This window comes from Zea mays, chromosome 5, assembly GCF_902167145.1.
Source record: "Zea mays cultivar B73 chromosome 5, Zm-B73-REFERENCE-NAM-5.0, whole genome shotgun sequence".
Classification (NCBI taxonomy): domain Eukaryota; kingdom Viridiplantae; phylum Streptophyta; class Magnoliopsida; order Poales; family Poaceae; genus Zea; species Zea mays.
The window spans coordinates 126,921,509-126,992,541 of NC_050100.1; the positions used below are offsets into that span (position 1 = coordinate 126,921,509).

At 46.1% G+C, this 71,033-nt stretch overlaps 4 protein-coding genes and 1 pseudogene across 8 annotated transcripts; 2 read left to right on the forward strand and 3 right to left on the reverse strand.

Annotated features, from left to right (window-relative positions):
- Positions 1-1,945: 1,945 nt before the first annotated feature.
- Positions 1,946-3,212, reverse strand: LOC103626867 (uncharacterized). The gene is made up of 3 exons (XM_020538080.2): positions 2,979-3,212; positions 2,654-2,872; positions 1,946-2,349 (listed from the first exon to the last, which is right to left on the reverse strand). The coding sequence occupies exons 1-3, from the start codon at positions 3,210-3,212 to the stop codon at positions 2,140-2,142; spliced, it is 663 nt and encodes a 220-aa protein (XP_020393669.1). The 3' UTR covers positions 1,946-2,139.
- A 12,480-nt stretch (positions 3,213-15,692) lies between these two features.
- Positions 15,693-23,417, forward strand: LOC109939944 (hydroxyproline O-galactosyltransferase GALT6). Its single transcript, XM_035958889.1, has 5 exons — positions 15,693-16,512; positions 16,609-16,853; positions 17,041-17,177; positions 22,991-23,141; positions 23,217-23,417. The coding sequence occupies exons 1-5, from the start codon at positions 15,693-15,695 to the stop codon at positions 23,376-23,378; spliced, it is 1,515 nt and encodes a 504-aa protein (XP_035814782.1). The 3' UTR covers positions 23,379-23,417.
- LOC100217054 (Acetamidase/Formamidase family protein) lies at positions 17,494-22,757 on the reverse strand. 5 transcript variants are annotated; one of them, XR_004858132.1, is made up of 7 exons: positions 22,192-22,749; positions 21,994-22,046; positions 21,722-21,912; positions 21,334-21,569; positions 18,701-18,827; positions 18,055-18,131; positions 17,494-17,918 (listed from the first exon to the last, which is right to left on the reverse strand). XR_004858132.1 is itself a non-coding variant. In NM_001366950.1 (5 exons), exons 1-5 carry the CDS (start codon positions 22,440-22,442, stop codon positions 18,765-18,767), a joined length of 804 nt encoding a protein of 267 aa, NP_001353879.1. In that variant the 5' UTR covers positions 22,443-22,610; the 3' UTR covers positions 18,735-18,764. The 5 variants fall into 5 exon arrangements, 1 of the variants encoding a protein (NP_001353879.1); NR_159529.1 differs by having other exon boundaries at positions 17,582-17,918; positions 18,701-18,837; positions 22,192-22,702; XR_002269409.3 differs by lacking the exon at positions 18,055-18,131 and having other exon boundaries at positions 18,701-18,837; positions 22,192-22,757.
- Positions 23,418-23,601: 184 nt separating the features above from the next.
- LOC103628436 (cell division control protein 2 homolog) lies at positions 23,602-26,149 on the forward strand. Its single transcript, XM_020538081.3, is given in 9 exon segments — positions 23,602-23,706; positions 23,733-23,947; positions 24,018-24,138; positions 24,719-24,743; positions 24,746-24,891; positions 25,082-25,245; positions 25,343-25,430; positions 25,515-25,568; positions 25,666-26,149. Coding segments are annotated over 9 exon segments (1,008 nt in total). The 3' UTR covers positions 25,756-26,149.
- Positions 26,150-26,639: 490 nt separating this feature from the next.
- LOC103628437 (serine carboxypeptidase 1-like) lies at positions 26,640-30,763 on the reverse strand (annotated as a pseudogene).
- Positions 30,764-71,033: the final 40,270 nt, after the last annotated feature.

Genomic DNA, 71,033 nt, shown 5'->3' on the forward strand with positions numbered 1-71,033 from the left:
ACTTGGTGAAGAGGCTACAAAAACTTTATCTCAACCTTATTCGGGAAGCTTGATGTTTACAAGGCTTTCGATGTAATCTTTTGGAGCAACCTACTTGAGGTCTTACGTGCCTTGGGTTTTGCACAATAGTGGATGAAATAGATCTCAATGCTCTTTGACACAGCCTCCTAAAGGGCCATGATAATATACAAACATGTTGGGTATAGTTTCTATCGCAAATGAGGAGTGCGGCAAGACGGCCATGTCACCCATGCTCTTCATTCTATAGATCGACCCTCTACAAAGGATTTTTGACTTAGCGACTAAAAATGACAACCTCATGTGTCTACTCCTAATGTAAACTAGATTAAGAACCTCGTTCTATGCTAATGATAGACAATCTCCATCAACCTATATTTGAGAGATTTACTAGCAATGAAAAAACAACCTAAATTTTGTTGGAAAAGCATCCCCTCTAGTCGCCTACTTTGATAAGAGTTATGGCAACCCCATCCAATATGAAGAGCTAGACCTTCAAAATGTTCTAGAACCTTCCACTATCATCTAATAATACTTCTTCTGTTACCTTGGGTTACAATTCAACACTTCAACAATAAAAACAGTATATGCTTGCCCAATTATTGAGAAAATTGGGTGCCACCTACAGTTGGAAAGGATGGCATATAACTGGTGTGGCAGGTCACTTTAGTCTCTTTACTGCTACAATCTATAGAAACCTACCATTTGATCATCTTCCTATTGTCGTCTGGGCAAGAAACCAAATTAACAAAAAATGGCATTCCTTCCTTCAGAAAAGAAACGACAATTCAAAGGATGAGTGTTGCTTGGTCAACTAGCCAAATGCGTGGTCAACCTAAAGACCTAGGAGGCTTCATAGTGGTTGACCCTGACCTATTTAGCAAGGCACTCTAACCATGTTGGCTTTATAGATGATAAACCATGGATGGACACTAATATCCCATGCAACGAAGTGGACCAATTATTGTCAATACATTACTAAATTAGACAATTGAGTATTGTTCAATCACACTTCTTGTTTTGATATTTGTTTAAGAATAAAAAGAATCATGGGCCTTTAAGTTTGAGATGGTCAACCAAAACAATGAAATGTAAAAGAAGTTATTTCCTTGCCTTCCACATCCAACCACCTAACCATCAATGCGTACCCTTTAGCCTAGGTTGTGTTGTCAACTACAAGTAAAGTTCCTCCAATGACAAAAAATAATCGAATGTTAGTCGAAAGTTCCAACAATCGACGAAAATTCCAATATTCCAATAGCTAGTTTCTGAGTGGAGGTTTTAAGAACCCAAAGCCTCTCCTTTTATGGTTGCTAATTCTATACCTTGTGAAACTCTCTACATCTCTCTTTGTGAGATTGTGTGCTTAGTGGAAGATTCAACCAGTGTGTTTATTAAGATTCAAAATCATCGGCAAAAGAGAGCATGCCAAAACATGGGCACTTATAGCAATCAAAGGTCTTGTGAAAGCATTCGTTACTATTGTAGACCAAGTCCAATCTTGAGCACAAGATGAGATGAATCTTGTACTACTTAATATTGGCATGCAAATAGATACAACAATATAATGGTGAACCACACTATAAGAAATGGTTTGCCACATAACACAAACTAAAAACCATGCACATGTATATATGACTAAATCAACATGGATAGATGCAGCACAAGAATCATAATTATTAGCCCATGCACCGAATGAGAGAAAGTAATGAATTTTATGTAATTGCTTACCTTCTCATGACTTTGTTCTATCTTGATCAAGTTAAAACGTCATAATATGTGCCGCACGCCATTGGTGCCGCATTCTTTTCTCTATATACTACATAATGACCATACGTTTGATTCCAAAGAAAGATTAGCAACAAAATATCAAGACACGAATTGGATGTATGACACAAGAACAATCAAACTATCAAACTCAAGGAAGTTAAAAGTAAAACATCCCACAAACCATGTTTTGAACCATGTCTAAACATTCCAAGTTTCGAGATTAGTTCATGCATATGCGAATGGCATTGTCCATGGATACTGTTTGCAAGCATTATCTGTAGGATCACCACTGTAGGATGACGACCTAGTGATCCTCCATTTGCCAAGATAGTGTAGATCTTGGCATTGATCTCAATATTGCTTTTTACCTATAGAGTGCTGTCCTCCAGAGGCAACTGGCTTGCTAGATGATGCTGGTATAGTTTCCAGCTTTTGAAACTTGGATGGGTAGGATGAGTCTTCATCGTCGTCTGATTCAGTGTCATCTCCAGAGCTGCTGAAGTTGTTTGGATCGACAGCGAATGACACGCTGAAATCAAGACGGTCCTCTATTCCTTTAGCCTGATATATAACGACGACGATGGAAAATTAGAATGAATGAAATAAAGAAGCAAGGCATCGCCAGCAGGTACATCTGTGGCACTGGAAGTTGCACACAATATCTAGCTAGCAAGCATACATGAGCACACAATTTAGAAGAAGATCGTTTACAGATTGCCATGGTGTTCCCTCGATTCATCAACCAACCACCATATATCATTTCTACATATAACATGGATGCTGAATTGAAGACTTGAAATCTAGCAACTCCTACACATGCATGCATAAAAATCTTGCAGCATGAATTGAGCAAGATGTGTCTCACCTTGCACTCGAGTGAGCAGAAGCGGCAGTCCTCATCCTGGAGTCCCCTTCCGCACTGCTCACAGTGAGACGCGCCATGCTTTCCGTGACCCGACATGGGTCGCCTGTTCAGGAACACAGCATAGTCTCCGTTGTAGACGTAGGTCTGCACCAGTGACACGCTCAGCCGATTCTGAACATCATCGACCTTCACAACGTTGTTGCCTGACGACCTCCGGATCTGCACCTCACACACAAAGCAAGCAAGAGCAGTGACACCGTGCCTAAAGATCGGAACTAATCCACACACTTTTGCCACGACAGAGTGGTCCTAGCTGTGTACGTACCTGGATAAGTCCATGACCTTCATGGTTGCCGAGGCAGCCAGAGCAGAGGGCCCGGTCGGCACAGTGAGTGCACAGGAAGTTGCAGCCGCTGGTTCTTTTCCTGTTAGCGCGGCCGGCGTCGTTGGCTTGGTGCTCTGGGCATGCATCGAAGAACCTGGTCTCTAGCAGCGCACGCAGCCACGCTGGTGGGGCACGCTCCGCATCGGACCGAGCCATCTCCCTCAGGCTCACCATTTCTGCTGCCCTGGATGGAAAGTACAGCAAGCATGGTGAGCAGACACCGTACCTAAAGACATACTAAAAATGCAAACCATGCTACTAAGTAAGAAGCGAAGAAATTTAGCAGACTGAAGAAATTTCACCAACCTGCACCTCGGATGGTCGATAGATGGAGATGGAGAGCGAGGCAGATTGAGATTTCAGAGACCACCACCACTCTTCTGCCTTTATCCTTATTTTCCTACAAACACAGGATGGATTGGGATCTGAGATCTTAGAGATATAGTATAGTAGTAATAACGGACGTATTAAATGATGGTGGATTTGTGTGCAATGTTGCCACGAAAATTTTGTAGTGTGTGAAATGTGTGTGCAAATTTAAAATTTGTCTCAAGGCGGGGGAAAAAAAGAAAAACTGGAAACAACTGCCAAAAGGGCGTGAAGCACATGTGCATGGCTGGGTAGCAATGACCTGGTGTGGTGATTATATGCCTTCCAAAAATAACCAGATCTCCAAATAGATGTCTTGGCCCATTAAGTTTTTTTTTTCATTTTTATCCTAGTCGTTACTAATGACATAAAATATCATTGTCTACAACTCTTTGTATGCTACGGACGGATATCTCGACTTTAATCCATACCGACTTCTACTACTTCTACAATATTTTGTCTCTATGAATTACAGCCGCAACAGTCTAAATAACTGTCTTTAATCCAAAGCGAATAGTGTTTACAACTCTTTGAGTTTTATGCTACACACTAGTACAAAAAAGCTTATGCCTATGGTAAGGTCTAATTTCTACGTGCGGTTTTGATTATCTAGCGTCAATAAAAATAAAGTGGTCGGCCCGACTTAAGAATGACAAGTGGAAACAACTTTGCACTGACGGTTTTCTTAAAAAACTGAAAGTATAAATCATATTTGTACTAACAGGTCCTAAAGAAAACTGCCAGTACAATTCCATGATTTCTGCTAGCGGTTTTCTTTTGAAACCAACAATATAAATATGATTTCTATTGGCAGTTTTTTAAGAACCGCTAGTAGAAATCATTTTATCCTAGATTTTTTAGTTTTTCAAATGAATTCATATGAAAAATCAACCAAAAAAGTTGTAGATCTCCAAAAGTTATGAAATTTTGTAGTTGACAACTTTTTCATTTGAAATCATCTAGGCTCTCAAAATTGCATATGAATTTTTTCAAATTTAAAATGTAAATTCTGCAAATGATCTCGGATGGAAAAGGTACTAAAATAATTGGTGTAGAACTTAAAAAGTTATTGAACTTTGTAGTTAACAACTTTTTCGCTTGAATTAGTTTACGACCCAAAACAATCAATTTACACCTAATTAGTTTTAATATGTGGGTAACAAAGCTACAATCTAGATACAAAGTAAGTGATGGGTGGAGTGGGAGAGGAGGCTACTCGTGAGGGTAAGGTCTCATGTTTGATTGCCACCAACCACGTACGGCCTGATTGGTTGCCTATACGTCGCGTGCCTGGCTGGTGCGGGCCTAGTCCCCCAGCGAAGGCCATTTCCAGCTTCTCCACGCATGCAGGCTGAATAGTGAAAAACACCCGCTCGCACCCGGAGTCCGTGCAGGCCATTTCCAGCTAAAGTGCATACGCTCGTGCAGTCCAGAGTACGTGGGGCACGGCAACCAAACACCCGCTCGCACCCGGTCAACGCATGCCATGAGCCTGGCGGGTAGGACCTCGCAACCAACTACTCGCATGAGATTTGCACGAAAATGTCATCACTAACGGCATCGATTGGCGAGTGATGCCTCCCCTAATTAAATAATTTATTGTGCTATTTTGATAACCATGTTTGTATTTTCTAAAAAGGATTTGTAGCGACGGTTTTCATACCTCAATCGAGTGTGAAAATCGATTTCCACCGATGGTTGTCTTAACTGAACCGCTAGTAGAAATCAATTTCCACTAGCAGTTCTCAATTAACTGGATGTGAAAACAAACATTTCTATTGACCTCTACCACTAGCGGTTCTGAAAACTATCAGTTAAGATGGGTTATAAACCGCCTTTATAGACCTTCTTTGTACTGGTGACAACCATTACCAATTATAGCTACAGCCAAATATCGTTGTTTACATCTCTTTGAGTTTTATGCATCGTACATGAATAAAATCACAAAGTATTCTCTTGTCTAATTTAACCAAGATAATAAACAAGTTCAACGCTCTCCATTTTTAGTGCCTCTTTGGGACGGCTCCGGGGAGCTCCCGCTCCCGGCCGACCAACAGGGAATGGCTTCCTCCCAAGAGCCAAAAAAAAGTGGCTCGGTTACCCGAGCTAGTGCAGTTGAATGAGTCGGAGCCCGAGCATTTTGGAGCCCTCCCAAACAAGCCTTTAAAACTTTTTCCATCCTTGACTATGTATAGAACCTCTAAACCAATCCAGGTTAAGCGCGTTATGTCAATCATTTGACTCACTCAAACGTACGAAGGTTTGAATCATGACAATAAATTGATGATGTTTCAAACCTACAAAATGAATAAAAAAGAGTTCACATGGTTCGCGTTCAGGTTGATATCACACACTAACATTCCATTTCCTATATATCTCCAATATACAGAACAAAATACACATATATACTGTCACACCAATTCAGACATCCACATGTACATACCCTCCTATACGCAAGCATCAAGCACTAATCAGTGACAGTGAGTGATAATCTGTTAACACAACGATTCTTATTACAAATCAGCAATGCCAACATCACGGTTGGCTTGTAGTTAGAATTGGTAATGATAATAGGTTTGGACCCCCAAAAAATACTAAATTATTTGTTATAAATCGCTCACCATGTGGAACATAGCAATTACCTGATTGTCTTTAATATGCCAATATGATGCCTTGACAGATGATCAGATAATACCAGTTTAGTGCTGCAGTGGAAATTATATATTTCGTGTCCCTGTTGTGTAGATCACATGTAAGCTAAAGTGGAAATTAATTTGAATAAATAAACAGATAACAAATAAGTATATAATTTTGTAAATATAGCTTGTGTAACAGTAAGCTTACTGACCATCTGATTTCATGTCTAGTATATTATAACCTGCCAAGCAAAACATTACTTCGTATTTAATAGAATTAAAAGACTCCAAAAAAACTACATCCCACCAATAAGTTTAATTCTATTCTATGTCTAGCTACTAGGTTGTATAGGCAGAAGTGCACTTAATTCGATCGACCGGGATGCCAGTACGTAGTAAATAAATGTTTGACTGGCCGCAATAAGTAATATATAGAGGATGTTTGGTCAGATGTTTTTGGTATTTATTCCATTTTTTCTGTTTGATTGGGCCAGTTCGTAATAATTCACACCGTGAACGGATACAGAGCCATATCTTTTCGTTACCACTACCTAGCTAGTGTTAATACATAACGTTAACTAACCAAACATATATCGCTTTCTGTTGCACCGTAATAGATAGCAGTGGGATCCATTCACGTTATGTTAACCACTCACTGCAATGAACCAAACACCACCATAGTAATATGTATATGGATCTATGAACCCCTTTAAACTTTCTCTTTCTTTAAAGAAAAGTTCCAAATAAAGTAGCCTATCGGCACACTAGATTTCTTCTAAATTCTATACTTTCAGAGATGGATGCCAAATAAATGATCATCCATATCCGTCGTGTTTGATGATCTGCATGTAGTTTTGAATCAATGTTTAAACTACATGCACAGTTTTGTCGAGGTCTGGTCGTGGAGCTGATGCTTGGTTGTAGTCTTTAAGCCTAAGTTGATCCATGTCCCTCTCATAGTCGATACCATGTTGTGCAACATTACAACATAATCAATAATGTATTTAAGGTCGACTTGATCCGACAACCTAGCAGGACCCTTCATGACAATATACTTAGGTTGTAGCACACCGAATGCATGCTCCACATCCTTTCGATATTCATGTTGTTTCTTTGTGAAATGTTGCTTGTTGCTCCTAGGGTTTGAGAAGCCACTAAAAAGTGTTGCCCAAGGAAGGAAAATGTGATCTGTCAGGTAATACCACATGTTGTATTCATTGCCATTTACTGTGTAGCTCACAGCTGACCCTATACCTCTAACAAGGTTATCGAACACAATAGACCAATGCATCATATTCAGATCATTAAAGGAGCCAGGTAAATCAAATAATGAATGTCAAATTCACAAATCATAGCTAGCTATGGCCTCTAGGATTATGGTGAGTTTCTTGTAATGGCCACTAATACATGTCATGTCAAACCATCGGACATTTCTCTCATTCCCAATGCATGCAGTCTATGCTTCCAATCATCCCTGGAAACCCATGTTGCTCAGCCTTTTCTAGGAGCCTGGTCATTTGGTGCTCTAAGGCAATATTTGCCATACAATGCCATGACTGCCCTGGTGAATTGATGAGTGTTTCTAAGATTGTGGACTCTACCATTTGAAACACCTCATCCAATCAATCAGTTGCCCCTTCATAAGCAAGCATGCGTAGGGCAACAAATACCTTTTGTACAGTCGAGAACCCCCAAGTGCCCACCACATTGACCCGACACTTGAAGTAAGAATTTGATGCCTCAAGTGTGTTAGCAGCATCCTAGGACATTGGCCATATTTGTTTCAGTTTTTGTGAATTGCGTGTTTTGGGGTACAAGGTAATCATCAATTTGAATTTAAGTTGTTGAGTGGTTGGTGGATAGCTCCAACTATCTTTGCAAAGAATGATTGTTTATGTCGATAAACCAGTTCTGAAAGAAATGAATATTGGTACTTTTATATGGATTTTGGGGGAAGTCTTTACATAGCCAGAATGGCTTACATGTCTCTCTTCTATCGTGTGTTTTAGTAGCCACAAAGCGTAGATGTGGTTTAAAGTGGTTGCATGTTAGTCATGCTAATTGTAGAATAAAATCTTTGATTTTCTTGATCCATTGATTATGTATTAATACGTTGAGGATTTGGTGGTTCTCTCCCCGATGCATGTTTGTGGAGCCATTGTTGGACCACTTATCTATTGGTTTGAATAAAGTCATTGCCTAGCCTAGAGTTGGTTGTGTGTGGTTAGTCACCTATTCCTAAATGATGTGGTTTTTACATCAGCTTGAGATGTTTGCCAAATGTGTGAAGGATTATAGGGTTAGTATTGACCCTTTAGGACTGGTACTTTGAGTGCATCATATGATAGAATGAAATGTAAGTTTCTGAACTATAGTAGATGAAGACTTATATTATGTGTAGGTTAACCTTACTAGTTGGATATTTTTCTTAGTTGAGATGTTGAATGAAGTATAGTGACATGGGTTAAGCAAGTATTGTGTTGTTGTTGGGCTATCAGTGCTCTATGTAGAGTTTTTGGCATTTCTTTGATGAATTGTGCCGCGCAAGATGTTATTGGCTTCTTCGGCTTTATTGCTCCATTAGTTCTATAGATTTTCTCCCTTTTGGTGGGGTGCAAAGTATGTTAGATTACATGATTATCTTTTCATTATGGCAAGAACAAGGTTTAGGAAGATTAGGAGTTTTGTTTCAATAGAACTACTTGTTTCGTGGTGCTGTGAGGTGAGGTGTTTGATCATCTTATACATTCATCTGGTGTGGATGTTTCACCATTGAATTAAAATGAATTGTTGAAGTTGGTAAAGGTTGTGCTTAGTGCATATTACCCCTTCATAAAAGAGTGTCGTTTTAAGACATTGATGCTGATGTATGGCTGCATCCAAATTTGATGTTGTGAAATCGTAGTGTTGATTGCATCTATGACTTGGTTTGAGCTTCATTACATGTTGGTTCATGCTTGATGTCAGGTGGTGTAGTTTCCTTAGACAATTAGTCGAGGTAGAAGTTCTTGTGTTAATTAAGACCAATAATGGACCCATGTTTTGAATGGTGCTGCTATATGGGGTACCTTGGATGTTTTGTTGGAGTGGTCGAATTCGAGGATGAATTCTTTTTAAGGGGGGTAGAGTGTAATATCCCAGAAAAAAGTTGCCAAAGGTTGATCTTCGGTGCGTGGATGTGGGGAAAAGGGTTGTGGGTCGTTGGATGCTAAGTCAGAGTCATCTGTGGCGTCGTTTCGTTTCTCCTGCAAAGAAACCCTAGTGGTGGCCCTTTCCCCCTTTTGCCCTTCTTGCCCCCCCCTTTTCTTCCCCCACACACTTGGCCGCCCCTTCCCCTCTCCCCTTGGCTGGCCGCCCTCTCCTCCCATGGAAGCTCTTCTCCACAGCTTCCTCCTCCCTCTAGATCTCCCCCCACGCAACAAAGATCGAGAAGAGGAGAAGCACGTTGAATTGAAGAGGGAGAGAGGATCAAGGAGATGTTCTTTCCCATCTCTTCTTGAAGATTTTCTAGGGGAAAACCCTAGGTATGGATGACATCTTTGTTCCTCCCTGTAATTATGTGCTTTTGGAGGTTGTGGATCATGGGGATTAAAGGATTAGATGTTGGATTAGATGTGGGGTTAGGTTTTGATCTCGAATTTAGTTTTCTGCGGAATGGTAGATTCGACAGTTTCTGTTCATGCTAGTTTTCTGTGGTCTTTGTGGCCTCAAAAAATGAAGAGTTTATATATGAGTCGTAGATAATTTGTAGATCTTTTCGTGGCCGCGAAGAACACCTCAATCGGACATCAGATCAGAAAGTTATTGCAGTTTGATTATAGCAGTTTTTTACTCTCATAATTCTGTGCAGAATATGTTCTCTTAAGATTTAGTCAATTTTATCAACAGAATTCAACCTTGGGTTTGTAAGAAAAGTTGTGAATAATTTCATAAGCTTTCCAGATTGTTACAAAGTGCATTCATATGAATTATGAAACTCCAGTTATGTTTGTTTTACTGTGGTTGTTCCTGTTTGCCTAACAAAAATGAGCGGGTCTGTTCACTGGTAGGTTTCATCAGGTAAATGGCCGAATTGGCTCTTCCAACTATGGAGACATATGTAGAGGGAAAAAAGTTATTACTTCCAATAGAATTTCATGATTTGTGGTTGAGTGGTTTGTGAGATATCGAATTTTGAAGTTAACTACGTTGTTGTCTGAAACAAATTCACTCAGTTATCTTGTCAGATGTTTTAGAACTTATAGATGGCAGAATTTAATTATCCATTGAATACCGAAGTTGTAGAGTATTTTGTGTAGATACTCCTAGATTATTTGTTTGATATTACCATTGTTATAATTTTAAAGATACAAAATTAACAAACAGTGTTGCTGCTGTATGACATGTGGTTCTAGGTGGGAGTCTTTCCACCAGGTCTTGGTTTCAAGTGTAGGAGCCATTTGTTGATTGTTGGCAAATGTTTGTGAAATATTTGTACTAATTTTTATGCCCGCTAGCAGGTGGATACACTCCAGATCATGCCTAGTACATTTCTTCTTCTTCGATGAAGGCAAGTGAATGTAGCGGCGGTTGCTTCCGTTCTGAACTGTTATTTCTATTGCCTACACTCTAATATTCAGAAGTATTGGATTCTTTCATAATTGGACTCTATGGTGATGCTTTACTTGCTTGCATTATACTGATGCTCAATCATATATCGATGATGATTATGATTCGAGTATGACTCATGAGATTAATTCACACCTGAAGATAAATGAAGTATTATTTGAGGTTCTTAAATGCCACCAAAATAGAAGGTGAAGAAGCTCCAAAGTCGTTCCTAAGGGGATGCAGAGCTTAAATGCCACCGAAAAAGAAGGTGAAGAAGCTCCAAAGTCGTTTCTAAGGGAATGCAGAGCTTAAAGACTCCAAAGTCGTTCCTAAGGGGATGTAGAGTCTAGGTATGGCTTCATGTGCGTTTGGGACATTCATTTGCACATTACATTACATCATTCATTGCATTCATACAGACAATGATTTAGACATACGTAGGATCATCATCATCATAACATGAAGCACGAACAAAAATACTCTAGCTTCGACGAGAAAGAGCTTCGATGAATGCGAAGAAGCTTCGTTCTAAACATACATGCATTTTATGCAAAGAAATGCTTCATTGTGTACGAAAAGAAGGGAAGGTGTTTTTTGCCTTCAGCTGAAAAGATACGAATTTCGTCCACAGCAAAGCAATTTGTACACAGATGAAAAAGGTCAAAATATATTATATGGTGTGGACAAATATACATAGTACTGTTTAATTTTGGATTACAATTTTTTGCAAAGATAATACAAATATTTCATAAGCTCTATATATGAAGGTTTAAAGAGAAGCTTCATCTCAGCAACCTTCGGAATATGCTTTGGGTTATCAACCTTCGGCACCGCTATCCTGCAGGCAAACAATGGTATAAGGTAAAAGTAATTATAAGAATCAAGGCAAGTAACAGGTATAAGTTCCGTACTGGTTTAAGCAGGTTTCGGGCTTCGTCCCCAGCCAACTCTCGTCCACTCTTAGCCCAAATCTGAGTGATGAATTTATTTCTGATGCTTCGGGCTTCACTAGGAATATCAATCAGATCTGATGGCGACAGACTGAAGGTTGGTCTGTTTACTGTCTTCGCATGCGTCCATCCGGCCTTCAAGAATGCAGTAGCTGTGCCGCGATAAGCTAGCCAAGCACAGAAGTCACCGTGCCCAGCTATCACTTCATTGAGTGCATCAACTTCATTTTCAATATTTTTCAAGGTATTGGATATGTCTTCGGACGAAGGGGCAATTTCTTTAGAACTGGCCCCAACCGAGCTGAAGACCCGCTTTAACCGTTGCACGCAGCGGTTGCCAAATTCCACGCATGTATTTCGAAGGTCCTTCAATGATTTCTGTAGCTTAGTATTTTTATCAGCTTTAGCTTCATACTTTGCTTGCAGTTCTTTCTTCTCTTGTTCGAAGCTCTCTGATTTTTCTTTTAAGGCTGTTTGACTTTGGAGAAGCTCCTCGCTTAATCTAGCATTTTCAGCTTGAATTTCTGCGAGCGAACCCTCTGTTGCTTGAAGCAGGAAATCCTTCTTCTTTAGAGAAGCTTCGTAATCCTTGATCTTACTCTACAAGCCTCGATTATGATTTCATTTTTCTTGTCCTCGAGGTCTTGTTGCATCCTCAATGCTTTACTTAACAACATACTCTGTAGAAATAAGCTGACATTAGGAAATTTTGATTCATCACAAAGAAAAATAGAAATTTAGGCAAAAATAATGTTACCTTGAAATTGGAGTAAAACAGACTGCCGACGATATGTTGTCGCCGGTAGCCGCTAATATCAGCCTCAAGCTTCGAGAAACCGACACTCTTCGATAGAGTGCCGATTATCTTTGCCCCAGCGCGATCGCGAATGCATCCTAAGGCTCCTTCGTTAATTCCACCAAAGAGCATAGCTCTTGGCTGGTAGCCACATGATATCCCATATTCTTGTAGCTCCTTCTTTTCAGCCTCGGACAACTCTTGACCCACCAGGTTTTGAAGGTCAAAGTCCCTTTCTTCTGAAGCGGCATCAGCAATCTTTTTTCCTTTGTCAGGCACTGCGGCCATGACCTTCTCTGCAGCCGCAGCTGTCTCTTCCGTAGCCATATCCGAAAGAAGTCTATCAATTCCTGACAATGTACTTTCGAGATTGGCAGCTTCAGCAGCAGCTGCAGCTTCAGCAGAAGTCTCAGCTTCAACAGTGGCCTCGACACTCACAACATGCATTATTTTGGACGCCGAGGCCAGTGGTGGTGTCCGTTCAATGGCTTGCATAACATTAACAATCCTTCGCTTTTTCTGACCTTCAGCCTTCTCCTTTACAGCTGAGGGTTGATCCTTTTTCTGTAAAAGTTTCGTCAGTTCTGGTCCCAAAGGACTTAGCAGCTTGATGGGTAAAGATTCAGTCATTACCTTTAAAATTTTCGCTATTTCAGCAGTAGCAGGCGCGAAGCAGTCTCCTCTGTTGCCTCAGTTAAATTCGGCTCCGAAGTTCCAGCCTTCCTCTTCTTCGGAACTGCCGCCTTCGGCTCAGGAGTGGATTTTCTCTTCTTTGAAGCCTTCTCATCCTCCTTTACCATTCTAGCAGCTTGCCTACTCAGAATGCTAGCAATTCTTTTTCTTTTTACCCCTTCAGCACTTTTGTCAAGCCTTTCATAATCAGGGTATTCAAATTTCAAGGCGTCTATTACCCGGTTCAATCTTCGTTTTCGCTGGGTGCCGAAGGCTGCGGTCATCAGTTGATCTTCCTTTTTAGTGTAATTCCCAAGTATCTCGTTGCACATGGTCTTAATCATTTCTAGTCATTCTTTGCAAGGCTTCTTGAATTGTTTTTCAAATTTGAAACGGTAAGCAAGACGAACAAGTTCATGCTTCTTCCCCACTTCTTTCTTCTTTGGCATTCCCCAGCCACTTGACGTCGAATATGTTCTGTTCGCTAAGTATTCTTGCACCAAGTCCCTGGTACTGATCTGCTCAGCTACCACTCTAAATTCCACTTCAGCCAGTTGACATGGTGACCCTAGTTGCATATTGCACAAGGGCTTGGTCATTCCGAAGCTCAAACTCAGTGGACTCATAACCATGGTCATCAGCTTCTCCCTCTTTTTCTCATCAGCCTTCATATAGAACCATTCATTTTTCCAACTAGTTGGCCATTTCGTGCAGTAGCTAAGGACTGATGCCTTTATATCCTTTCGATACACAAAATTGTAATAGCCAAAATTTTCATGAAGACCATCTGCCCTAGCCTTCGTCTGATAATGCAGCTCATGCACTCGGCAGAAAGCTTCGGCATCTGGACTCATCCCTTGGCTACGGAGGGCCCAAATAAAGACGCTGGGTCTAACAATGGCATTGGGGGTCAGCTGATGAAGAAATATTTCAAAGTTCTTTAAAACTACCCCTATCATTTCATTCAGGGGGAATCGCAGCCCTGCTCTGAAGCTCTTGAAAACGACAACTTCATCCTTCTTCGGCTCTGGATGGTCTCTTCTCCAGCAAATCGAATAAGTTTACTCTCTGCCTCTCCAAAATAGCCCAATTTCATCATCATAGGCATGTCATCTTCCGCCACAGTAGATTTTTCAGAATCTAGATGACTAGGCTTTGTTGGGATCAGAATGTTATAGTCTTCTTCACTCTCTTCAACATTTTCACCTTCAACCACAGTCTGTTCAGCTTTGGCATTATAAGCACCTTCTTCGCCCACAACCAGACCTGATCGTTTCATTACTTCTGAAATTGGTGCCGTTTCAGTGGCCTCGGTTTCGTCCCCCTCACGAGACAGCCTTGCAGTTGATCGCACTCTGGCCATTTCGACGGTTTTTTACCGTTTGACGAAGCTAACCCGTCTGACGAAGTTAACCTTAAATGATGAAGTGTTCGCTCGAAAGCGCAATGCAGAAAGCTTCGACTATGATTAAATTTTTTAACAGCACAACAGTGCAATGACAATGAATGTTGTGGTAACTCCTCACCAACCCGTTTGTTTATATAGTGCTGCAGGGGGAAGGCGAACCGCCAGGTCGCCTGCACTCGCTGAACGGTGGACCGCTCAACGCCTGGAATATTATAATCGTTTCTCGGCAACGAGCTCAGGGAAGGTGTTTTTTGAACCTTCGGCATTCCGAAGCCTTCGAGTTTTTCGCGTTTCGAGCTCGTTACGAAAAACGATCTAGCACCGCGAAGGGCTACTGTTGGGGGCCTTCTTCTCCGCCGAAGGTCCTCTAAGCAAAAACACCTTCGGCAGGACGACATGCAAGCAGATACGACATGAAGGTATATGTCGAAGCTACAATTGAAAGAGCTTCGGTATGATGGCATACTTAAGACGAAGGGTGGCACCGACTTAAAGAGGAAAAGACTGTGTGGTCCCTGATAGTTTGTACCATGATTATGATTAGTTATTGAGGACACGAATGTAATTTTACCCGGGATGCGTCCCATGCCTATAGATAGATGAACAATACCCCTATATTGTTCACGCTGACTAGTAATCATTCACGTGTCACTCCTGCTTTTTTACCTTCTGTCAAGCCGAAGGTACAAATGTAGTTCAAATATCGTTGATGTTTGTTCATGTTATATAATCTCTACTACTAATTAAGTACCTATTGTAGACGTTCACAACCAACCGTGGTGCACGGTTCTGCCGCATCCAGACCGTCCAACCCGCATCCAACGCCCCTGCCGCATCCCGCGTCCCTCCCGCACTCGTCACACCTCGCGCAGCGCCTCGCCCCCGCAGCGCATCGCCCGCCGGTTTCCCACCCGATTTTCCCGTTTGTTGTGGGCCCATAGAGAAACAAAAATGCGTCCCATCCGGCTCTCGGCTCCCCTAAACCCTAGCGTCGCCTCCACCATCCCCACCGCCTCCAGCGCGTCACCGCCAGAGCCCGCACGGTGAGCTAGGATGGCAGCGGCGAGGCTATCCGCTCGCTGTTGAAGGACGTCATCCCACAGTGAGAACCGCCCCGTCGTTCCTCCCAATGCTCCGCACCCGGACCCGCCCTCGCCCACGCGCACGCCGCACGCCCGCGACGCCGTAGCAGCGCGCACCGTCGAGTGGTGGGGCTAGGATCTGCGTCGAGTGATGAGAAAGGCAGCGTCGACGGCGACGGCGGGGGCGGGGGCTACCTTCCGCCGCCGCGCGATGGAGGGGCTGGCGACCGTGCTGCTCCTGTACGCGCTCCTCGTGCTCGCCCTCGAGTCACCGCTCGTCTCCACCTCGCCATTCGGTGGCGCCGCGGGCGGTACAGCGCGGAAGCTCCACCTCTCCTTCGGCGCGGGCGAGCGCGCGACGCCCGCGCGCCCCACGTCGGCGTCCGTCCCCGGCGCGTCGGCGCACGGGCAGGATCATCGGCTCTCCCGCTTCGCCACCGGCCTCGACGTCCGCCTCCTCGACTCCGCCCGCTCCGGCGCGCTCCGCCGGTCCATAGCGGACGCCGTCGCGGCGGGTGCCCGCGCGTTCTCCGACCTCGAGGCCCTCGACCCCGCCGCCGTCGCCACGCCCTCCGGCGAGAGCGACGCGGCCAGGTGCCCGCACTCGATCGCGCTCACCGCGGAGGAGCTCGGCGCGCGGGGCCGCGTGGTGGAGCTGCCCTGCGGGCTCGCGCTGGGGTCCCACATCACGGTCGCCGCGACGCCCCGGGCGCCGCACGAGGAGCGGAACCCCGCGATCGCGGTGCTCAGGGACGGGGAGCGGCACGCCATGGTGTCTCAGTTCATGGTGGAGCTGCAGGGGCTCAGGGCGGTCGACGGCGAGGACCCGCCTCGCGTGCTCCACTTCAACCCGCGCCTCCGCGGGGACTGGAGCGGCCACCCGGTGATCGAGCAGAACACCTGCTACCGCATGAGCTGGGGCGCCGCGCAGCGCTGCGATGGATGGAGGTCACGCCCGGATGAGGAGACTGGTTGGGGACCCCTGTCAGTTCATTGTTTTCAACTGTTTGACCTCAGGTGGATTCTGTTGTTCAGACATGCTGAATGAATGTCTTGTTGATGTGCAGTGGATGGGTTGGTCAAGTGCGAGAAGTGGATTAGGGACGATGATGACAGGTTGGAGAAATCGAAGACAACATCAAAGACGGCATGGTGGCTGAATCGGCTGATCGGGCAGAAAGAGGAGGTCAATTTCGGTTGGCCATTTCCTTTCGTGGAGGGCAGGCTCTTTGTTCTTACTCTCAGTGCTGGGTTGGAGGGTTACCATGTGAGCGTTGATGGGCGACATGTCACTTCGTTTCCTTACCGCACTGTAAGTGCATATGTTTCTCCACTTCATGCACTAATAAAATGCTGGTCAATGCTTGATAATTGCCGTGCACTATGTATTGTAGTTAGTTCGAATAAAATAATTAGTGGTTTGGGACAATTGAGGACTTGAGGTTCTCGCTACTTGGCCTACTTGTCCAGTTAATTTATGTTTATTGTGGCCTTTGCAGGGGTTTGTGTTGGAGGACGCTACAGGCCTGTCACTGAATGGGGACCTAGATGTGCATTCAGTGATTGTAGGGTCTTTGCCCACTACACACCCAAGTTTTGCGCCACAGAATTATCTGGAGTTTTCTACTGTTTGGCAGGCTCACTACACGACGGTTCACTTACAGCGACCTACGGTTGGTTGCTAAAACGGCCTTCAGCGACCTACGGTTGGTCGCTAAAAACTTTTAGCGACCCATAAGGATGGTCGCTGTAAGTGCCGTCGCTAAAGGCTTTAGCGACCGACATCTTTTTAGCGACCGACCGTCCGTTGCTAATATTGTATATTTAGCGACCAACCGTGGGTTGCTGTACTATAGATTTAGCAACCAACCGTAAGTCGTCATACTATACATTTAGCAACCAATAGAAAGTCACCTTTTTTACAGTTGCTATTAATAATAATATATATTTAATTAAGCACCACAAATCATAGATTTTTATACACAAATCATAAAGACATACACAATTAATCAGTATACCACAGTCATAGATCCATCACATAAACACAAAAGCACCACAATTATATATTCACAAAAAACATCACAATTATAATATCATTCACAACAAGATCATTTACAGATAGCTAGCTAGATCATTCACAAAAGCTCCAGAGATGATCAGTCACAAAAGCATCCAACATTGCTTGAATCTCAAGTAAAGCAATTCTAGATCTATCTTGTATAATTAAATCCGCTTCAATCAGATGGTTGCACTTTCAGATGTTGCAATGGCATCCTATTGCCAGTAAGGTAATTGAATTAGGAGTAACACAACACCTGCAGAATCTTGAGACTCTTCTTCAAATCGAGAGTGATAGTAGGCACGGGGCATGTCGAACCTGAGAAATGCAGCAACAAAGCGCACATGAGGCCACAATCAAGCAATAAAACAAGAGCAAATGAGCAACAAAGTGCTCAAGAAAAAGCAAATGCAAAGCTGACATCTGCTGATAGCGGAGAAGCGACTAAACTCACAAGTCTCACTCGTCCACAGGGTCTAGCTTTTATCTTGTTAAATACCAACTTATCCCATGCTGGTGATGGATTTTTCCCTAATAGCACAAAGTACAGAAGTGACATTTTATTACGCATACACGCAACGATGAAAACTGGATTTAAAGACGACATCAAAGTGAAAATTTAGACTGATTCAGTTTTTTCCCAATTAACAGCCATAAAGTAACCCAGGGTACTATTTAAAGTTTTGAAACACAAGGTGCGACTCTATGCTATATAATGAAGTCCTTAAGAAACTACAAAACCTTCACATTTGCTAGTACCAGACTCGAGCCCTTTACAGTGGCCACCAATCTTAGATGAATTTTATTTGCATAGCAAAACCCTAATGGTTGGCTGCACAAATCTTAGATGAATTTTATTCGAAAATAATGGGTCAAAGTTTCTCTGAAATAAAGAAGGAAAGTAAACTTAGCTACCTAGGGGATATTACCATTTATTTTAGTAATTTCTGCAAGTGTCCAATTATTATTGTACGATTGATTGGTTGTATCAATGCTATCTACTTCACTATGGATGGAGAATAAATTTTAGCTTTATCTATCAGTATGACCAAATATATTACAAACATACAAGAAATCCAGATAAAGGATAGATGGCATACCTCACCGCTGCACTGAACTTAAATTGATGAAGGTGCCAATGGTCCTACTGCCACCTCTGACCCATTACAACAAAACCACCGCTGCACTGAACTTTGTTTTTGATGGATGGATCAAAGGTATGAATCCCTGGAAGAAGCTGAAAAACAAATGAAACTCATTTGAAACCCTAAACTAACCCCAAATGTGAAATTTAAAATCTAGAAGGATTTAGCTAAAAGTTCATATACCAAGGTTGTAGAACTTGGAAAAGTGAACAAATTTCATATCTGGAGAATTCCAAGTTGTGTGGAGAAATTTGGAGTAATTTGCAAAATTTCAGATTGGGTTCAGTTTGAATTGGGCTGAAAACAGTTTCATATAGCTGTTTTTGGACCCTTATAACTTTTTATCTATGGACTTTTGGTAAAGAGTTACTATAACAAACTTGTAAAGTGACTGTTGGAGAACAATCCTTATTAAGTGTACCAGCCCAAAAACTATATGCAACTGGCTGAAAAAGTGGTCCAATTTAGGGCTGTCAGATTTCAGACTTAGTCTAAATGCAAATCCTGAATTTCAGTGTTTTGGTGTAACTTTGGAGCTCTCTATTGCTCTATCCATAGGGTTATAGGTTATGATGATTATAACACAATTATAGATCTAAATTAGGAGTATAAGTTTGATTAAGATACTTAGCCCTAAGGCTACTTGGAACCTAGAGAAAAGCTGGCCTAAAGTAGAGCTGTCTGAAAGTGTGGATTTCAGACTTAGTGAAATTCAGAGTCTGAATTTCAGTAATTTGGGCAAACTTTGGACCTCTGTAGTTTGGAATCTATGAGGGTTTATCTATGAGTCACTATGTAAAACCTGTAGAGGAACTATAGGAGTATAAACTTTATTAAGCAACTTTCCCTAGAAACATTTGGAACCCAGGAAAAAGAATGGTTCCAAGTGGTGCTGCTGTGTTTCTGAATTTTCAGATTCTGAATAGTAGCTGGATCTGGAATTCAGTGTTGATGGCTGTTTTGGAGCTCATTTGTGGCTGTTCTATAAGGTTTTAGACTATGGTGCTTGTAGAGGAATCAAAGACCATATATTGGTGAACAACTTACTTAAAGGGTGGTGGACATGATCCTATACAAAAGTTGGAGTAACAGCTACTCAAAGTGGACTGTCAGGTTGGCTTTAACTGAAGTTGGTTCAGTTAGCTGAAACTGAAATTCAGCAAGTTGTCCAGTTTGGAGCCCTCTAGAATTTGATCCAAGTATATTTGGTCAGGGACAATTATAGAAAACTTGGATAGCCTTAGTTGGTGAGTAAGGGCCCGTTTGACAAAGCTCCAACTCCTGCTTCTTTAGCTCCAGATCCTGATTCTCGTGAGGAGCTGATCCTCCTGATTCTCCTAGAAAATCAGAATCATTTTTAAAACCGTTTGGCAAGTAAATTGATTCTTGTCTTCTGAGAGTTGGTGGTTTGTGACGATTGTCTGTTTTACCCTTTGCAGTTCAACTTTGTTACAAACCAATAAGTAGGATGCATATACGGAAAAAAATATGAAACAATAACATATAAAATATTTCCATCATAGTAGTGCATAAAATGGTCTCAAATGTTTAATCCATAAATTGGCTCGTTATGTTTTTGTCCAATGGCAATTGCGGGTAATTTCGATCAAACTTTAAGGGGAGGTCCATATTTGGTTGGTTGAGGAGCTGTTTTAAGGGAGGGTGGAGCAGGTTTTTTTAGATCCCACCTTTCTTCACAAAAACGACTCCCGATCTTTCGGCTCCACACGAGAATCAGTTTAAAAAAAATACCCGTTTGGCACGGCTCCTCCAGATCCTCGCTTAGAATCAGGAGCTGGAGCTGTGCCAAACGGGCCCTAAGTCTCCTATTGTGAGGCTTGTGTGGATAGTGTTATAAAACTCCCTGTCAGACTGGGTGCAGAGCTGTTTCAGATTTTCTGAAACTGAATTTTCAGTGACTTCGGCTGTAAATTGGGGTACCATAACTTTTGTTCTATATGATTTCAACCATGAGTTTCTATACAAAATAGGTAGAGCTACAAGTAGAGAATAATTTTGGTTAAGGGAGAGTGGTCTGTTGCTATGAATAATTGGGATACCAGGGGGGGCTGAACTAGGAGGAATAGAATGGAGCAGCAACACTGATAAGTTTGGTTCAGTGTCTGGTTTAGTAACTGAAGAAGAATCTCCTCTCGGTGTTGTGCTATAATGGTATTTTTAAGCTGTCATGTGGATGAAGTGCATGACTGATATTTAGAGGCCTCACTCTCCACTAAAAATACCCAGTTTGGACTGAAATATGGCTGTTCATAGCTGCAACGCCATTTGAAACATGATATAGCAAATCCCATTATTTATGAGCTATCTAAGAAAACCCATGAATTTGCTTTCATATTCTTCATGAGTTATCTGAGAAATACCATACAAGCTGCTACGAAGATGACTGGTGCTAGTATCTTTATAAAAATTGATGTGATATATAGTAATGTGAGGTTTACTACACTGTTAGATCTGAAATTCTGATTTGATGCAGGTGATTGTTTGGGTCCATCCTTAGGTCCAGTAACATTTATAAGTCGGAATATAAAAAGTAACATTGAAGTGTAAACAAGTAGAAAGTTTATTACTTGAGCTCAAGGAATCCACTCATTTCAATTGCTCCACAAAACGAAACTTCACCATCGCCCTGAGAGAAGTGCATATCACCGGTGCTAAGATTCGCTCCTTCGACAAATACTGGCAGATAAACTTTGGAACCTCTGCTTAGGTTTTTTATGTCACAATTACCACCATTCTCCCTTCCCGGAATAGTCTTGGCTGCTTCATTCGCCACTTTGTGCCATCCAGCAGTCCCCTCCTGAATCTGCACAATATCGCACTAATTATGAACAGGTAGCAAGTTATACTTAAGTCTGACAGATTAGTGTTGCTTTTAGGTGACAAAAAAAGATTAACCATTTAGGTATGAAAAACACAAATCTAGAAGCAACACTATAAGCAGGTGGGTGCTCATGCCTTTCCAAGTAAGCAGTTCTCAGGGGTCGGTAAATTGGCAAGGGGCCTCTGGTGTAGCACTTCAAACAGTTTAAGGGTCTGTGGGCTTGTCTCGGCCAATCTTTTCTCCCTCTCATTCCATACATTAAGAAGTTTGGCTGACGGTGCAGTTCCCACTATACCAGGATGGGTTAATCCTGGGAAACGAACACCTGGTACACGCCAAAACCATGATTACGGAAGGATCCAAAGCTGCAGAGCTTCATTCACACAGCAAGAACAAGAAGCTTCACCTGGTATCTGAGGGGAGTACGCATAGATTCCTTCGAAATACCAGATGGCCTTCCTGCAGTAGGGAAGTGGTCAGTTAGGAACCCACCTCCGTCCTCTCTCTCAAATATCGCAGTGTAGCCCCACTCGTCGCCACTGTCTGTTCAGTCAGCGACAGGAGGAAGTGAAGAGTTTGGAGGAAATTGGGGAGATGGACGGACCTAGAGGAAGCTGCCGGAGATGGCGACGAGGAAGGCGATGGTGGCCCAGGTGAAGGCTCCGACAGCGACGACACGGGCCCGATCATGGCGCGTGGAGGCGTAGGCTTTGAGTAGGTAGTAGGCGGCTTGAACGAGCGCGCGACAAAGGGTTTGGGAGCCCAGCGCCGTCGAGAAGCGCCCAGCGACGTGCACACCTTCTTGTACACGGCGAGCAGCAACATCTCGTCTATCTTTTCCAGCACCGACGCCATGTTCACCAGCACCAGCGTCCACCGGCGACGCGACGCCAGCTCTGCCTCCAAGGATCCCTCATTTCCCCGCGGCTCGCCTCAGGCGATGGCGCATCCACCACGGGCAGGTTGGCGATGGTGATGAGCGCTATGCCGTCTGCCCCCACCTCTATGGTGATGGCGGATCCGAATCTGGGGTTTGAGGCGCCGAACGACAAGATCTGGTAGGGTTTGAGGAGAGGGCGTTCGAGCCTGTTGATGGCGGAGCCTGTTGATGGCGGATCCGAATCTAGGGTTTGAGAAATAGGGTTTAGTTTGTTTAGTAGGCCTTTAGATGGGATTTGGTGAGTAAATAAGAAACACAAAAATCACGTACCCCTATAGCGACCCACCATCAGTCACACACTTACCTCTATAGCGACCGACCATAAGTCGTTAAATTTCTAGACTTTTAGCGACCCACAGACCGTCGCTATAAACGCATTTAGCGACCAACCGTCGGTCCATAACTTTTAGCGACCAACCGTCGGTCCCTAATAAGGGTCGCTAAAAATCAACCGTCGTGTAGTGGCTCCTCTGCTGCCTGATGAGCCAGTTGAGATTTTCATTGGCATTCTGTCAGCAGCCAATCATTTCGCTGAACGTATGGGTGTGAGGAAGACATGGATGTCTGCTGTCCACAAGTCACCAAACATGGTGGCTCGTTTCTTTGTTGCACTGGTAAACACTAACCCGAAGGCTTAGACTACTTGATTTGTTTTGTGTGTTTGTGCTGAAGGTGTTTCTCAACTCCAGCATGGCAGAACGGAAGTGAATGCGGAGTTGAAGAAGGAAGCTGAATTTTTTCGGGACATTGTTTTTGTGCCCTTCCTAGACAACTATGATCTTGTTGTTATGAAGACTCTTGCAATATGCGAGTATGGGGTATGGCAGAGAATTTCTTGTTGTTTGAACTAAATCTTCTTTGGAGTACTGTAGCTGTTGTATACACCCCCTCGACGCGGCGCTCGGCCTCCTCTCTACTGGCACCCGTCCTTGATTGGCGGCGGCGCCACCTCGACCCTCCCCCGCGGTGTGGAATCTCGAGCACGGACAGCAGACCACCGGCAACAAGGTGGCCGAGGACCGGCGGCGGGCTGAGGTGTTCCGCGACAACCTCCGGTACGTGGACACGCACAACATGGAGGTGGACGCCGGGCTCCACGGCTTCCGCCTCGGCCTCACTCCCTTCGCCGACCTCACGCTGGAGGAGTTCCACGCGGGCGCCTTGGGTTCTGCCGCACCCGTAACGGCACGACGGAGGTGGAGAAGATCAGGGAGGGTACGTACGGGGTGGTGTACAAGGCGCTGAACAAGGGCACCAACGAGACGATCGCGCTCAAGAAGATCCGTCTCGAGCAGGAGGATGAGGGTGTCCCGTCCACCGCCATCCGCGAGATCTCGCTCCTCAAGGAGATGAACCACCCCAACATCGTCAGGTTCGCGACGGACGACGAGGATGATGATGCTGGTGCTCTGGACACCCAGTGAAGCAATGCTGTCACATTGATGCGGGATTTAGTTCACTACTAACAACATCCATTCATGATGATGCAGGTTGCACGATGTTGTCCACAGTGAGAAGCGCATATATCTTGTGTTCGAGTACCTGGATCTGGACCTCGAGAAGTTCATGGATTCATGTCCCGAGTTTGCAAAGAACCCCTCAATGATTAAGGTTAGAAACACTGAATTTAAATCTTTCTGCCCATTTGGGTTTCGTTTTCAATATACTGTATAGAGATAGGCTTGAACTTGAAGCATTCCCTTCATTGGTAACTACTACTAGGTTATCCAGTATATATGCTCTTGAAATCAAGTCTGACGATAGACCAATGCTAATGTCGTTAAGCTTGTTTTTTGCTGCTGAACTTCTGTCTATGAATACAACTAATTTCACTGTTGCTTCTGTTTTTTTGGCTAATGACTGCCAATTAGCTTGGTACCGTATGATAGCATTGTGGATATAACTGTTGCACTGTTGTTTTGTGTGTATCGTTACTCGTTAGAGCTTACTGCTGACACTGCATTTCATCCACTATTCTATTGAGTGAAATGAAGTAAACAAGTGAAATAAACTAAACAATATCATGAATGGTAGTGTTTCCTCCTACTTTTGCTTCTTTTTTTCTTTACGGCATTAGTAGAACCTACCTATCCTTGTTCCTGATGTGCATATTTATCTGGCACACACAAAAAAGAGATATTATCTGCTTGTACTGCATTTTGGAAATGTGATTGTTTTCTCCTTTCTCCAGTAATATCTCTACCAGATACTCCGCGGCTTGCTTACTGTCATTCTCATAGAGTTCTTCATCGAGATTTGAAATCTCAGAATCTATTGATAGATCGGCGTACTAATGCACTGAAGCTTGCAAACTTTGGTTTAGCCAGGGTATTTGGAATTCCTGTCCGTACATTTACTCATGAGGTAAATTTCTTGTGGTGTTTATTTTAGAAAGGAAGTTTGATGCCCTTGTAGGAAGCAAATTTATCTTATGTGGAGTTATCAAAACTTTGGTTCCCTGCAATTTTACATCCGTACAAGACAGATTATTTTTTCATATATTCTAATATATGTTGCAGTTACTCATCTTGTGTTTATGGAAGTATTTTTTCAGGTGGTGACATTATGGTACAGAGCTCCAGAAATTCTTCTGGGAGAAAGACAGTATTCCATGCCAGTTGATGTATGGTCTGTGTGATGTATCTTTGTAGAAATTGGGAACCAGAAGCCACTGTTCCCCGATGATTCTGAGATCGACGAACTATTTAAGATATTCAGGTTCCATCGCTATGCTGCTACTAAATTTATTATATTTGCATTTTGTAGACTGTTTGATTATGTTTTGGGTTTCCTACTTTCCTAGGTACTGCTGAAGGGTACTTGGTACACCAAATGAACAAAGTTGGCCAGGAGTCACCTCTTTGCCTGATTTCAAGTCGGCTTTCCCGAAGTGCCAGTCTCAGGTACGAGGCAATGACATCAGCATATTTTCCAAATCTCGGAGCTTATAATGCCATTGAAATGCTCTGTTTCAACCTTTAATGCAGGATCTTGCAGCAGTTGTCCCAAATCTTGAACCCACTGGTTTGGACCTTCTCTCTGTAAGTCGTTTGGATAATCGTTGACCATATAAATGTTAAAAATGTGGCATCATATGATTTTCTGTAGCCAATTTACGTATTTATTGCTCATGGTCAGAAAATGCTTCGGTACGAGCCAAGCAAAAGAATCACAGCCAGGCAGGCTCTTGAACATGACTACTTCAAGGACCTTGAGATGGTACAATGACCTGTGTTGTTCTTAGAGTTTGCATCTGTATGAGTTGAGGTTTGTTTCATTCCTTTTATGACCACCGATCTTTCTCTGTCTCCCTCTCTGATCTGCATTTTTGTCTTAGAGCTGGATAATTTGGAATGTGGTGTGTTTTGAGATGCATGTATTGGATAATGTCGAATAGATTACCACCCTGTTTTTCTCTACATCTCCACAGAAGTCTGATGCTGAATCTTTTTTAATGCTCCCTCTAGGCTCTAGCCTATGTAACATTGGTCCCTTAAATTTTATTATAATCAATTGTTTTTGTGCAACTTTTTAAGTAACAGTAATCATGTGATATTGCTCTTTGAGAATTTTCATATCCAGAAGTGTGAGAATCCTAACAACAATGAAATATTTCTGAGCAAATCTTCATATATTTCACTGCATTATGCATCCTTTGTCATGTTGGAAACTTATATGGCACCCTTTCAATGAATAATACCAAGGCAAGTATATTTTTTAACTGAATGATGCTTAGAGTAGCAACCAAATAGATTCCTGATGATTTTACTTATTTTGAAAAGATTTTTAACCCGTTGCAACGCACGGGCACTCAACTAGTAAGAATTTGAATAGTCTAATGATTTGAAATGATTATTCATATTCCCTTCGCATTTCATGTCTTTGTTTACATCCTTGCTTATTAAAATGATGAAGGTATGTCCTTCATGACCTTCGTCTGAAGATTATTATATCCTAAAGAAGATAATGTTCCGAAGGACGAAGGTCTTTAACCATTAACACTTATGTTGCCTTTTTCTTGATTCATAGCATTTAAGAACAAGTGACCAACAGCAACATTAATAATTTTTGTACTATGCTAAAGCCTTTTTTGCACAAGGTTGCGACAATTATCACAGTACCATTGTGTAGTCTATTATCCTAGAAGAAAGTGCCAAAAATATCAATGTGCCATCTATACGACTATACCTGCATCTAGTCCATTTGTACTTGAGCCCTATGTTGGCACGAATGGTCTTCACACTAGTACAATTTGGCTCTATACAAGCGGTAGGCTTTTTACATCACAGGCGGTTACATCAAGTTGGGTGATGAGCCGATCTTAAGCCGTGTATCGCGTCATAAGTCACCAACGCCAAATTCAACACCAATGCAACAGAAAGATAGTTCGATCATTCCATACCCCATGGTGCAGGAAAATATGACAACGACCTCCAAAAAAATCGTTGAAACAGTCATATCGCCTCTTGCGAAGGAACTCAACGAGGGGGACGTAGACAAAATTGTTCCTCAGAATGTCGACGTAAACATCAAAAAGGAAGCAAAGGTTGACACCAATGTTAAAGGGCCAACTATTTCAAAGAAAATTCATCAGCGAATCGCCACTGATGATGTCAAGAAACCGTTAGAATCAGTGTCACGCTACCTGCATAAATTGCGGAGAGTTATGACAAATCAATCAAAAGCAGAATCAGCATCTCATGGAGTAGGCACACAGTCCCAAATAGACAATTTCGAAGTATGAGAAGAAGATGGAATGATTCATACTCAAGAATCATTACGTCTTAAAACCAATATCTCGATATACAAGAAGGAGGATGTTCCTCCTAAATTTGTGAATGGGAGGCCGTTCTTGACGACAGTGCAACTTTCTAAGTTGTCGACTTCGGAGATTAGAATGCATGAGTGGTACATGGTGGCTAGCAACAAATACAAACTCGAGGACTTCACATTTGTTGTGCCAGAAGATGCATTTTGGAGCAAAGATAATATAGATCCTGTGCGGCATTTATTCTTTGACGATATCTGGTCGTTGTACCACCGACAAAGGATGGAAACCAACTACTTAACCCTCTTTTGCTTGTAAGTACCTCTAAACTTTCATATTTGTTAGTTTTGTACACGCACACATAAACGAGAGTCTAACGATTAACACTTTTACACGTAGGATGCAATACATGGATGATAAGAAGAAACAACTTAAGACAGGGTTTCTTGACCCGTTGATGATATCCCAAGCTCGCTACAAAGAAGTTGCTCGGAGACATGGAGAAGAATACAAAGACTTGGATGATGCTGAATTTGAGAAAGCCGTCAAACAGAATCAGAGAAAGAAAATGAAGGTAATGGCGGCATACATTGGACGAGCCATGTATAATCATGTACAACATGGCAAGGACTTAATAATAGCTCCGCACCACTTTAAGTAAGTTATCGACATGGTTTTGAACTATAAATTATGGCAATCGTGATCTTAACATGTGTTTTCGTCTATGTCTATATAGTGACCACTACATTTGTATCATGATCTTTCCAAAGGATGGTAAAGTCGTGGTCTTCGACTCACTGAGAATGGAAAAGGCTACGTATAATGACTTCTTGAAGATTTTAGAGAAGTATGATTATTATTGCACACTTGTACTTATTACAACTTAACAAATGTATTCTTAATCTCACAATGCTATTCTTATATGCAGTGCATACCGTTTTTATTGGAAAGATCTTGGCGGCGAACATCCAGAGGACAAGCCTAATTTGTCAATATCATTATTTCCATATGGTGACAAACAACCTCCTGGTACTGTCATGTGCGGTTATTATGTATGTGAATGGTGTCGTGTCATCTTCCATTACATGGTCAATCGTGAGGATGTAAGTTCGCTATCATTGTCTATGTTGCAATTTTTATGTTATATTGTTGCTCATCACATTACTCTTAGCACTGCTTGCTTTTTTGCTTTCATTGCAGGTTCCTAAATCCAAGATCAATGCTGAATGGTTAGAAAGAGATATGGTTTCCGTCGACGTGGCTAAGGTTGTAAAAGACTTGCTTTACTTTATGCGCCGTGAAGTTCTTCATCAACAAGGGCTATTCTACAATACAAATGGAAATTTGCAACAATTCCCAGAACTAAGTTTGTACACGATATCACACAGTGTTTAGGTCTTTAGTTAGGAACTTTAGATGTTTAGTTGTCTATGTAACTTTGAGATGTTTAGTTGTCTATGGAACTTGATATGTGTATAAATCTGTGTATGACGATGGAACTTGATATGTGGATGAATCTGTGTATGGAACCTGTTATGGAACTTGATATGTATAAATCTGTGTATGCAATCTGTGTGAATCTGTGTATAATCTGTGTATAATCTGTGTATTGAATCTGTGTTTGAAAATTCTGTATATGAATCTGTATATTGAAAATCGCCTGTGATTTATATTGTATGCAGTCGGACTTATATTAAAAACCGCCTGTGATGTGTGGCTAACACAAGCGGCTAGGATAAGAAACCGCCTGTGATGTGTGTCTATCACAGGCGGTTCCTTTGAACTGGACCGCCTGTAATGTGTGTCTATCACAGGCGGTTTTTGATTGTCCGCCTGTGATGTTGTTTTACATCACAGGCGGTGCACCACAAGCGGTTCCTGGAACCGCCTGTGTAGAGGCTAACCAAACCGCCTGTACAGAGGTTTGCTGTAGTAGTGTCATCACCTCTGGCTGGTTCAGGTACGCCTCCACGTAGTATTGAGCACAAGGATCATCCAAGTCCTGCAGCCACACAGACACCATGCAGTTGCTTGTGAGATCGAAAATGATCCTCATCACTGGCCTAGCCTGAGCTAGCTAAGAAGACGAACCGATCGACGGACGCAAGTGCCAGCAGATAGCTAGATATCCGATCTGTGCATGTACATACCATGCAGTTGGATCATGTGGGCTTGACTTTCTTGTCATGGCAGGTCATCGCGTAGATGTTGTACGCGTCGATGTTGCCGAGCTGGTTGTAGGCGACGTCCTTGGTCCCCGAGCAGAGCGGCGAGTTGTCCTCGGCGTTCTTGCAGCGCTGGCCGATGAGCGTGTGCGCCGTGTCTGACAGGAACGCGTGCTGCCACAAGTACTCGTACAGCGCGCTCTGCTCCGCCGCGAACTCCAGGATTGCGTTCCCGATCTGCATGGCATGCATATACGCAGCGCGAGCGCGCACACACTACATGATTATATGTTTATATACTCGCCCCATTATTTGTGTCGGCCGGTGAAGACAGCTACTTAGTAGTTACCGACCGCGATTCCCTTGAGGTTGACGGAGGCCATGTCCTTGGGCCGCGCGTTCTTGGCAGCGAGGATGGAGGCGGCAAGCTCCAGGACGTAGTGGCCAGCGTAGCTCTCGCCGGCGATGAAGAAGTCGCGGCCCTTGTACTCCGGGAAGCGGTCCAGCCACTTGAGCAGGAACTGGAGCGAGTCGTCTGCGGTCATGTTGTCGCCCATCACCTTGTACACGTCCGTGTTGGCGGCGTACGAGAAGCCCACGCCCACGGGGCTCTCTAGGTATAGCACGTTCGCCACTACATCATGATATCTTAATTATTTGCACAACTTCTTGTTAGGATTATCTTTTTTAGCACGTGTACAATTCTCAATCATTTATCATTCCGCAGGTAGACACTGACCTGTGTTTCAGGCGTATTTGAAATTGCAGAGGGTCTTGCTGTCCGTGTCCACGCGGAACGGGCCTATCTCCTGGAATGCTCCGATTCCAAACGAAGAGCAGCCAGGTCCTGCAAAAATGCACTCCATCCCATTAGTACCAGTGCCATCTACCTGGGGTGAATTTATAGTTGTAAATAAACGCGATCAATGCTATCCATTTCAATCTAGAAGAACCCATATGACTGCTGCAGTGCTGCTTCCCATCCAGCAGCCCAGAGAGAGAATAACGATATGGCAAATGCTGCCACATCAGAAAGAAGGTGTGATGCATCAGTTAAGATGGCAAGACTGTTTGCTTTGATGCCCCCGACCACTTCCACCATCATGAATATGATGCAAAGGATCACTGTGATTATAAGCTTCCTCATGGACGTGGATCTCTCCTTGGCATCTTTCGAGGAGTTACTGGAATCAGAGAAATCACAGGCAGTACACTTGCAGAATTTATTCCCTGCTGCAACAGAAGCTGATGCTGAGATGTCCATTTTCACTTCAGCAATATGAGAATGTAATGGATTATGCTTTTCCATCTGAAAGTAAGATAAAAAATAAAATTAATACACATCAACAAAGATGATAGATGCATAGCTGAAATGTCATACGGTCTAGGAAAATTTGTTATATACATTTCAGTTCTTGCTACAGCTGGTGTGGAAATTGAAGAGGCAGGCAATCTATTTGTGCCACTAAAGGAGCAAAACAGTAAGAAGAGTAGCACTGTCATGATAGTAAAAATCTCAAAACAAGCTAGAGTTCAATATTGAAAAATGTCAGTTCATGTATGGCCAAGGCAATTGCTTGCAAGGAAAACGGAACTCTTCAAGAAAGGTTCACACAAGAATGGTCCACAATAACACAATATGCAGATTGCTGAGTAGTTTGACAGAACTTAAACAGGTCAGCGTTGACACGTCACTCTGTATCCTGGCTGAATGAAAACAAGCAACCAATCAAACTACTATTGCATGTACATATGTTGGCTATTTGGGCCTGGTTCACTGATATGAGTGACTATGCTGAAGCAGGAAACCAATCATGTGCTTTGTGATCCAATGAAACATACAGTGGTAGCACATCCTTGTTGATCAAGTTCCAAGTAAGGGAACTGAGAAAATAACAGAACAGCAGGGGGAAAACAATCGTCTTTCTCTTCCCTCCCCCTTTTCTTTGTCTTCCTCTCCCTTTCCCACAAGTGACATCATCTCTAAGTGCAGACAAGTCACCCTGATTAGTAAATCCCACAAAACATTTTGCCATCCACATACAATAGCCTAAACCAGCCTAGAAGATTCAATCAAGTTTATGAAAAAAATGGGTAGAACTGTAGAAGATTCAATCAAGTGCATTTAAAAATGGACATAAACATAATATATGCACTCGACACAGCTACATTACACTATCCAAACAAAGCAAACCAAGTAAATCTCAAAAACAGATTCAAAGCAGAATCAAGGCCGATGAGAATATCTGCTGCCCCGAAAGCAAAAGCACAAAAAGCTAGATTCCTCGAGATAGGTATGGAAAATAAGATGAGGTACCAATGGAGTGAGACCGATGATTCCACAACCCAAGACTTGGAAGTTGGAACACAACTCAACTCAGCATAAACAAAGGATATGCAAGCAAACCAGTGGCCTCGTTTCGCTGGCAGCCAGGCCGCACGGTCGGCGCGACCGTGTCCTTCGCGGCCGCCGTCATCTGTGGCTACCTCGCCGCGGTGCTCGTCCTCCGCCGCCTCGTCTTACCCCGTCTCCCGGTGCTGTCTTCGCCGGCTCTCCGCGGGGCATCCGCCGCCCACAACGCTGTCCTGCTGACGCTCTCCGCCTACATGGCCGCCGGGTGCGCGCTCTCGACGGTCACAACAGCGTCGGCACCGCGGTGGGCGTGGCCCTTCTGCTTCCCACCGTGGGGCACCACGGAGGTGTCGGGGCCCATCTTCTTCTGGGCGCACGTGTTCTACCTCTCCAAAGTGTACGAGCTCGGTGACACGCTACTCATCTTGCTCGCCCACCGCGCTTCCAGATTTCCCTTAGGCCTGGCGCCGTCACCGAGGAAGAGGAACGTCTGGTCCAAGTGCTGGATGCGAAAGCCGTCGAAGCCAGCGCGCGTCATGTCGGCCTGGAGCGCGGCGCCATGCTTCCAGATGCGGTAGGTGTCGGAGGGCTCGATGCGGCCGATGAACGGGTTGACGGAGGATTTGAAGTGGAAGGAGATCTCCATGTAGAAGTTGCGGATGTGGGAGATCGGGAGGCGGAGAAGGAGGGGCGACAGATGGAGGAGGAGACATGAGGCGAAGGGATGCGGATTTTTCGACGTTGACTGCGCGGGGCTGGTGGGGCGCAGCTGTGAGCACGGGAGGCAGAACGTGCGCCACGGACGGCTGTGGACGCCTATGTTATATACTTAAGAAGTAGTACAGATTTGTTAGTAGACCCAAATATAATATCATCAACATAAATTTGGCATACAAACAAATCTTTTGCAACAATTTTAGTAAACAGTGTAGGATCGGCTTTTCCGACTTTGAAGCCATTAGTGATTAGAAAATCTCGCAGACATTCATACCATGCTCTTGGGGCTTGCTTGAGCTCATAAAGCGCCTTTGAGAGTTTATAAACATGGTTAGGGTACTCACTATCTTCAAAGTTGGGAGATTGCTCAACATAGACCTCTTCCTTGATTGGTCCATTGAGGAAGGCACTTTTCACGTCCATTTGGTAGAGCTTAAAGCCATGGTAAGTAGCATAGGCAAGTAATATACGAATTGACTCAAGCCTAGCTACAGGTGCATAAGTTTCATCGAAATCCAAACCTTCGACTTGTGAATAACCTTTGGCCACAAGTCGGGCTTTGTTTCTTGTCACCACACCATGCTCATCTTGCTTGTTGCGGAATACCCACTTGGTACCTACAACATTTTTATTAGGATGTGGAACTAAATGACATACCTCATTCCTCGTGAAGTTGTTGAGTTCCTCTTGCATTGCCAGCACCCAATCCAAATCTCTTAGTGCATCCTCTATCCTGTATGGCTCAATAGAGGAAACAAAAGAGTAATGTTCACAGAAATGAGCAACTCGAGATCTAGTGGTTACCCCTTGTGAATGTCACCAAGTATGGAGTTGACGGGGTGATCTTGTTGAATTGCTTGGTGGACTCTTGGGTGTGGCGGTCTTTGACCCTGTATTTCTTGCTCATCTTCCTTGTCTTTATCATCATCTCCCCCTTGATCATTGTCCTTTTCTTGAGGTGGCTCATCCTCTTGATATTCATCTTCATCATTTTGAGCCTGATCCTCGTCTTGAGTTGGTGGAGATGCTTGATTGGAAGATGACGGTTGATCTTGTGTTTGTGGAGGCTCTTCGGATTCCTTAGGACACACATTCCCAATGGACATGTTCCTTAGCACGACGCATGGAGCCTCTTCATCATCTAATTCATCAAGATCAACTTGCTCCACTTGGGAGCCATTAGTCTTATCAAACACAATGTCACAAGAAACTTCAACTAATCCAGTGGATTTGTTGAAGACTCTATATGCCCTTGTGTTTGAGTCATAACCAAGTAAAAAGCCTTCTACAACCTTAGGAGCAAATTTAGATTTTCTACCTCTTTTAATAAGAATAAAACATTTGCTTCCAAAGACTCTAAAATATGAGACATTGGGCTTTTTACCAGTGAGGAGTTCATATGATGTCTTCTTGAGGATTCGGTGAAGATATAACCGGTTGATGGAGTAGCAGGCGGTGTTAATCGCCTCGACCCAAAACCGGTCCGGTGTCTTGTATTCATCAAGCATGGTTCTTGCCATGTCCAATAGAGTTCTATTCTTCCTCTCCACTACACCATTTTGTTGAGGTGTGTAGGGAGAGAACTCATGCTTGATGCCCTCCTCCTCAAGAAATCCTTCTATTTGTGAATTCTTGAACTCCGTCCCATTGTCGCTTCTAATCTTTTTGATCATTAATCCGAACTCATTTTGAGCCCGTCTTAAGAATCCTTTTAAGGTCTCTTGGGTTTGTGATTTTTCCTGCAAAAAATACACTCAAGTGAAGCGAGAATAATCATCCACAATAACTAGACAGTACTTACTCCCGCCGGTGCTTATGTAAGCGATCGGGCCGAATAGATCCATGTGGAGTAGCTCGAGCGGTCTGTTAGTCATCATGATGTTTTTGTGTGGATGATGGGCTCCAACCTACTTTCCTGCTTGGCATGCACTACAAACCCTGTCTTTCTCAAAATGAACATTTGTTAGTCCTAAAATGTGCTCTCCCTTTAAAAGTTTGTGAAGATTCTTCATCCCAACATGAGCTAGTCGGCGATGCCAGAGCCAACGCATGTTAGTATTAGCAATTAAGCAAGTGTCTAGTTCAGCTTGATTAAAATCAACTAAGTATAGCTGACCCTCTAGCACTCCCTTAAAAGCTATTGAATCATCACTTCTTCTAAAGACAGTAACACCTATATCAGTAAAAAGAGAGTTGTAGCCCATTTTACATAATTGAGAAACATAAAGCAAGTTGTAATCTAAAGAATCTACGAGAAAAACATTGGAAATAGAATGGTCAGGTGATATAGCAATTTTACCCAAACCTTTGACCAAACCTTGATTTCCATCCCCGAATGTGATAGCTCGTTGGGGATCTTCATTTTTCTCATAGGAGGAGAACATCATTTTCTCCCCTGTCGTGTGGTTTGTGCACCCGCTATCGATTATCCAACTTAAACCACCGGATGCATAAACCTACAAAACAAATTTAGGCCTTGTTCTTAGGTACCCAAACAGTCTTGGGTCCTTTGACGTTAGAAACAAGCACCTTGGGTACCCAAACACAAGTCTTTGGACTCTTGTGTTTGCCCCCAACATATTTGGCAACTATTTTGCCTGATTTGTTAGTTAAAACAGATGAAGCATCAACAGTCTTAAAAGAAACATTATGCTCATTTGATGCAGCAGGAATTTTCTTTCTAGGCATTTTAACATGTGTGGTATGCCTAGAGCTAGAAGCCTCATTTTTATACATAAATGCATGATGAGAAACAGTATGAGGTTTCCTAGCATGAATTTTCCTAATTTTGTGTTCGGGATAGTTTGCAGGGTATAAAATATAGCCTTCATTATCCTAAACCATGGGAGCTTTGCCCTACACAAAGTTAGACAATCTCTTAGGGGCATTAAGCTTGATATTGCTCCCCTGTTAGAAACCAATGCCATCCTTAACGCCAGGGCGTCTCCCATTATAAAGTATACTACGAGAAAATTTAAAATTTTCATTTTCGAGCTCATGCTCGGCAATTTTAGCATCTAATTTAGCTATATGGTCATTTTGTTTCTTAATCATGGCAAGATGATCATCTATAGCTTCAACATTAATATCTCTACATCTAGAGCAAATGGAAACATGCTCAATAGTAGATGTAGAAGGTTTGCAAGTATTTAGTTCTTCTATTTTAGATTTTAATCTAGCATTCTCATCTCTAAGACAGGAAATAGAATCATTGCAAACATTCAATTTTTCAATCTTAGAAACTAAACTAGCATTTTCATTTCTAAGACTAGAAATTGAATCATGACACATGCTAAGCTCATTAGATAAATTTTCATATTTCTCTACTTCCTGAGCATAAGCATTTTTCAATTTAAAAAAGTTTTTGTTCTCTTTAATTAGGAAGTCCTCTTGGCTATCCAAGAGTTCATCCTTCTCATTAATTGCTTTAATTAATTCATTTAATTTTTCTTTTGGTCCATGCTAAGGTTGGCAAAAAGAGACATTAAATTATCTTCACTGTCACTAGAGCTACCCTCATCACTAGATATTGTATATTTAGTGTTGGCTCTAGAGTGTGCCTTTTTTTCTTGCCGTCCTTAGCCATGAGACACTTGTGGCCGACGTTGGGGAAGAAGAGGCCCTTGTTGACAGCGACATTGGCGGCGTCCTCGTCGGAGGAGGAGTCGGTGGAGCTCTCATCCGAGTCCCATTCCCGACATATGTGGGCATCACCGTCCTTCTTCTTGTAGTACCTCTTCTTTTCCTTCTTCTTCCCCTTATTGTCTTTGTCCCTGTCACTTTCACTAGACATTGGACATTTAGCAATAAAGTGACCGGACATACCACACCAGTAGCACACCTGCTTGGAGTGGGACTTGTAGTTCTTCCCCCTCCTTTGTTTGAGGATTTGGCGGAAGCTCTTGATGATGAGCGCCATCTCCTCGTTGTCAAGCTTGGAGGCGTCGATTGGAAGCCTACTTGATGTAGACTCCTCCTTCTCTTCTTTCGTCGCTTTGAATGCGATGGGTTGCACCTCGAGTGTGGAGGTGGTGCCTTGCTCCAAGTTGACAATGTGTTTGGAGTCTTTGATCATAAGTTCAAAGCTCACAAACTTGCCAATTACTTCCTCGAGAGACATATGTTTATATCTATGGTCTCCGCGGATTAGTTGCACTTGAGTGGGATTACGAAAAACAAGTGATCTTAGAATAACCTTGACCATTTCATGGTCATGCCACTTGGTGCTCCCGAGGTTGCGCACTTGGTTCACCATGGTTTTTAGCCGGTTGTACATTGCTTGCGGCTCTTCTCCTTTGTTGAGGACGAATCGACCGAGCTCCCCCTCGATCGTCTCCCGCTTGGTGATTTTAGTCACCTCGTCCCCTTCGTGCGCGGTCTTGAGGACGTCCCAAATCTCTTTGGCGCTTTTTAACCCTTGCACCTTGTTATACTCCTCTCGACACAAGGAAGCGAGAAGTATAGACATGGCTTGGGAGTTAAAGTGCCTAATTTGGGCGGCCTCGTCCGAGTCGTAGTCCTTGTCCCCTACCTGTGGTACCTGCGCTCCAAATTCAACTATGTCCCATATGCTTTCGTGGAGTGAGGTTAGATGATGCCTCATTTTATCACTCCACATAAAATAATATTCACCATCAAATTATGGTGGTTTGCCTAAGGGAACGGAAAGTAATGGAGCACGCTTTGAAATATGAGGATAGCGTAGGGGCATCTTACTATACTTCTTGCGCTCATGGAGCTTAGAAGCGACGGACGAGTCGGAGCTTGATGATGTGGAGGGTGACGAAGAGTCGGTCTCGTAGTAGACCACCTTCTTCATCTTCTTCTTCTTGTCACCCTTCCGATGCGTCTTGGTGGAGGAAGAGGATTCCTCCTTATGCTTGTGGCCGGACTCCCTTGAAAGGGTTCTCCCTGAGCTTGCGGGCGTGTCGCCGATCACAATCTCCCTCTTGGCGTGATCTCCCGACATCACTTCGAGTTGTTAGACTCTTAATGAAGAACCGGTGTAACACCCCTGGTGTTACTGTCACTAAAACTTGAGCATAACATCATGAGCATTAGCATATCATGTGCTTGTTACACTTAGAATGCATTCACTAGGCAAAAATTTCAAACAAGTTGTATTAATGTGACTGGTCATGGGTGAAACCCTAGGGTAGGGTACTTAACCCTAAACTGGGCTTAGGAGTGTCAATAAAGCCTAAATGAGAGAAAACTTCAAAACTCATTAGAATTGGTCATGAGATATCACCATTAATGGACTTGAGTGGCATTCAAACCCTAGAAGTGCCAGAAACCCTAAAAAGACCACTGAAAACCCTGAGTTGAAACCCTAGGGGGTTATATGTAAATTTTGCACACTTTTGGACCCAAGTGCAAAAACCAAGGTATTAGGGTACCTCAAATCATATGGTTCACATATTTGAGGATTCGCAACTTAAACCATGTGATTTGGGCTTATTTGCAAAAAAGCCACTCTACCCCTCTCATGTGACTAAGTCTGAAAATCAGTGAACATGGCTAACTTTGGAGCTCTGTAGTTCTAAAAATACAAAGAATTTGCCTAGGGTCAACACATCAAAAGTCTAGATCTATAATAGGAGAACAACTTTGATTAAGTAACTAAGCTTTGATCACATACAAAGTTTGGAGAAAAATAAGCTCAAAGTTGTGCTGTCAGTCACTCTACTGACTGAATTTTGGTCACCAGTGACATTGGCCAGACTTTTGGGTCAAATTAGAGTAAGATCTATTGCTTGATTGAGGGTAGTTGCTATAGCAGAATTGTAGCTGGTATGAAGGGCTACAAGTTTGCTACAGATGTATTGGCAAGTTGTTGCACAAAAAATCAAGATCTAGACATTGCAATTCGGTCTGTCAGGCGCTCTTAATCGGGTTTCAATGGTACAGTGACCAGATTAGAACGCCAGCTCAGAGAACTCACCATCGACGACCGTGTGCCCATATTCGCACCCGCCGTGGTGATTCGTGCTCGGTGTAGTTGGATAACGCAGAGGGGTAAGGAAATATCGCGCCATGGATTAACTCCGGCCACTATTCTACTCCGGCCGCCATACCCGCCTGAGTCACAGCCGCTGTGGATAGGTTCGCCAGAGTTAGCCACCTTGCGACCTTGCGCCATGTGCCCTGGCATCTTACCACGTCGCTGTAGCTCACGTTATGCATATCAGGTGATCGCCGGTGAGCTCGCCACGGTGAAAGCCACTAATCGCTTACGCCAGTGCATCCCCTTCCCTCCGATCGCCACCGCGCAATCACAAATTCATGGGCCACCGCTCAAGGGCCCTATAAATTGAGCACACCCTCGACTCCGCTATGTAATTGCACACTCAACACACCCACTCGTGCCTCCAATTACTCACCAGAGCCCCCGAATCGCTTAGTTCCCCCAAATCAGTTTTCTGCCACCGTGAACAAGCTCTCACCGTGGTCAGTGCACTTCAGGTCCAATCTTGCCCTCTGCTCTCTTGTTTTAGCACTCTTACATGCCACTGATGCTTCTCGACCCATTCAATTAAGCTAGACCGTGCTAGATCGCCGGGAACACTTCTGTTCATCCGTAGTTTGCACTGTCTCCGTGGACAGGGCGATTTAGGGCTCAGATTGTGCAATTGAGCGAGGGGAAATGATTATTAGGTGTTGAATTAGGTGACAGCCAAGTTAGGGAACCGGCCATTGCTTATCTTGGCCGGTACAGGTTCGTCGGAGCTCGGTTCATCGCCATTCACCGTCGAGGACTGCGGGCTGTGAAGAAATAGAAGCGCGAGAGCTTAATTGCAAACGTTAGTGACCCAGTCAAATAGTGCGCATGATTCTTCCCTAGTTATTCGAACCCCTAAGGGCTTTGGTGCAAAATCGCCGCGCGGGCGTGCGCACGCGGGCGTGTTTACCTGTTCTCGGGTTGTCTTGGGCCAGTTTCGGCCCAGTACTATTCATGTTTTTCCTTTTTCTTTTTCTACCCGGATTAGAGAATTCATAGAAAATTGAAGAAAAATGCTAAAAATGCAAGACCAATTTTGCTAGGTTCCTAATTTTCTATAGTATTTAGTAAAAATAGTAGCATGATGTTTAGTTCAAATAGGGAATTATGGGGTATTTAAAATAGCCAAAACTTATACTCCTAGAATTTTAGAAATTGATTAATAACTCCAAAAATCCCTAAACTTTTTAGATAAGCTTTAAATATTATTTAGAAGCCTTGGGTAAAGTTTGGCATGATTTGGACAATGTTTGGTACCTAAACCCCAAAACCCTAATCTTCTAGTGATGTCTGCCCTAGGAACTTCAGTTCTGACTCCAAAAACCTTAGTTTCCTGGAGTCCCATGAAGAAAAATTGTATTCAAGACCTAAGGTAATATACTTTTATTATCTTTGCATTTTCATAAGCATTACATGAGCATTCATGGTTATATATGTGATATATATACAAAACGAAGAAGAAGTAGAAGTTGAAGAAGAAAGAGCTACACCACCACCACCTGAAGACCCACCGGCCGGGAACTGCTTTTATTTTGACATTTGTGGAGCAGAGCCCGACTCCCCTATAACACAAGGCAAGCCCCGGTGCATTTGCCACCTCCTTGATATTTTTAAATCTTTCCCACTTGCGTGATGCATTAGGTAATAGGAGTTGTGTGCTAAACAAATTGATGTGTTTCCTTCCTTGAGAATCTGATTACCTTTCCTTGATCCCCTGTTTTATAAAAAAGGTTTTTCTTATGCTTAGTCCTGCTCTAGAAAAACAAAATGTTTTGTTTTGACAAAAGATGATGCTTCAAGTGGGATGGGATGTTTTCAAAATAAAACTTGATGGTGGATCCATCATGGCCATGATGGGTTCAACATCGGATAAGATGTACCTCTGTCAGGTACCAAACTTTCGGTTAAAATGATAAAGATGAGACCGGGCGGGTGACTTGCACGAGAAGAGAGTCTCGGTGTAGTGTCTCCGTCTAAGTTGATTAAGGACCGTCTCGATGTAGGCTTGATGATCGAGAACCTTTTAACTGGTCACATGCCTCCTCATGGGTAAGCTTTGCCTTGGGCAGACTAATACTAGAATAAGATAACACACAATGGGAGTGGAGAGATGGCGAGAGTAGCGTGTACCCTCCGTGGCAAGAGGCTGTATGGTGGTGTATTTGTGCTCTCGGTTGGCGTGAACCTGATTTGGTCTTAAGAAACCCGGTGGCAAGTTGACACATGCAAGGGTTAAGTACTACATATGTCGTGTGATCGGAGATCCCCAGCTGGGTATTAATCAATTCGGATCACCGTTACTTCTCGGACATGAAGACTTGGTCACTGACCTACACGTAGCAATCCAGTGAACTAAAGGGATGATGAAAAGACGGCTAGTATAGGCCAAGTGCTTGAACTAGGGTAGAAAGAACTCTAGATTCAGGTAATAACTTATCCTGCTAATAAAACTGGATTTTTAAGGATCCACTATTAGTAAGCATTTTTTGTAAACAGAGTCTTGATTATTGATTAAGCCTAACCTTGACTCCCTCAAGCCAGCATATCGTTGAGAGCCTTTTTTTTGACGGGTAAGACTTGCGAAAGTACACTCCGTACTCAGGGTTTTCGAACCCATGTTGTTGTAGGTGAGGAAGCAGCAAATTTTTGTTGCTTTTGTTCTAAGGTGGTGCCTAAGGAAGAAAGCCAGAATTGAAGCCTGGGGAGGAAGGATCCTCCTTTAAAAACTTTTGTTTACTGTTAATCGGGAGGGGTTTTTTCCTCCCAGGGTTGTAATAATATTACTCCAGCACTCTTATATTTTACTGGTCTGTAATAATAATACTCTTTCTATACTTTAATATAAAATAAGTTGTTGTAACTGCTTCTGCATATTCGTTCCTCCAATGTGTTGTAATATCTGCGAGACGGGTGAAACGCTCTTGGGAAAGGTAAGGAATACATATACCGAAGTTGTCAAGTGGTTAGGTGCATCTACAGGGTTGTCCGAAGTCTATTGGACAAGGACAACTGTAGGTGGGCCTAATGACTTGGGAGGTTCTGTCACATGGACTATTGGCTGGGGTGTTTGGATGTCTTTAGCTAAAAGCAACTAATATCTGAATTATTAGCTGGGTTGTTTTGATGTCTCCAGCTAATTTTAGTAGCTAACTATTAGCTCTAGTGCATTTAAACAGGGCCTATGTAGTCTTAGGTCTCATCTTGGTAAGCTCTATTAGTGATAAACCAATTTCCAAGTCTTCATTTTGTTCCTTAATTAGCTCTATTATAAATTTAAATTTGAGATGATATATTTCTTATGTTATAGATCTTTAGCTCATTTTCCCTAGCCATCGGCTAGGAGCATGATACAGCTGTTTCGTTCCACGTAATAATGGGTCAATTGAATAGTGTCGGTGTTTATGGCCCAATTGCGCACCACGAGGTTCCCACATGATGCTTTTGAGCAGGACGACATCGTTGACTGTGACTCAATGGTACATGCAGATGCACGTCAGATCACATAAAGGTTTATATAGGTTTGAGCCACTAGAATGCGTAACACTCTACTTCCTGTCGAGGCTGAGTATTTGAGTTTCACTAGTGTACACGGGTTACAGATAAAGTGTGGGCAGTGGAGGGCAAGTTCTCCTACTGATCTAGTGGTGTCGAGGTTGTTATGAAAAGGCTAATGAGCTATGAGGTGGTGATGGGATGTGACAAGATGAGATGTTTTGTAGGGGGTACCCCCTAGGCCTTATGTAGATGACCAGAGGGTTATCCCTTTAAAAGTCGTGATCACAATCTAACTCTACCTGAATCATATTTGTTGGGGTGAACGCTGACTGCCCCTCGCCCGGTTCTTTTATAACGAGAACGGGATAAATCATGATGGAGGGAAAGTGAAGTCTACTCCAAACAAGCAAAGGCCCTAAGACGGGGGAGTGTATAGGACAGGTGAATACTTTGTCGGTTCCTGGTGTGATCAGGAATGGCGAAAGCCTCGCTGACTTTCGAAAACCCTACGCACGCAACACGAAGGCTACTGTCACTACATACGCGTGTTATTAAAGTGGACCCGTGTGGCATCTCTCTGGGTCGCCTGGCCCCACTTGTAAGCCACAACGTGGGTAGGATTAATGGTGTGTCCATCCGTGTTGTACTTAATTATACTGTAATGACCTATAATAACCCTTGAAGGGCAATATTCTAGGAATAACGTAGGTAATCAGGGACATAACTGTGTTTACCAAGGGAAGACTGTTCCCTGGTTACTTATAAATACCCCCATCTTGTACCCTGAGGGGGAGGCTAAAAACACTGTTGCCCTAATCCACCGTGTTCTTAAGCATCAAAACAATCACGTTCTCTCACTGTTTGTATTCGCTCGGCCACGTGTTAGTGAGTTCTAACATTTGGCGCCCACCGTTTATGCTCCGAAAATTCATTCACGCGATGGCTCCCAAGAAAGCGACTTCGAAGGCCACCACCTCCATCGACGACGCAGCGAAGGCGGCCCTTCTCACTGAGAAGAACGACAAAGCAACCCTCATTGATGACGTCCCTCATGAGGCCCTCGAGGATGAGGCAATCAACAGCAAGCGACATCGCCAAGAGAATCCGCCCACCCTAGAGGGCACTTTTTGCACATGCAGCTCTGAGGGACTACCTCGGGCACCTCTACCAGGCTTCACCTCCCAGAGGCTGACGACATCATCGAAGACGACGAAGTCCTAGGCATCTTAGTCGAGGACCAACTCAAGTTGTGATCCCTTCGCATCAAGAACAACCACCTATAGAAGCAGAAGGAAATACTCATAGCCAAGCGCTAATGCATCACCATGCAGGCCAAGGTAAGGCAGATGGTACTAGATGAGGAACAGAAGGCAAAGTACTGGAACAACAAATAGCAGATATGAAGACGAAGACCCCCACCAGCTGCAACAAAACCCTCTCCACATACCAGTACTGGCCCTAGCTACTTTCCATGGACTAAACTACATTGATGAGCGAAGCCCCCTCGCTCCACTGCTCCAAACCTCACCTTGGCCTAACAATTTCAGTGCAGGTACCTACCCCAAGAACAACGGTAGTACCGACCCAGCACAATACATCATGAGCTACCAAGTTACGGTCGCATCATCCAGAGGAGATGACGCCACCATGGCTAAATCCTTCATCATAGCCCTTGAATGCCCAGGCCTCACATAGTATACAAGACTACCACCTTTATCAATTGACGCATGGAAAACACTTCGCGATAAGTTCTTGTTAAATTTTCAAGGGTATAGGCGAGACATACATGCCCTGGTGGAATTATCACTCTGCAGGCAGCAGGAGAAAGAAACTCTTCGGGAGTACTATAAGAAATTCCTCCTCTTGAAGTCACAATTGCCTTCAGTCGATGACCACATAGCCATTCATTACACAATCAGTGGTCTTCATGCCTATATAGCCACTGCATAAGAGATCCACCCAAAAACTTGCAAGATTTATATCAGCTATTCGAAAAGTACGCCCGGTCCAAAGAGCTCCACCAAAGGAAAATTGAGTCACAGCGAAAGCCCAAGGACACTCCGCAGTCCAGCAGGACATGGGTTAGGCCCTCGCAATCGAACTCAAGTCGGCAAAACCGTACCCAGTCCCAGGTGCACAACATCGCCAATCAGCAGCAGACTGGGGACACCACTCGTCGTCATGAATACCCTCCGCAGCAGTCCCGTGGTGGTAACACAACCAGAGGCAGGGGTAGAGGTCGAGGCCCATAGGAGCGAAGGTTCTATTGTCTTTTCCATGGCGAAGCCTCAGCACACCCAATCAGGGACTGCCCTGAAACCAAAGCCACAAAGAATCGAATGGCTAGAAACCAACTGGCTGACAACCAAAGAGTTGTCACCCACACCTACCATCCTCAACAGTACAACCAACACCAATTCCACAATGAACATTAGCACCCTCACCAGCAAAACCACAACATATACCAGCAACACCAAGAGATCCTAGCTCTACCGCCTCCACCACCACCACATCACCCAAATCAATCGTTACCACCACCACCAGCCCCGAAACAAGAGGACTTCGCCGATCAACCCTTTCGAGGGGTCATCCACATGATTACCAGAGGATCCAGCTCTGAGTTCGACACAAAATGACAGAAGAAAGACCATTATCGAAGGGTCAATCACGTAGCCCTAACTTGGCAGTCGTTCAAACAAAGTGGTCCCATATACCACTCACCTTCGATGCCAGAGACATCGATCTCCGAAGTGCACCCCATGTCGATGCTATGGTGATAAACTACCGAGTAGCAGGATGGGATCTGCACAAGGTACTCGTCGATAATGGCAGTCAAGTAGACTTCATTTTCTTGCACGCCTTCGATCGCATGGGCATAAGCCACAGTCTACTCAAGCCAACAGATAACACTCTTTATGGCTTTGGAGGGAAAGGAACCTTCCCAATTGGCAAAATCGAGCTACCACTTTAATTCGGCGCTGCGCTGAATGTGCAAAGTGAGCAGGTCACCTTCGACATAGTCGGCATGGTCTATCCCTACAACACCATCATGGGGCAAGGATCCATCAATAAATTCGAGGTAGCAATTCACGAGTTGTACCTATGCATGAAAATCATAGGGCCCCAGGGTGCAATCACCATATATGGAGAGCAACAGGTAGCCAGGAACATAGAAAGAGACTTCATCCTTGGCCAGCGCAATGTGCATTGTCTCACAACAAAATGCGAAGACCCCAGCAGCCCTCACGCAAACCAAGGCAAAAAGATCAATGCACAATTACAGAGTAATGAGGGAGTCAAAACAGTCCCCCTGGACCCTGTCACCCCCAAACAAACAGTTCTAGTTAGCGAAGACCTTCTGCCAATAGAAGAAGAAAGGCTTCTCTCTTGTCTCAACAACAACAAGGATGTCTTCGCGTCGTCCACCCTAGACCTTGTCGGCGTCAGCCACACCATCATTGAACACAGCTTGGGCATTGATCCCACCGTGCACCCCAAGAAACAAAAGCTACGAAAAATGTCTGATGAAAAAACCGAAGCAGCAAAGGCAGAAGTCGATCGCTTACTGGAAGCAAAATTCATCGAACTAATTGCTTATTCTACCTGACTCGCCAATGTTGTCATGGTGCAAAAGAAAAATGGAAAATGGAGAATGTGCATCAACTTCACCAATCTCAACAAAGCCTGTCCAAAGGATAACTTTCCTTTACCAAGAATTGACAAATTCGTCGATTCCGCAGCCAGATTCGAAGTGATGTCTCTACTATATTGTTTTTCAGGCTATCATCAAATCTACATGAAATAGGAAAACAAGGCCAAAACAAGTTTCATCATGCCCTTGTGAAAATGCCCGAAGGCCTCAAAAATATCGGGTCAACATTTTCACGGCTCACTAAAAGCATTCTCGAAGGTCAGATGGGCCGCAACGTTTTCACATATGTTGATGACATAGTCGTTGCAAGCAAAAACAAAGAAGACCATCTTTCCGACCTCACAGAAACATCCACCAACATGCATGAAGCCAGACTGTGCTTGAACCCGGAGAAGTGCATATTTGGAGTCCGACAAGGCAAAATACTCAGTTACCTTGTATCCCATAGAGGCATTGAAGCAAACCCAAGCAAGATACGGTTAACAGGAAGACTAGCAGCACTGAACAGATTTATTTCATGGTCCGCTGAGTGAAGCCTTCCATTCCTGAAAACGTTGCGTGGAGCCAAGGAATTCAACTGGGGCCAAGAGCAAGCTGCAGCCTTCGAGTCCTTAAAGAAGTATTTATCTGATTTAGCGGCACTAACCAGCCTAGATCCCGCACTACCCCTACTGCTCTACATTACAGCATCACCCAGCGCAGTCAGCGCATCCCTAGTACAAGAAAGGTGCAAAGAAGGCAAGACCCACCAATGTCCAGTATACTTTGTCTCCGAGGTATTCACCAGCTCTAGTTCAACATGACAGAGCTAGAGAAGATTTCCTGCGCGGTCATCATGGCTTCACGCAAGCTAAGGCACTACTTCGAGGCGTACAAAGTAAGGGTCACCACGGATCAAGGTCTGGGAGACCTATTTAGAAATCTCAAGGCATCTGCCAGAATAGCCAAATGGGCAGCCGAATTCCCTGGGTACAATGTCACTTTCGAGCTGAGGACAACAATCAAATCCCAGGTCTTGGCAGATTTTATAGTGATTGTATAGGGCTTTCGGAGTGTCACACCCAAATTTAAGGGATAAAGACGGGTGCGTCTCATATGTGCGCCAAAGAAGAACATCACATATAATGACAAAGTGTATAGAGATAAATGTCATAATCATTATTACATAGTGGAAGAGTCTTACAAAAATAAATGATAACAATAAAACGAACTAAATAATTATTCATTGGCACCATCAAGGTGACTGGGAGATGCCGCCTAGATTAGCTCATACTCCGTATTGTAGGCCTCCTCCTGGACCACCTATTCTTCTCCTGTGGGGGGTTTATATATCGCAAGGGTGAGCTCACAAAAGATCATAGCTCAACAAGTTGTGGGGAATAATGTGCATGAACTCACCAAAGGTGGGAGTTCATGTGGAGTGTAAGGCTGATCAACAAATAATGGTTAAAGCTGAGCATTGCTTTTAATAAGTTGGTCAAATTTTATTAGTAGTTACTACATGTAAGTATATACCAAACCAGAGTAATAATAAATCAAAATTGATAATAAACCACAATGAGATGCAAATAATCAGTTAAATTTAATTTCATAAGTTACTCATGTGAGGGTCCGAACCGCTCATGACCGTGAGCACGGCTGGTATACCAGTTTTACACTGTGCAGAGGTTGCACATATTTACCCACAAGTCATGTTACCCATATGCCAAGGGGTCATGAATCCCATACACCTCTACCAAGGAAGCGAGGCAGGGTAACACTATGAGGCCTTTACAAAGTTCCACTAGCTTCAGAAAATCCGCTACGGTTTCTAGGGAGCGCAGCATAGGAATCCCCGTCTGAAAAGCCATCGCAGCAAAATCAACCCGAGAACCTCCCTATACCAACCAATCCCCTACTGCCCTTGCCCCTTTTCGCTAAGGTAGTCCTCCACTAGCTTTCCTAATTAGTTAGCCAAGGGCGTCCCATACCACCCTTGTGGTAGCACTGTTTTCCTGGGTGGCCGCTCCATGTCCCAATTAACATAATGATCTTGTCATGAACAGTAAATAACAAATTTATAATAAAAGCATGATCATGAATAATGTGTATCTTAACACCCAAAACCACATAAAGCAATAGCAGGTACTACCCAAAAGTTCAGTGGTAAACAAGGTATAAAGATAACCAAACTGGGGTGACCTATTGGGTCCCATCAAAATTAACCTATGCAGATCATAATGATTAACGGGAACATTATTGGGTAAATAGAAGTGATCAAGGGCACAACTTGCCTTCAACGAGCTCCTGCTCAATAGTTTCCACCTGCTGAGCTTCTGAGTCCTCAGTCACTTGCCCGTCTACTCGCAACAATATAAGCAAACATGGTACATGAGAAATTAACATCACATCAAACATGAGAACATACTGCATAATAATATTCTACACAACGTAATGAGATTGTAGGTTTGAGAACTACTAAATTCGGAGTTACGGCTAAAGAGTTATGATTTTCCGAAGTCTTAAGTATTGGATAATAAATAAAATGATTGCATAAATTTCAACTTATGTTTCATAACAAAATAAGGTTCCTAGATGATAGACAATATCGCTATGAATTTAATGCAACTAGAATAAATTAATTCGGAGCTAACACAAAGAAGATATGGAATTTACAAGTTTTGTAGATTTATTCTCATTTTCTGTATTTATTTTGAATGTTTCCAATCGCACTGGACTAAGGGCACAAATACCCGAAAATCCGGGGACCCAGGTGCAATTAATCTGGGCTCGGTTTTAATGTGTTCTGACTGGAGAAGGACAATAGGTTCATTTTTCTATTTCATCAAGGACTCTTTTGCAAACTAACCACGGTGAAAGGGTATGCATGCGTCTCGGTCGTCGGATTAGCCCAGGACGGTCGTAGATCGGGTCTGAATCGATACGCAGCCCTGGACACCGGATTACCGTTCAACGGCCCAGATTTTAAATCGCTTGGCCTATCCAAGACCGCCCAATCCTAGATCAACGCACCAGATTGATCTCACTGAATCGGTACACTGACTCTAATCCTAGCCGCAGATCACAAGATGGACGCCCCACGTCCGTCTTCAACCTTCGGCCGAGCTAGGCGGCGGTCCTCCCACCACGACCGACAGTGAATCACCAGCGCGCGGCCAATCCATGCCCCGACTCGCTACACACCAATCGATATACTATTCATGATGCCAGGAACAACACGATCATGGTGGTGGCCAAAGTACCCCTGGGGTTGGCACAACCAACACAGCCCTCGGCAAAACACAGAGCCGTGGCGGCGTTCAACAACGGCGAGAAATTCTCGACCCTATATAACCTAATCCTTCCTACCCAACGATTCAATACTTAGCTAGCATGATAACGAGGTACTAGAAGGGCTCTCACCGGTGGAGGGGGATGCAGGGATCTGGTCGGCGTGAGGGGCGGCTTGGCGGTGAAGACAACTCCGTCGAGGAATTCCACCCGACCCAGTCCCGCTTTCCACCACAATCGGTGACATCCGCGCTCAGGGCACTCCGGGGATTACCCAGCACGCACACCGAGCACGGAGGGTGGTCCTTCTCGCCTGTAGACGACAGTGTATCGTTGTTCCTCCCGTTGCGCTCGGCGTACGGCCCTCTGCAGTCGCCGGGTATCTCGGCGGTTGCAGCGAGGCGGTTGCACGGGGTATGGCGAAGATAGTGGTGCGCAGAGACTCATATAGGCTGGCTGGGCAACAACTTGCCTGAGATCCCCGCCGAATTGAGCTGGCGGCGATCAGGTCCCGCCCGAGTTCCCGAATCGGAAGGGGACGGACCCGACACGGCGGTCCCACACGACAGCGAACACGACGAGGCGATGCGTTGGTCCCAGTGTCCAGCCGCATAGAGTGATAGCCGCGTCGGGCGCGCGCGAGATGCAGAGCACGGCACCCGACTGACGAGATGGCCCCACCTGGCGGCGCCAGACTTTGGTTAACTAGGCCATGCGGCAGAGAGGTCAAAATGGGCCGTTTGCGCAGTCCCAGACCCGACTAGACGTTCTTTCTTTTTTCTTTTTATTTTTATTTTCTATTCTCCTTTCTCTTAATGCCAGATTTCAAACCAAATCTAAGTCATTGTTTTAAACCTCAGATTTCCATGCATCAAACATAATCATATTATGAATATAACTCCTACTAGTGGCAATAATATTATTTATATTTCTTCCTATTATTATGGTAAGGGATATTTAACTTACTTAGAATTTTCTTTCTAGATTTTTTTATTTTAATTTTCCCATTTCCTCCTCTTTTGAATTTTGAATTTAAGTAGGGTTTGAATCCTTAGCTTCTTATTAAGATGCACCTCATACAAAACACCAGCATGTTACGCAAGATTTATTTGCCTTTATTTTACATGTGATCTTCAATGCAAGCATATTCATATTGGAATATTCTCTCCACCTCTTTATAAAAGTTGGGTATTACAAATCCTACCCCCTTAAGAATAATCTCGACCTCGAGATTAGGAAGAACAAGGGAAAAGGTGAGGAAATTCTATTCGTAGTTCTTCTTCTCTCTCCCAAGTAGCTTCAGCTTCACTGTGTTGACTCCATTGCACTTTGCACATCTTAACCACTTTATTCCTCATAACACAAGTCAAGTTATCAAGGATCTTGATAGGGCACTCAGTATAAGTCAGATCATCCTGAACACTAAGTTCCTCCATGGGCAGTTACTCTTCTGGCACCCTGAGACACTTCTTTAACTGGGATACATGGAAGACATCATGTACATCCGCATGATGGTCCGGTAATTCTAGTTGATAGGAAACTTCCTCCACTCGCTTTAGCATCTTGAAGGGTCCAATAAAGAGAGGGGACAACTTCCCTTTAACTTTAAACCTCTTCATACCCCGGAATTGTGACACCTTCAGATACACGTGATCACCCTCCTTGAACTATAACTGCCTTCTCCGGGTATCTGCATAGCTTTTCTGCCTTGATTGTGCAGTTCTCAAGTTCTCCCTTATCAACCAGACTTATTCTTCTACTTCTTGTATAATTTCTGGCCCAAAGAACTGCCTTTCACCAGTTTGATCCCAATATAGAGGAGTCCTGCACTTTCTGCCATATAGAGCCTCAAACGGGGACATCTTCAACTGGCCTGGTAACGGTTATTGTAAGAGAACTCCGCATAGGGCAAATCTTATCCCAACTGCCACCATGTTCAAGAGCACAAGCTCTTAACATATCTTCTAGTACTTGGTTGGTTCTATCAGTCTGCCCATCGGTTTAAGGATGGTAGGCCAAGCTAAAATTCAACTTTGTGTCCAAGCACTCGTGTAACTTTTGCCAAAACCGAGAAGTGAACTGGGATCCCCGGTCTGACACGATCTTCTTAGGCACTCCATGTAGACAAACTATATGTGCCATGTACAACTCTGCCAGCCTCGTGCCCGAATATGTGGTCTTCACTGGGATAAAGTGGGCTACTTTAGTTAGCCTATCCACAATCACCCAAATAGAGTCATACCCAGTAGATGTGCAGGGTAGACTTACAATTTCTTCCCACTTCCATTAGGGTATCTTAAGTGGGTGTAGTAAACTGGCAGGTCTCTAATGTTTAGCTTTCATCCCCTGGCAAACATCACACAATGCTACATGTGAAGCTACATCTCTCTTTAGACCATACCACAAATATTTCTGCTTCAGGTCTTGGTACATCTTGGTACTACCAAGATGGATGGAGTAAGCTGAGTCATGTGCTTCCTTCAATATGGTCTCACGAAGACTATCAATCTCAGGGACACAAGTCCTGTTCTTGAACTAGATTGTGCCTTGATCACCCTCCGTGAAGTCTGAACCTCTGCCTTCTGCCATAAGATCTATGATCTCTTGAACCTTGGCATCACCAACCTGACCTTTTATGTATTTCTTGTTCTAAGGTAGGTTCCACTTCGATGGTCATCCCTTCAGTATGAGCAACTATTCCCAGATTAAGCTTCCCAAAGTCTTCTACTAACTCATCAAGTAATTGGGCGACAATAGCTGCATGAACATGCTCCTTCTAACTCAAGGCATCCGCAACCAGATTCGCCTTGCCCGGATGGTAATGAATCACCAAGTCTTAATCTTTGATGAGCTCCAACCAACATCATTGCCTAAGGTTGAGATCTTTCTGAGTGAAGATATACTTTAAGCTTTATGATCAATGTAGACTTGGCACTTAGTCCCCATTATATAATGCCTCCATATCTTGAGAGCATGCACTACCGCTGCCAGTTCTAAGTCATAAGTGGTGTAGTTCAACTCATGTTTCCACAACTGGCGAGACGCGTAGGCAATGACATGTCCTTCTTGCATAAGAACACATCCCAAGCCCTGGCGACACACATTACAATATATATCAAATCCCTTCTGTAGATCTGGCATAATCAACGCTGGGGGTGACATCAATCTTAACTTCAGTTGATTGAAACTATCTTGACATTCACGAGACCACTTAAACTTCTTTCTCTTCTCTAATAGGGAGGTCATAGGCTTCGCTATCTTGGAGAATTCTTCAATGAATCGCCGATAATAACCTGTGAGCCCCTGGAAACTCCGGATTTAAGTGACCGAGCTTGGTATTTTCCATCCCACTATCTCTCTTACTTTAGCTGGATACACTGATATCCCTCCATTAGAGATGATGTGTCCAAGGAATGGTACTTCATCAAGCCAAAACTCACACCGCTATACTTGGCATAGAGTTGATTATCCCTTATCTTCCTGTAGCACCAATCGCAGATGTTCCTCATGATCACTATCATTCTTGGAATAAATCAGAATGTCGTCGATGAATACCACAACGAACTTATCAAGATACTCCATGAACACTTTGTTCATCAGATTCATGAAGCAAGCTGGTGCATTAGTTAGGCCAAATGACATGACAGTGAACTCATATAGACCATATCGGGTAGAGAAAGTCGTCTTAGGAAATATCAAAAGGCATAACCTTCATTTGATGATAACCCGATCTGAGATCAATCTTAGAGAATACCATAGTGAAAGGGAATTAGGCTTACACATATTTCCTAAATGATTTTGGTGGTTGAATTGCCCAACACAAATAATTGGACTAACTAGTTTGCTCTAGTGTATAAGTTATACAGGTGCCAAAGGTTCACACTAAGCCAATAAACAGACCAAGAATTGGGTTCAACAAAGAGAGCACAGGGATAACCGAAGGTAGCCCTGATCTGGCGCACCGGACAGTGTCCGGTGCACCAGGGAACTTCACGCTGAACTCCTCGCCTTCGGGAAAATCCAGAGGCGCTCAGCTATAATTCACCGGACTGTCCGGTGTACACCGGACAGTGTCCGGTGCCTCAGAGGAGAGCGACTCTGGAACTCGCCAGCTTCGGGAATTCGCTCCGCTATAATTCACCGGACATGTCCGGTGTACACCGGACTGTCCGGTAAGCCAGCGAAGCAACGGCTATCCGGCGCCAATGGTCACCTGCTACAGCATTAAATGCGCGCCAGAGCGCGCAGAAGTCAGGCACGCGCGAAGTGGTGCACCGGACACTCTACAGTGCATTTTCGGTGTGCCACCGGACATCCAGGCGGGCCCAGCAGTCAGAGCTCCAACGGTCGGAACCCAACGGCCTGGTGACGTGGCTGGCGCACCGGACACTGTCCGGTGTGCACCGGACTGTCCGGTGTGCACCGGACTGTCCGGTGCACCATGCGACAGACAGCCTCCACCAAACGGCTAGTTTGGTGGTTGGGGTTATAAATACCCCCAACCACCCCACATTCAAGTCATCCAAGTTTTCCACCTTCCAACTACTTACAAGAGCTAGCCATTCAATACAAGACACACCCAAGTGATCAAATCCTCTCCCAATTCCACAAAAGCTTTAGTGTTAAGTGAGAGTGATTTGTTGTGTTCTTTTGAGCTCTTGCGCTTGGATTGCTTTCTTTCTCATTCTTTCTTGAGATCAAACTCACTTGTAATCGAGGCAAGAGACACCAACCGTGTGGTGGTCCTTGTAGGAACTTTGTGTTCCAAGTGATTGAGAAGAAAAGCTCACTCGGTCCGAGGGACCGTTTGAGAGAGGGAAAGGGTTGAAAGAGACCCGGTCTTTGTGACCACCTCAACGGGGAGTAGGTTTGCGAAAACCGAACCTCGGTAAAACAAATGCGCGTGTCACACTCTTTATTCGCTTGCGATTTGTTTTGCACCCTCTCTCGTGGACTCGTTTTTATATTACTAACACTAACCCGGCTTGTAGTTGTGATTAACTTTGCAAATTTCAGTTTTGCCCTATTCACCCCCCCTCTAGGCGACTTTCAATTGGTATCAAAGCCCGGTGCTTCATTAGAGCCTAACCGCTCGAAGTGATGTCGGGAGAACACGCCAAGAAGGAGATGGAGACCGGCGACAAGCCCGCTACAAGCCATGGGAAAGCTTCATCGGGAGAGTCCCGCAACAAAGGGAAGGGGAAGGAGAAGAAACCCTCTTCCCACAAGTCGCATCGGAGTGGGGACAAGAAAAAGAAGATGAGGAAGGTGGTCTACTACGAGACCGACACCTCATCGCCATCTACCTCCGGCTCCGACGCGCCCTCCGTAACTTCTAAGTGCCATGAGCGCAAGAAGTTTAGTAAGATCCCCTTACACTATCCTCGTACTTCTAGACATACTCCATTACTTTCCGTTCCATTAGGCAAACCGCCAACCTTTGACGGTGAAGATTATGCTAGGTGGAGTGATCTAATGAAATATCACCTAACCTCACTCCACAAAAGTATATGGAATGTTGTTGAGTTTGGAGCACAGGTACCATCCATAGGGGATGAGGATTATGATGAGGACGAAGTAGCCCAAATCGAGCACTTCAACTCCCAAACCACTACCATACTCCTCGCCTCTCTAAGTAGGGAGGAGTACAACAAGGTGCAAGGATTAAAGAGCGCCAAGGAAGTTTGGGACGTGCTCAAGACCGCGCACGAGGGTGATGAACTAACCAAGATCACCAAGCGGGAAACGATCGAGGGGGAGCTCGGTCGCTTCCGTCTTCGCCAAGGGGAGGAGCCACAAGACATGTACAACCGGCTCAAAACCTTGGTGAATCAAGTGCGCAACCTCGGGAGCAAGAAATGGGATGACCACGAGGTGGTTAAGGTTATTTTAAGATCACTTATTTTCCTTAACCCTACTCAAGTACAATTAATTCATGGTAATCCAAGATATACACTAATGACTCCCGAGGAAGTAATCGAGAATTTTGTGAGCTTTGAGTTTATGATCAAGGGCTCATGGAAGATCAACGAGCTTGACGGTCCCTCCATGTCTGAAGCACAACCGGTCGCATTCAAAGCGACGGAGGAGAAGGAGGAGTCTACGCCAAGTAGAACACCCATCGACGCCTCCAAGCTCGACAATGAGGAAATGACGCTTGTCATCAAAAGCTTCCGCCAAATCCTCAAGCAAAGAAGGGGGAAAGATTACAAGCCCCGCTCCAAGAAGGTTTGCTACAAGTGTGGTAAGCCCGGTCACTTTATAGCAAAATGTCCTATTTCTAGTGACAGTGACAGGGGCGACGACAAGAAGGGAAGAAGAAAGGAGAAGAAAAGGTACTACAAGAAGAAGGGCGGTGATGCCCATGTTTGTCGCGAGTGGGACTCCGACGAAAGCTCTAGCGACTCCTCCGACGACGAGGACGCCGCCAACATCGCCGTCACCAAGGGACTTCTCTTTCCCAACGTCAGCCACAAGTGCCTCATGGCAAAGGACGGCAAAAAGAAAAAGGTTAAATCTAAATCCTCCACTAGATATGAATCCTCTAGCGATGATAATGCTAGTGATGAGGAAGATAATTTGCGTACTCTTTTTGCCAACTTAAACATGCAACAAAAGGAGAAATTAAATGAATTAATTAGTGCCATCCATGAGAAGGATGATCTCTTGGACTCCCAAGAGGACTTCCTAATCAAGGAAAACAAAAAGCATGTTAAAGTTAAAAATGCTTATGCTCTAGAAGTTGAAAAATGTGAAAAATTATCTAGTGAGCTAAGCACTTGCCATGAGACTATAGACAACCTTAGAAATGAGAATGCTAATTTGTTAGCTAAGGTTGATTCTATTGCTTGCAATGTTTCAATTCCCAATCTTGGAAATGATAATGATGATTTGATTGCTAAGATTGAAGAATTGAACATTTCTCTTGCTAGCCTTAGAGATGAAAATGAAAAATTGCTTGCTAAGGCTAAAGATTTTGATGTTTGCAATGCTACCATTTCCGACCTTAGAAGTAAAAATGATATATTGCATGCTAAGGTTGTAGAATTAAAATCTTGCAAACCATCTACATCTACCGTTGAGCACACTACTATTTGCACTAGATGTAGAGATGTTGATATTAATGCTATACATGATCACATGGCTTTAATTAAACAACAAAATGATCATATAGCTAAACTAGATGCAAAAATTGCCGAGCATGAAATTGAAAATGAAAAATTTAAATTTGCTCGTAGTATGCTTTATAGTGGGAGACGCCCTGGCATTAAGGATGTCATTGGCTTCCAACAGGGAGGCAATGTCAAAATTAATGCCCCTCCTAAGAAATTGTCCAACTTTGTTAAGGGCAAGGCTCCCATGCCTCAAGATAACGAGGGATACATTTTGTACCCTGCCGGTTATCCTGAGAGCAAGATTAGGAGAATTCATTCTAGGAAGTCTCACTCTGGCCCTAATCATGCTTTTATATATAAGGGTGAGACATCTAGCTCTAGGCAACCAACCCGTGCTAAGTTTCCTAAGAAGAAAACTCCTAGTGCATCAAATGATCATGACATCTCATTTAAAACTTTTGATGCATCCTATGTTTTAACTAACAAATCCGGCAAGGTAGTTGCCAAGTATGTTGGGGGCAAACACAAGGGGTCAAAGACTTGTGTTTGGGTACCCAAAGTTCTTGTATCTAATGCCAAAGGACCCAAAACCATTTGGGTACCTAAAGTGAAGAACTAAACTTGTTTTGTAGGTTTATGCATCCGGGGGCTCAAGTTGGGTAATCGACAGCGGGTGCACAAACCACATGACAGGGGAGAAGAAGATGTTCTCCTCCTACGAGAAAAACCAAGATTCCCAAAGAGCTATCACATTCGAGGATGGAAATCAAGGTTTGGTCAAAGGATTGGGTAAAATTGCTATATCCCCTGACCATTCTATTTCCAATGTTTTTCTTGTAGATTCATTAGATTACAATTTGCTTTTTGTATCTCAATTATGCAAAATGGGCTACAACTGTCTATTCACTGATGTAGGTGTCACCGTCTTTAGAAGAAGTGATGATTCAATAGCATTTAAGGGAGTGTTAGAGGGTCAGCTATACTTAGTGAATTTTGATAGAGCTGAACTTGACACTTGCTTAATTGCTAAGACTAACATGGGCTGGCTCTGGCATCGCCGACTAGCACATGTTGGGATGAAGAATCTTCATAAGCTTCTAAAGGGAGAGCACATTTTAGGATTAACAAATGTTCATTTTGAGAAAGACAAGATTTGTAGTGCATGCCAAGCAGGGAAGCAAGTTGGGACTCATCATCCACACAAGAACATCATGACGACTGACAGGCCACTGGAACTCCTACACATGGATCTATTCGGCCCGATAGCTTACATAAGCATCGGCGGGAGTAAGTACTGTCTAGTTATTGTGGATGATTATTCTCGCTTCACTTGGGTATTCTTTTTGCATGAAAAATCTCATACCCAAGAGACATTAAAAGGATTCTTGAGACGGGCTCAAAACAAGTTCGGCTTAAGGATAAAGAAAATAAGAAGCGACAACGGGGCGGAGTTCAAGAACTCACAAATCGAAGGCTTCCTTGAGGAGGAGGGCATCAAGCATGAGTTCTCTTCTCCCTACACGCCACAACAAAATGGTGTAGTGGAGAGGAAGAATAGAACTCTATTGGACATGGCAAGAACCATGCTTGATGAGTACAAGACTTCGGATCGGTTTTGGGCCGAGGCGGTCAACACCGCTTGCTACGCCATCAACCGGTTATATCTACACCGAATCCTCAAGAAGACATCATATGAACTCCTAACCGGTAAAAAGCCCAATATTTCATATTTTAGAGTCTTTGGTAGCAAATGCTTTATACTTGCTAAAAGAGGTAGAAAATCTAAATTTGCTCCTAAGACTGTAGAAGGCTTTTTACTAGGATATGATTCAAACACAAGGGCATATAGAGTCTTTAACAAGTCCTCTGGACAAGTTGAAGTTTCTTGTGACGTTGTGTTTGATGAGACTAACGGCTCTCAAGTAGAGCAAGTTGATCTTGATGAGATAGGTGATGAAGAGGCTCCGTGCATCGCGCTAAGGAACATGTTCATTGGGGATGTGTTGGGGCGAAGGCAAAGACGCCACCCTTCGCTCGAAGCCTTCGCTGACAGCCGCTGCTCTGACAGACAAAACAGGCAGGGACACACTTCGCTTGATCGGCACCGGACGAAGACCAGCGATGAAGTCATCCCTCAGTGCGTCCTCATCCGGCTCAGAGGCCCACGTGCGATCTGGCCCATTGTAACGGGCCCTGCGTGGCCGCCGCGCGTTACGGGCCTAATCTGTAAAGGCATCCTTGTAATTACTGTCTGTAACCCCACTTTATGGGAATATTCTGGGGATAACCTAGGTAGCTGAGGGCACATGCGTCCTTAGCACAAGGCGTTGGGCGCTCAGGTACCTATAAATACCCCTGCACAGTGCCCGTGAGAGGGCAGATTAACAGAGCTATTGCCTCCTAGCACGTAATCCTGTTGTCACCACTGTTCACCCTTGTTGGCCTCCTTGCGAGTAAGAGCAAGTTCCAACATTTGGCGCCCACCGTTCGTGCTACGACAAAACCACCCGCGATGGCACCCAAGAGAGCTAACCCGAAGGCTGACGAGGCTGCGAAGGCAGCACTGCTCGCCGCAAGAAAGGGCAAGGCCCTCGCCCTCACCCAATCCACCCACCAAGAGCCCACTGAAGACAATGTTCCCCGCACCTGCGAAGACGACACCTTCCGCACCTGCGGGCCCGAAGGACAATCGCAGCCGCCCCCAGGCTTCGCCCCACTGGAAGGCGCGGACCTCACCGAGGACGGTGAAGTCCTCGGCGTCTCAGCGGAAGAACAGCTACAGCTGCGCGCCCTGCGCCTCAAGAACCGCAATCTCCAGAGGCAGAAAGAGATACTGGAGGCCAAGCGCCAGCGTGTGTCCGCACTAGCCAAAGTGCGGCAAATGATACGCGACGAGGAGCAGAAGGCCCAAGACCTCGAGCGCGAGATCGCGCTGATGCAGCGCGAAGCCACCTTGGCCTGCAGCAAGAGCCACCCCTCCAGCAGCGCGCACAACCGGAAGACACGCGCGAAGGCCACCTCGGCCTGCAGCATGGGCCACCCCTGCAACACCGAGCACAGCCGGAAAACCCGCGTTTCCCCCAGTGTGACTACACCTTCCAGCACGGCGCGCCATTCCAAGGGGTCAACTACCTCGACGAGCGAAGTCCCCTGGCGCCACACCTGCAAGTGACGCCTTGGCCAGCTAACTTCCGAGCAGGGACCTATCCCAAGTACAACGGCAGCACCGACCCGGCGTAATACATAATGAGTTATCAGGTCGCCGTTGCATCCGCCGGAGGGGACGACGCCACAATGGCGAAGTCTTTCATCATCGCCCTAGAGGGCCCAGCACTCACCTGGTTCACCAGATTGCCTCCGCTGTCCATTGATTCATGGAGAAGTCTCAGGGACAAGTTCCTGCTCAACTTCCAAGGGTACCGCCCAGACACCGACGCCTTGGCCGAGCTCTCGCTTTGCAAGCAGCTAGAAAAGGAGACTCTGCGGGAGTATTACCGCAAATTCTTAACGCTCAAGTCACAGCTGCCCTCCGTCGATGATCAGATCGCTATCCACTACGCCATCAGTGGCCTTCGTGCCGGCGTCCTCTACAGCCACTGTATCAGAGATCCACCCAAGAACCTCCAGGAGCTATATCAGCTCTTTGAAAAATATGCCAAATCCGAAGAGCTCCACCAGCGCAAGGTTGAGTCACAGCGGAAACCCAAAGATGCCCCGCAGTCCAGCCGCACGTGGACGAGGACTCCGCAGCCAGACTCCGGTCGAGACGGCCGCAGTCAGCAGCAAGTGCACAACATCGCCAACCAGCATCCCGCTGTTGACCCCCCTCGTCGCCAGGAATATCCCCCCCAAGGCCGCGGAAATGGAACTCGTGGCAGGGGCCGAGGGCGCGCACAGCCGCCGCGCCGATTCTACTGCCTTTTCCACGGCGAAGACTGCGCCCACCAAACCAAAGACTGCCCCGAAACGAAGGCAACCAGAGACAGAATGGCGCGGGCGCAGACAGCCGACAATCCCAGAATTGTCGCGCATAATTACCAGCCACCCCCTCCACCATATATCCACGCTCCCGCCCCGCATCCACCGCACCACGCTTACCAACGCCATCAGGAAGTACAAATCGTACCTCCTCCACCCCCACCACCACACCAGCAACATCAAAACATCCCCATGCCCCAAAGCAGGAAGACTTCGCCGATCAACCATATCGCGGAGTCATTCACATGATAACGGGGGGTCCAGCACTGACTTCGACACCAAGCGGCAGAAGCGGGACCACTATCGCATCATCAACCATGTCGCCGTCACTGGCCCGGTCGTGCAGACAAAGTGGTCCCACATACCGCTAACCTTCGACGCACGAGACGTCGACCTGTGCAGCGCCCCCCACATCGACGCTATGGTCATCAATTGCAGCGTGGCAGGCTGGGACTTACACAAAGTCCTAGTCGACAACGGCAGTCAGGCGGACATCATCTTCCTCCACGCCTTCGACCGCATGGGTATAAGCCACAGCCTGCTCAAGTCTGCGGACAACCCGTTGTATGGCTTCGGCGGCAAGGGCACCTTTCCCGTTGGCAAAATAGAGTTGCCCCTCTCCTTCGGTGTAGCACCCAATGCCCGAAGTGAGCAAGTAACCTTCGATATCGTGGACATGGTATATCCATACAACGCCATCATGGGCCGGGGCTTCATCAATAAGTTCGAAGCTGCCATCCACAGACTGTACCTATGTATGAAGATACCAGGTCCGCTAGGAGCTATTACGGTCTACGGCAACCAGCAGACGACACGCAACATAGAGCGGGACTTCGTGCCCGGTCAGAGGAACGTGCACTGTCTCACGACCCAGCGCGAGGTCCCTGCGCCCGCCAGCCCAACCGATGAACAGCACGACAAGGCACAGCTGCAGAGCCAAGACGAGACCAAGACTGTCCCCCTCGATCAGGCCACGCCTAAGCAAACAGTCACTATCAGCGAAGACCTTACCTCACATGAAGAAGAAAAGCTTCTCTGCTGCCTGTCCAAGAATAAAGATGTCTTCGCCTGGTCCGCCCTCGACCTGGTCGGAGTCAGCCGATCCATAATTGAGCACAGCTTGGGAATTGACCCTTCGGTGCGACCAAAAAAGCAAAGGCTTCGCAAAATGTCCGACGAAAAGACAGAGGCCGCCAAGGCGGAGGTGCACCGCCTCCTAGAGGCTAAATTCATCGAGCCAGTGGCTTACCCCACGTGGCTCTCCAATGTTGTAATGGTGCAGAAAAAAGCGGGAAATGGCGAATGTGCATAGACTTCACCAGTCTCAATAAGGCCTACCCAAAGGACAATTTCCCGTTGCCACGGATCGACAAAATAGTCGATAGCGCGGCCGGATGCGAGGTCATGTCACTCCTCGACTGCTTCTCCGGCTATCACCAGATATACATGAAGGAGGAAGACAAGGCTAGCACCAGCTTTATAACACCCTTCGGCACATATTGCTTCATTAGAATGCCGGAGGGACTCAAGAATGCCGGGTCCACCTTCTCCAGACTCACCAAAACAGTACTCGAAGGGCAGGTTGGCAGAAATATATTTACATATGTGGACGACATCGTCGTCGCCAGCAAGAATAAGGAGGACCATCTCGCCGACCTCGCCGAGACATTCGCGAACATGCGAGATGCACGACTCCGCCTAAACCCAGAAAAGTGTGTCTTCGGTGTTCGCCAGGGCAAGATATTGGGCTACCTGGTATCACACCGCGGCATCGAGGCCAACCCAACCAAGATCCAGGCCATCGTAGACATGTCGCCTCCGCAGTCCGCCAGGGACGTCCAGCGTCTGACAGGCAGATTGGCCGCTCTCAACAGATTCATCTCCAGGTCCGCCGAGCGAAGTCTCCCCTTCCTCAAAACACTCCGCGGTGCAAAAGACTTCGCCTGGGGACCGGAGCAAGCAGCGGCCTTCGCCTCACTAAAACAGTACCTGTCGGAGCTGGCCATCCTCACAAGCCCCGACTCCTCGCTCCCCCTATTGCTCTATGTCGCGGCTTCGCCGCACGCGGTCAGCGCGGCACTAGTGCAGGAGCAGACAGTTGAGGGCGCGGTCAAACAGTGCCCTGTTTACTATGTCTCCGAGGTACTGACACCGTCCAAGTGCAACATGACAGAGCTGGAGAAGATCGCCTGCGCAGTTGTTATGTCTTCGCGCAAACTGCGCCATTACTTTGAAGCATTCAAGGTCCGAGTCACCTCAGACAGGGGACTCGGTGAACTATTCAGAAACCCGGAGGCATCGGTGAGGATTGCCAAGTGGGCAACCAAACTATCCGGCTACCACATCAGCTTCGAGCCTAGGACAACCGTCAAGTCACAAGTCCTGGCAGACTTCGTCGTCGACTGGACTGGGCCAATAACACAGCCAGACCCGTCCAAAGAGAAGGTTTGGACTATCCATTGCGACGGCGCATGGTGCCATGCGGGGGCAGGCGCCGCTGCAGTCGTCACCTCACCAGCCGGAGTCAAGCACAGATATGCAGCATGCCTCAGCTTCGCTCTGGAATCCGATAGATGCACAAACAATATAGCAGAATATGAAGCAGTTATCCTCGGCCTCCGCAAGCTAAGGGCCCTCGGAGTCACCACATGTATCATCAAAACAGACTCCAAGATAGTTGCCGGCCAGGTCGAGAAAGACTACGCAGCAAAAGACCCCGCGCTCATGCAATACCTCGCGGCCATCCGAAGTCTCGAGAGACAGTTCAAGGGATTCACCTTGCAGCATGTGGATAGGGCCAAGAACGAGGAGGCTGACGCATTGGCCAAGGCCGCCGCCAGGGGCGAGTCCTTGCCCTCCGACGTGTTCTTTCACATCATCGGCACGCCAGCCGTCCGAAGCCCCGAAGGGCTCCAAATAACTAATGATAGCGAGGGCCACCGCATAGTCAACCTAATCATGACCGAAGACTGGCGGGCACCAATAACCCTGTTCCTGCAGGGGTACTATCATCCAACCAACGTCAGCGAGGCCAAGCGCCTCAGACATCGAAGCCGGGACTTCGCACTGATTGAAGGCCAACTCTACAAGAAAGGGGTCAGTCAGCCAATGCTTAAGTGCGTCACCGAAACCGAAGGCATGCAGATCCTACGTGAAGTCCACAGTGGCACGTGCGGCTCACACGCAGGGCCAAGGGCCTTAGCTGCCAAAGTGATCCGCCAGGGTTTTTACTGGCCCGCAATGATCTGCGCCGCAAACCGGGTCTCAAGGTCCTGCGAAGCCTGCCAGAAATTTTCTCCTCGGTCAGGCAGCCCCTCGCAGTATACAAAGCTGATCGCCCATACATGGCCTCTCCAGCGCTGGGGCCTGGACATCGTCGGGCCTCTGCCCACCGCTCAGGGGAACCCTAAGTTCGCCTTCGTCGCCGTCGAATACTTCACCAAATGGATCGAGGCAAGGGCTGTTTCTACAATAACGTCAAAGACTGCCCAGAAATTCTTCTGGCAAAACATTGTTTGCTGCTTCGGAGTGCCGTCCAAATTAACAGTTGACAACGACAAGCAGTTTGACAACCAAGACTTTAAGGATTTTTGTTTCTCCATCGGCACCAAGCTTGCCTTCGCTTCTGTTTATCATCCACAGTCCAACGGGGTCGTGGAACGCGCCAATGAGAAAATCTTCACAGCTGTCAAGAAGATGCTCCTTGATGAAAAAAGGGCAAATGGGCCGATTTGTTACCTGAGGCAGTCTGGACACTAAACACGACTGAGTGCAGGGCGACTGGGTTTACTCCCTTCCGCCTTCTATACGGATCGGAGGCCATGACCCCGCAAGAAATAAAGCATGGGTCCCCGCGAACAGTTCCGTCAGCAGTCCCCGACGTGGATGAGCCAACTTCAAAGGACCTCATTGACGGAGACCGAGTCTTCGCCCTACAGGCCCTAAACAAATACCAAGCCCAGACCAAAGCATGGCGCGACCACACAGTCATCCCAAGGGAGTTCAGCGAAGGGGACCTCGTACTCGTCCGAATAGCTCGGACGGAGTCCAAGGGCAAGCTGGAGCCCAAGTGGGAGGGCCCCTTTATAGTCAAGACAAAAGCTTCCCCCAGCGCTTACAGGCTCACAACGCCAAACGGCGAGGACCTGGAGCACTCCTGGAACATCGACAACCTCTGCAAATTTTTTGTTTGACTCATCAGGGCTGATTCTGCCCTTGTAATTCGCCAAAAACAATCTTGTACCGGCTCGCACTCTTTTCCTCCCGGGGGGTGAGGTTTTTAACGAGGCGGAGCCATGTAATATATGTGAGAAAAATCCCCCGCAAAAACTTGCGTCGAAAAAAGACCGCGACGACGGTCTTCGACATTCGACCAATTCGAGGTCACCGCGAGGCTAAGCGCTAGCCACCCTCGCGTGCGACAAATCCGCGCAGAAGTCGCCTAAGGGTGCAGCCGGACTAGCACAACAAGTGCGAAAAAACAGAAGTCTACCGCGAAGACTATCCGCGCAGAAGTCGCCTAAGGGTGCAGCCGGACTAGCACAACAAGTGCGAAAAAACAGAAGTCTACCGCGAAGACTATCCGCGCAGAAGTCGCCTAAGGGTGCAGCCGGACTAGCACAACAAGTGCGAAAAAACCAAAGTCTACCGCGAAGACTATCCGCGCAGAAGTCGCCTAAGGGTGCAGCCGGACTAGCACAACAAGTGAAAAAAAACCGAAGTCTACCGCGAAGACTATCCGCGCAGAAGTCGCCTAAGGGTGCAGCCGGACTAGCACAACAAGTGCGAAAAACCGAAGTCTACCGCGAAGACTATCCGCGCAGAAGCCGCCTAAGGGCGCAACCGGACTAGTACAACAAAAGCAGAAACGACAGCATCAAACCGTCCGCGCCAAGACCGACTATAATCACACCAGCACAGCATAACAAAACATACCAGACAAAGTACACAACGCCTTCGCAGGCACAGGCAAGCGAGGGCACACGACTTCATCGTACAAGCCTTTACACATATACAAGCGAGGGCGCCACACTCTACATCGGCTCAACCTTAGGAATAATTCCCATCTCCCTATAATTAAATAACATTATTCTAAGCTCCTCACCCGCAAAAAGACTTCGCAGTTCCCCTTCCCCTGTACTCGCGGCGGCCGGCAAAGACAACAGTTCCTGCCGACCAGCCCTACTCACACGAAGCCGAGCCCCTTCCTCCGTACTAACCCTACGCTTTGCAACCGCCCTTCGTCGTCGGCGCCCGGTGCTAGGACCTGGCACATCTTGCGCGTCCGCGGCGCGTGGCGAGGCCTCCGCCGCAGCCACGTCCAAGGCCGCAAAATAGTCCAAGTCCTCCGACGACTCCTCAGTCCACTCAACCGAGCTCCCAGAGTCAGTAAAATCAAAAAACTCAGATGCAGATCCACCATATTCATTACCACCTTCCGCGGTCGAAGCCGCCAAAAATTCAGTAGTAGCGGTTGCGTGTGCAGGCCCAAAATCTTGAACCTGCGCAACAACCAAAATTCAGCAACATATCCAAAATTCCCCAACCCTATACACCCACTACACCACCTGCGAAGGCCCTGACGCTGCGGGAGCCTCCGTCGTTGGCTCCGCCGCTGCTTCCGCTGTTGTTTCCGCCGCCACCGCCGCGGGATCTTCAGCACTCGGCGCAGCAGCTGCGGGGGCATCAGGTGCGCCTTCGGCCACCTTTGGGGGCAGGTCTTCGCCGGCCGCAACGGATGTGGGGGCATCCGGTGCGTCTTCCGCGGTCTCCGGGATTGGCTCCAGGGCGACCCCAGACACGGCCTCCGCAGGGGTCGGCTCCGGGTCAGGCAGCGCGCTGTTCAACGCCCCGAAGTCGTCCACCCGCTCGCCACGCGCCGCCTAAGACAAAACACACAAATTCAGCAAACACACGCAGAGCCCACATCCAGCAAACGCCAAACAAACGACAACATTACCTGAGCCCTCGCAGTCTCGGCCCGCTCCCTGACCACCTCACGACCGTGCGGACCCCACATCCGGTCATAGAGGGCCCCGGTGGATTCCTTCACTACGGGGTCTTCGACCTTATAGACATCTCGCTCAAAATCTTCATCTGCCTGGTCGAAGACCTCGAAGTGCCGGCACCCTTCGCGAGAGAGTGCGTTCATCGCCCCCTCGCAGGTGACCAGGGAGGCGTACGACATAAACCCCCCCACGACAGTGGGGAGTTCCTGCAGCTCCTCCTGCACCCATTCCAGACAGCGAAGCCCGGGCTCTCGGTCCGGCACCTCGAAGTCACCGGTCCGCGCACCCAACTCACGATATGTATCCATAAGCTGTGTGCGCGTCCGTTCGGCCTCCGCGCGCATCGCGGCCTCGGCCCCCTTCACGCGGCTCTCCAGGGCGGTGAGCCGCTCCTGCAGCTGTTCGGCGCGCTCCCTGGCAAGATTGCCTTCCGCCCGCGCCAGTTTGGCCTCCGCCTGCGCAGCCTGCTCCTTGGCGACGGCCTCGTTGGTCTCCCTCCTCTCCCCCGCCAGTTGGCGCCGGAGGTCAGCCTTCTCCCTCTCCAGTGCGGCCACCTTGTCCGTCAGTTTACGGCACTTGCTGTCGGAGGCCGATTTTTCACGGACAGCATCAGCATGTTGCGTCCGAAGTCTCTCGACTTTGGCAGACACAGCTGCCGTGAGGGCCCCCGACGCAGTACGGCTGGCGAAGTCAGCCACCTGCAGAGCACACGTAAGGCCGTTGCCCAAAAAAAAGGAGAGAGTATAGCTCAGCGGACCTGACTCAGCGCCTCCGTCACCTCCTTCAGCCGGCGGGTCGCTGCGCCCGCCTCGTCCCTGACAACCGCGAGGGCCGACACCTCGCCTCCGGCGCCAAGAGCCTCGCCCCTCGCCTTCGGCACTATGGCAGCCGTCGCGATCGCCGCGGCAGGCGCAACTATAGCAAGTTGGCCTTCGTCGGACCCTGCAACGTATCAACGAATTAAAAAAAACGAGCCAACGACTTACCACCAAGATAGTCGTCCACATTAATATCGGTGCCGAAGTCGGCAACACGTTTGCCCGACAACGGCAACGCTCGGGCCGCCTTCGCGACCTCCGCCACTCCGCTGACCGGCGGCACCACCTTCGTCGATTTGGAGCCTCCGGCGCCTGCCGTTGCCTCCGGCGCCTTGCTAGATGCAGAGGCGCCCGACTTCGCCGCCAGCGGCGGCTTGCCTCCGCCGGAGGCCGCAGCCTTTGCAGACCCCCGCTGCCTCTTCGGCCTAGCTTCATGAAGCCTGACAGCCGCCTGGCGTTTTTGTGCTGCCCCTTGGCGATCCTTGTCCATCATTGCCGACACAACAGCAGCAATATTCCGCCCATAAGGATAAACTCTCCATTCACGAACCATGCGAGATGTAAAACAGTCCTCGCCAGCCGCGCGGGGGATAGGAACATTCCTAGGCCAGCAACCCCCGGTAACCCTCAGCATCCGAGCCGAAGACTCCCGGAGCTCGGACGAAGACATCCTTCCCCCCGGGGCCGCGCACGTCCTCATCAACTCTCTAGCAAAACTATCAGACACCCCAAGTCCTCCCATAGCAGTACCTAATTTTCTCTTCTTGGAGGAAGGGGCGGCCGCCGGCGCAGGGTCGTCTCCAGTCTCCGCCACCGGCTTCTTTCCACGGCGGTCCGCGTCGTCTTGACCAGGATAGCCGTCGTACGGCAATTGATTTAATTCAAAAACCCTGTTCAAACGGTCATTCGACCCGCGGATATCAAAGCTGCGCTGGCCCTCTGTCCTCGACACATAACGTCCAACGAGCCGCACCGCCCCATCCTCCGCCTCACGCACAAAGGCAGCCGGGTCGCGGTTTCGCAGATTCAGTGCGAAGGCAGGACTTCGCACCTCCCTTCCACCGTGAAAAGGCATCTGGCGAGGGCATACTTCGCCCAACGCCCAACCATGCGTCAAGGGCCACACCCCGTACGCGACAAACTCCTCAACCAAATCACGCCCACTGCTGAGGCCGGCGGCGCACCGAAGGGCCCGTTCGTCCACATCCTCCTCTGCCACTTCAAAAGATGGGTACGCTGAGTAAAAATGAGAACACATCTCGGACACGGGGAGTCCCTCATGGCCTTCGACGGTACCCTCAGCAACGTAAAACCAAAACTCACTCCAGTTGCCCCACTTGTTGCGGGCGCAAGGCACCAGCTCCACCACCTGCATCGTGGTCTTGCCGGTCTTCGGCGTGAATGTGCAGGACCCAAACTGAGCGACTTCGTCCCCAATCATCCTCTTCTGCCAGTGCAAACAATAATACTTCGCAAAAACCTCAACCGATGGCTGTCCGTCGTACGAAGTCGTCGCCCAGACATACTTCGACAGAGCCACCACAGCATTCGGTGTCAGCTGATGTATTTGAACGTTGAACATGCGCAGGACTTCGCCAACAAACCGGTGCGCAGGCAAGCGGAGACCGGCGGCGAAGAACGCCTCGAAAACAACCAACTCACCCTCCGGCTCGGGGACTTCCTCCGTCCCTGGGGCACGAGCGACTCCGCCGCCGAAGTAACCCAACCGCTGCATATCCTGCACGCGGACCGACGACATCCGTGACACGCCAAAATCAACAGAATCGTCAGCGCGCAACTCCTCCGCCATCGAACTACTCAGCGTCTCCTCCAACGAGGCGGCGGCCGGCGGCCGGCGGCGAGGAATCGGCCGGCGGCGTAGCGGCAGCGGAAGAAGAAGAGGACGGCATCGCTACGTACCGTCGGCGGCGGCGGGCGGTCTGCTTCACTCGAGCCAGATCTCCGACAGACGAGCAGCAAGGCGGCGGGCAGACGAGCAGCAAGGTGGCGGGCGGCTAGGGTTTTCACGGAGCGCGGAAAGTGAAGTTCAAAAAGCACCGGCCCCCGCCCCCTTTTATAGGTGGGGCGCGGCTCTTCGGGAAACCCGCAATCCAATAGGGCGCGGCGCTTCGGGAAACCCGCAATCCAACAGTACGCCGTCAATCAACGGTCACATCAAAAACCCCCGCGGAACCACTTCGAGCGAGGGCAGCGTCTCCGCCATCTAGCGACGTCTTCGGCACCAGGTGACTTTGTCGAACTGGTCCCTCGGAGGGCAAATGTTGGGGCGAAGGAAAAGACGCCACCCTTCGCTGACAGCCGCTGCTCTGACAGACAAAACAGGCAGGGACACACTTCGCTTGATCGGCACCGGACGAAGACCAGCGACGAAGTCATCCCTCAGTGCGTCCTCATCCGGCTCAGAGGCCCACGTGCGATCTGGCCCATTGTAACGGGCCCTGCGTGGCCGCCGCGCGTTACGGGCCTAATCTGTAAAGGCATCCTTGTAATTACTGTCTGTAACCCCACTTTATGGGAATATTCTGGGGATAACCTAGGTAGCTGAGGGCACATGCATCCTTAGCACAAGGCGCTGGGCGCTCAGGTACCTATAAATACTCCTGCACAGTGCCCGTGAGAGGGCAGATTAACAGAGCTATTGCCTCCTAGCACGTAATCCTGTTGTCACCACTGTTTACCCTTGTTGGCCTCCTTGCGAGTAAGAGCAAGTTCCAACAGGATGTGTGTCCTAAAGAATCCGAAGAGCCTCCAAATGCACAAGATCAACCATCCTCCTCCACGCAAGCATCTCCACCAACTCAAAATGAGGATGAGGCTCAAGTTGATAAAGGAGAAGATCAAGCAAATGAACCACCTTAAGATGACGACAATGATCAAGGGGGAGATGCAAATGATCAAGACAAGGAGGATGAAGAACAAAGGCCGCCACACCCAAGAGTCCACCAAGCAATCCAACGAGATCACCCCGTCGACACCATTCTCGGCGACATTCATAAGGGGGTAACCACTAGATCTCGTGTTGCACATTTTTGTGAGCATTACTCTTTTGTTTCCTCTATTGAGCCACACAGGGTAGAGGAAGCACTTCAAGATTCGGATTGGGTGGTGGCGATGCAAGAGGAGCTCAACAACTTCACTAGGAATGAGGTATGGCATTTGGTTCCACGTCCTAATCAAAATGTTGTAGGAACCAAGTGGGTTTTCCGCAACAAGCAAGACGAGCATGGTGTGGTGACAAGGAACAAAGCCCGACTTGTGGCCAAGGGATACTCCCATGTCGAAGGTTTGGATTTCGGTGAAACCTATGCACCCGTAGCTAGGCTTGAGTCAATTCGTATATTATTGGCCTATGCTACTTACCATGGCTTCAAGCTTTACCAAATGGACGTGAAGAGTGCTTTCCTCAATGGACCAATCAAGGAAGAGGTCTATGTTGAGCAACCTCCCGGCTTTGAAGATAGTGAGTACCCTAACCATGTTTATAAACTCTCTAAGGCGCTTTATGGGCTCAAGCAAGCCCCAAGAGCATGGTATGAATGCCTTAGAGATTTCCTTATCACTAATGGATTCAAAGTCAGAAAAGCCGATCCTACACTCTTCACTAAAACTCTTGAAAATGACTTGTTTGTATGCCAAATTTATGTTGATGATATTATATTTGGGTCTACTAACGAGTCTACATGTGAAGAATTTAGTAGGATCATGACACAGAAATTCGAGATGTCTATGATGGGGGAGTTGAAGTACTTCCTAGGATTTCAAGTGAAGCAACTCCAAGAAGGCACCTTCCTAAGCCAAACAAAGTATACTCAAGATATTCTAAGCAAGTTTGGGATGAAGGATGCCAAACCCATCAAGACACCCATGGGAACCAATGGGCATCTCGACCTCGACACGGAGGTAAGTCCGTGGATCAAAAGGTATACCGGTCGATGATTGGCTCCTTGCTTTATTTATGTGCATACCGACCGGACATTATGCTTTCCGTATGCATGTGTGCAAGATTCCAAGCCAACCCTAAGGAAGCTCACCTTACGGCCGTAAAACAAATCTTGAGATATTTAGTTTATACTCCTAAGTTTGGGCTTTGGTATCCTCGGGGATCCACATTTGATTTGATTGGTTATTCGGATGCCGATTGGGCG

What these genes read in the sequence shown, in the direction of transcription:
- LOC103626867 (XM_020538080.2), bottom strand. Translation starts at nt 3,212, where the DNA reads ATGGTGAGCCTGAGGGAGATGGCTCGGTCCGATGCGGAGCGTGCCCCA. An exon ending in AAGGTCATGGACTTATCCAG is followed by an intron (nt 2,873 to 2,978) that starts GTACGTACACAG and finishes TGTGAGGTGCAG; the next exon opens with ATCCGGAGGTCGTCAGGCAA. An exon ending in TCTGCTCACTCGAGTGCAAG is followed by an intron (nt 2,350 to 2,653) that starts GTGAGACACATC and finishes GTTATATATCAG; the next exon opens with GCTAAAGGAATAGAGGACCG.
- LOC109939944 (XM_035958889.1), top strand. Translation starts at nt 15,693, where the DNA reads ATGAGAAAGGCAGCGTCGACGGCGACGGCGGGGGCGGGGGCTACCTTC. An exon ending in CTTCGTTTCCTTACCGCACT is followed by an intron (nt 16,854 to 17,040) that starts GTAAGTGCATAT and finishes TGGCCTTTGCAG; the next exon opens with GGGTTTGTGTTGGAGGACGC. An exon ending in GAGTTTTCTACTGTTTGGCA is followed by an intron (nt 17,178 to 22,990) that starts GGCTCACTACAC and finishes CCGTCGTGTAGT; the next exon opens with GGCTCCTCTGCTGCCTGATG.
- LOC100217054 (NM_001366950.1), bottom strand. Translation starts at nt 22,442, where the DNA reads ATGGCGTCGGTGCTGGAAAAGATAGACGAGATGTTGCTGCTCGCCGTG. An exon ending in GTACTCCCCTCAGATACCAG is followed by an intron (nt 21,913 to 21,993) that starts GTGAAGCTTCTT and finishes GGCGTGTACCAG; the next exon opens with GTGTTCGTTTCCCAGGATTA. An exon ending in AGTGGATTCCTTGAGCTCAA is followed by an intron (nt 18,838 to 21,333) that starts GTAATAAACTTT and finishes TTTGTTTTTCAG; the next exon opens with CTTCTTCCAGGGATTCATAC.